The sequence below is a fragment of the Oncorhynchus mykiss genome, chromosome 8 (genome assembly GCF_013265735.2).
Source record: "Oncorhynchus mykiss isolate Arlee chromosome 8, USDA_OmykA_1.1, whole genome shotgun sequence".
Classification (NCBI taxonomy): domain Eukaryota; kingdom Metazoa; phylum Chordata; class Actinopteri; order Salmoniformes; family Salmonidae; genus Oncorhynchus; species Oncorhynchus mykiss.
In genome coordinates, this window is record NC_048572.1 from 19,044,823 (window position 1) to 19,116,911 (window position 72,089).

The 72,089-nt window shown below is 41.7% G+C and overlaps 4 protein-coding genes across 5 annotated transcripts; all 4 read right to left on the reverse strand.

Annotated features, from left to right (window-relative positions):
- Positions 1-13,063: 13,063 nt before the first annotated feature.
- LOC110529542 (DBH-like monooxygenase protein 1 homolog) lies at positions 13,064-30,481 on the reverse strand. The gene is made up of 12 exons (XM_021611798.2): positions 28,334-30,481; positions 26,626-26,772; positions 26,266-26,433; positions 25,970-26,053; positions 23,172-23,351; positions 22,925-23,027; positions 22,571-22,737; positions 22,137-22,328; positions 21,026-21,085; positions 17,277-17,419; positions 13,771-13,939; positions 13,064-13,537 (listed from the first exon to the last, which is right to left on the reverse strand). The coding sequence occupies exons 1-12, from the start codon at positions 28,613-28,615 to the stop codon at positions 13,382-13,384; spliced, it is 1,851 nt and encodes a 616-aa protein (XP_021467473.2). The 5' UTR covers positions 28,616-30,481; the 3' UTR covers positions 13,064-13,381.
- Positions 30,482-30,766: 285 nt separating this feature from the next.
- On the reverse strand, positions 30,767-41,579 carry LOC110529543 (syntaxin-7). Its single transcript, XM_021611800.2, has 10 exons — positions 41,428-41,579; positions 40,608-40,721; positions 40,276-40,345; positions 40,064-40,154; positions 37,356-37,493; positions 34,904-34,953; positions 34,265-34,367; positions 32,560-32,632; positions 32,103-32,185; positions 30,767-31,990 (listed from the first exon to the last, which is right to left on the reverse strand). The coding sequence occupies exons 2-10, from the start codon at positions 40,690-40,692 to the stop codon at positions 31,895-31,897; spliced, it is 789 nt and encodes a 262-aa protein (XP_021467475.2). The 5' UTR covers positions 40,693-40,721; positions 41,428-41,579; the 3' UTR covers positions 30,767-31,894.
- Positions 41,580-42,338: 759 nt separating this feature from the next.
- Positions 42,339-43,896, reverse strand: LOC110529545 (trace amine-associated receptor 13c-like). Its single transcript, XM_021611802.2, has one exon. The coding sequence runs from the start codon at positions 43,752-43,754 to the stop codon at positions 42,726-42,728; it is 1,029 nt and encodes a 342-aa protein (XP_021467477.2). The 5' UTR covers positions 43,755-43,896; the 3' UTR covers positions 42,339-42,725.
- A 146-nt stretch (positions 43,897-44,042) lies between these two features.
- Positions 44,043-46,361, reverse strand: LOC110529544 (trace amine-associated receptor 1). 2 transcript variants are annotated; one of them, XM_021611801.2, is made up of 4 exons: positions 46,263-46,361; positions 46,029-46,149; positions 45,466-45,560; positions 44,043-45,359 (listed from the first exon to the last, which is right to left on the reverse strand). In XM_021611801.2, the coding sequence occupies exon 4, from the start codon at positions 45,338-45,340 to the stop codon at positions 44,303-44,305; it is 1,038 nt and encodes a 345-aa protein (XP_021467476.2). In that variant the 5' UTR covers positions 45,341-45,359; positions 45,466-45,560; positions 46,029-46,149; positions 46,263-46,361; the 3' UTR covers positions 44,043-44,302. The 2 variants fall into 2 exon arrangements, with proteins under 2 accessions (XP_021467476.2, XP_036840825.1); XM_036984930.1 differs by having other exon boundaries at positions 45,466-46,149.
- Between the last annotated feature and the right edge of the window lie 25,728 nt (positions 46,362-72,089).

Genomic DNA, 72,089 nt, shown 5'->3' on the forward strand with positions numbered 1-72,089 from the left:
TTTGTTGTGCCATATGTTCTTCTCTAGAAACAGGCAATTTGAGGCAACTTGATAGGGAGATGAACCTCTTTGTGAGCGACCAAGCTACCATATGCACTATGCTGACATCCAATTGCTTCCCAACAGAGCTGCTGCATCTAAGATATTTTCCCTGAAGAAAAAAACCAACAACCTAGAATGCATACGGCCACAAAACTATATGAGCAGATACAGTACATGGCCAATGTGTATATGACTACATTGCATATACTGTACATTCTCAATTGAGCAGAGACAGTATTTCCCAATTTAGCTCATTTATGTATGCACCATAAGTAGCTACCTCATGGTGCTTCTTCATTTGGGTCACTGTTTGCTCATGGTGATGCTAATGAGCCTCTACAGAGAATTTGGCTCTGAAAGGGCCTCTATTGCCCAGGCCTGTAACTGCCCTGGTTGGAAGTGAGTGATCTCCATTAAGCCTGTCAGGAGACGCTAATCATTTTCTCGTGTCCAAGATTTACAGGCTAGGCTGTTTTTCAAATAGCGCCCTATTCCCAATGTAGTGCACTACTTTTTGCCAGGACCCATAAGGCTGTTTTCAAAAGCAGTGCAAATAGAAGCAAATAGGCTGCCATTTGGGACAGACCCACAGCGTTCCGGTTGTGCAGTGCTAGATCAGGGAAACAGAGCATTAAAATCCCTGGCTGGGATAAGTCTGAATAACTTCCGTTAAGCCCCTGTAAGTTAACAGGCATCACTATTACTTTAGTGGAAAGCTCGAACATTCCATGTGTTATTTTGCCAATATCTATATGAGGAACAGAGGAGCAGATTATGGTGGAACTTTAAGGCGATTTAATAGAAAAAAAAGAGTTTATATGCTGTTTTGAGTAGAACATTAGTTTAATCTTACTTTCTGAACACAAACCTGCAACCCAACATGTGCCCACTCTCCAGTTTCAATTAAGCTATTACTGTATAATTGCATGGTGTCACGCCCTGACCTTAGAGAGCTGTTTTATTTCTCTATTTGGTGAGGTCAGGGTGTGATGTGGGGTGGGCATTCTATGTTTTGTATTTCTTTGTGTTTGGCCGAGTGTGGTTCCCAATCAGAGGCAGCTGTCTATCGTTGTCTCTGATTGGGAATCATACTTAGGTAGTCTTTTTCCCACCTATGTTGTGGGATCTTGTTTTTGTACAGCTCTTGTAGCCTACGGAACGGTCGTTTTGGTTTCACAGTGTTATTTTGTTGCTGGTTCTCATTTAATAAATATGATGACCACAAATTACGCTGCGCCTTGGTCTCCTTCAAACAATGCACGTTACACATGGCAAGAGCACATCAACAGTTTTTGGCTACATATGGTAAGTGTATTGCATAGCAGGAGCGCATAAACAATATTTGGGTACACATAAGCACCTTACCAAAAGTAAGCCCTATTTCACATGACTGACGAGTTATAATGTTCCTGCATCCCTTGAAAATAACCTGTGCTATTTTAAACTCAGTAATAATTTATATTTGATATAATTTCCTTTAATCTGTATGCCAGCCAGTTGGAGGGGAAGTTAATTCATTCCAATATACATATAGCTTCATTTGGAATCTTAAATAAAACAAACACCTCTCACTGATTTAAAAAAAATAAAAAAAGTTAAGTCTCTCGTTTCTATTTATACTAGATCACAGTTCAAACACGTGAACTTGGTGTTTCCTTAAAACGTACACATGTACAAGGAAGCATATATATTCATGCAAATACATGCACTTCACACATATATGCCGAACGTATTTTAAAAAAGGAAAACAAACAAATTCCTGCGAGGTCCACCATACCCTTGTGGTTGCCTGGCGGTTACAAAGAGATCCTGTGTTCTGGTGAATGTGGAAAGAAGCCCTTGTACGCATTCCAGCCGACAGAAGAAGGCCTCTCTCTTCCCTGGATCTGGGAGGGTGTTTTCGAAAGCTACTTTAGAATGTTTGTGCAATCGCTTTCGACCACTTGATTAAAAATGTATTTTGATGCTAAGGAGCTATGTCCTGCAGAGAGTCAGCTCAAACTGGTTTGAGAAGAGCAACAACCTATTGGGGAATAAACATGCCTGTTGTAAATAGTTTTGGGTTATAGTAGGTTGAAGTCCTAGTATCGGAGTCTGAAGCAATTAAAAAAAAATTCTACTTCCACAGCTAGGTTGTAAAATGACCAAACCCAGTGGAAATCTAACATTGATCACCACACTACTCGTACAGTAATTCCCCTCAAACCACACCGGTGGAAAAACTCAGAGGGGAAAAAAACACAGAAGCGGAAACGAGTACGTCTGTGTATCACAGTGAGTGTGGCATGACGAAAGTAACGATGGCCTGTGAACCAACAGAGTGCGTACAACCAGGGGGATGTCATTTAGACAGCTGGAGCTGTGGTGATTACAGTAGGCTTCATGCTACGGATGTGCACTAGATGGGAGATGTACTAGAACTCCCTCTCCCTGTCTCTTTCCTCCCTCATCCACCCAGACCAGACATACTGTGGCCTGACCTCTGGCCTACCGCCCCTGCCTCTGGGAGCTGATACAAAGACATAAATCAACTCTCTCTGGAAGTATTTTCCCTCCTTTAGATGATTCAGTCAGGTGCAGTCAGGAATGGTCTGGGATCTGTTTAATGTACAAGCAATTGACCCACAATTCTGTATGTAGCAAGCTTTATAAAGGGGCCCATGTAATCTTAAATTTTATTGTCACAAGATTTATCACTCGTGTATTTCAGGATCTCTGGTTGAAGTGGAAATGATTTGCGAGACTACCTTTGTGTGGTTGCTCAATAGTGGTTCCTGTACAACTACAGTGCAGGGTCATGGGTGAATATTTAAATTTTACAACAATCAATGTTTTCCCTCCCTTACTGTACTGTGTAATTGCAGAAACAAACAGTCTGTTGTCATGGTAACATGTAGATAACTCATAATAGTGTACCCCGTTTTGTTTGGCAACGTCAGGAGGGCTGAACTACAGCAGTCTGTTTATGAGACCGTCACCTCACCGCGTTTTCACCAACCTGTATACCACTGGCATCCTGTGGCATTTCTGTGGTTTCAACCACATCTTACCACATCCAACCTTTATAGGAGGATGTAGGAACATGGGACTTTATTCAAGAAAACACCTTGACCTGCAAAGATGAATTTCAAACAGGAAGTCTGTTAGTTTGGAAATAATTTTGTTATGACACATCTAACCCTAACTAAAACGGTTAGCAAGTAGCTAATGAAAAGGGGAAACACATCTGCCGACAGTGTGCTCACCCAGGCTGGTCCTGGAGAGCGAGTAGAGTAGACAGGAAAGTACATGGAAGGGCTCATGTTGCAGATTGTGGCAGGACACAACGTAACCAGTGGTTTGCACCGGCGATGCGCGTCACTAACGTTGGCAGGTCAAATGTTTCAGATTTTTCACAGACTCCAGTGGAATGTGATCAACCTTGCTGTTCATGATGGACATGGAAAATGCTCTGGACAGTGAGTGGCTGGCTGCCATTAGGAGGCAGTGCATTAGGAGCAGTGGTGGCTCCTGAGGGGAGGACGGCTCCTAATAATGGCTGGAATGGAGCAAATAGAATGGCATCAAACACATGGTATCCACGTGTTTGATGTATTTGATACCATTTGATTAATTCCGGTCCAGCCATTACCACGAGCCCCTCATCCCCAATTAAGGTGTTATCAATTTGCTGTGATTAGGAGGCCGTATGGGGGATGTTTTCTGGCCCAATGCTCTCCTACTGAGGGTTTCATTACCTCAAATAGCACAGTGATGACTGTCAGGCCAGGCGTGCTATTGGTGTGAAACATATTAGCCTCAAAACGTACCCGCCAAATGAAATATCCTGTCAGATTTTTAGAGCAGACCAACAACTTCAAAGACTGCCTGGGAGAGTGACTTCAGTTCAAAAACACCAGAGGCATGTTGGCCAAGGGCCACAAATCTCTGGGAGGTTTTGAAAAACATAAATATTTACCAGCATACTGAAGCCTTTCTATAAAAGTGATTTTATGTTCAAACTTGCCAGTTGCACAGAGAGGACGAGCGGCGTCTCATCTTTATTTATTACTTTTTTTCTAAATATGCCCTTTCAGAGCAGCCACCGCAGTGCACACTTTCATAGCAAATACAACATTCCTTGGTACATAGATCTAGCACAGCATGAACAACAGACCAGTTCCAAAGTAAAGTTTACATTCCTTTGGGGGTTCGATGAATCTGTTGGAATGTGTTCTTGCGAGGCTGTCTTTTCATGAGGCCATGGGTATTACCAGTGGGGGCCACTTTATTGGGCAGAGCAGGAATGTACGATGCCAACACAGTTGTAACTGCTGGTCTGTAGCTATTTCCTCCTGCTCACGAAAAGGTAAATAAAGAGATGTATTTCCCGTGGGCTTTAGCAAGGCCTAAAAATACTCTCAGCATAACATACTCTGAGGATATCTGGCTTAGGAATGGAGTTTGTTTTCTATTGGAATCTACGATAAATCACCAGGGTGTTTTTCTATTGCTCATCAATTGAGAGTGAGAAATGATTGAAGTGAAAATAACACAGTTTAGACCAGTGTATCTGGGAGTATTTTTGTTACAAATGTGTGGTACTCACCCAGAACCCTCTATTTACATGGAGACCCTTTCCCCGGGCCCTGGGCCTGGATCCTTAGCCCTGCCCACCTCACCAGGACACTGGTGGTTGGTTTAACCAGATCCTTCTATCTTCCCATTGGACAGTTATTGGGGGGGCTCGTGTCCTGTCAGCTAACCCAACAATAAAAACTATAGAGAAGACAATGCCAATTCGGTTATAATCCTTTAAACATCTCTTGTCTTTGAGTAATGGGCAGCTGTGTATCAAAAATAGGTTTCCTATGTTTATTTTATAGAAAAGTAATGGAAAGATGAACCTTAGACTGTGTGCCTGTTCCATGAGATACTGTACCAACTGCATGAACATACTGTACCACCTGCATAACATACTGTACCACCTGCATAACATACTGTACCACCTGCATAACATACTGTACCACCTGGATGAACATACTGTACCACCTGGATGAACATACTGTACCACCTAGATGAACATAATGTACCACCTGCATAACATACTGTACCACCTGTATAACATACTGTACCACCTGGATGAACATATTGTACCACCTGCATAACATACTGTACCACCTAGATTAACATAATGTACCACCTGCATAACATACTGTACCACCTGTATAACATACTGTACCATCTGCATTAACATACTGTACCACCTAGATTAACATAATGTACCACCTGCATGACATACTGTACCACCTGCATAACATACTGTACCATCTGCATTAACATACTGTACCACCTGCATAACATACTGTACCACCTAGATGAACATAATGTACCACCTGCATAACATACTGTACCACCTGTATAACATACTGTACCACCTGGATGAACATATTGTACCACCTGCATAACATACTGTACCACCTAGATTAACATAATGTACCACCTGCATAACATACTGTACCACCTGTATAACATACTGTACCACCTGCATGACATACTGTACCACCTGCATAACATACTGTACCATCTGCATTAACATACTGTACCACCTGCATAACATACTGTACCACCTGGATGAACACACTGTACCACCTGCATAACATACTGTACCACCTGCATAGCATACTGTACCACCTGGATGAACATACTGTACCACCTGCATAACACACTGTACCACCTGCATAACATACTGTACCACCTGCATAACATACTGTACACCTGCATAACATACTGTACACCTGCATAACATACTGTACCACCTGCATAGCATACTGTACCACCTGGATGAACATACTGTACCACCTGCATAACACACTGTACCACCCGCATTAACATACTGTACCACCTGGATGAACATACTGTACCACCTGCATAACATACTGTACCACCTGTATAACATACTGTACACCTGCATAACATACTGTACACCTGCATGAACATACTGTACACCTGCATAACATACTGTACCACCTGGATGAACATACTGTACCACCTGCATAACATACTGTACCACCTGCATAACATACTGTACCACCTGCATAACATACTGTACCACCTGCATAAAATACTGTACCACCTGCATAACATACTGTACCACCTGGATGAACATACTGTACCACCTGCATAACATACTGTACCACCTGGATGAACACACTGTACCACCTGGATGAACACACTGTACCACCTGCATAACATACTGTACCACCTGGATGAACACACTGTACCACCTGCATAACATACTGTACCACCTGCATAGCATACTGTACCACCTGGATGAACATACTGTACCACCTGCATAACACACTGTACCACCTGCATAACATACTGTACCACCTGCATAGCATACTGTACCACCTGGATAACATACTGTACCACCTGGATGAACATACTGTACCACCTGCATAACATACTGTACCACCTGCATAACATACTGTACCACCCGCATTAACATACTGTACCACCTGGATGAACATACTGTACCACCTGCATAACATACTGTACCACCTGTATAACATACTGTACACCTGCATAACATACTGTACACCTGCATGAACATACTGTACACCTGCATAACATACTGTACACCTGCATTAACATACTGTACCACCTGGATGAACATACTGTACCACCTGCATAACATACTGTACCACCTGTATAACATACTGTACACCTGCATAACACACTGTACCACCTGCATAACATACTGTACCACCTGCATAACACACTGTACCACCTGCATAACATACTGTACCACCCGCATAACATACTGTATCACCTGCATAACATACTGTACCACCTGCATAACATACTGTACCACCTGCATAACATACTGTACCACCTGCATAACATACTGTACCACCCGCATAACATACTGTACCACCTGCATAAAATACTGTACCACCTGCATAACATACTGTACCACCTGGATGAACATACTGTACCACCCGCATAACACACTGTACCACCTGCATAACATACTGTACCACCTGGATGAACATACTGTACCACCTGCATAACATACTGTACCACCTGCATAACATACTGTACCACCTGCATAACATACTGTACCACCCGCATAACATACTGTACCACCTGCATAAAATACTGTACCACCTGCATAACATACTGTACCACCTGGATGAACATACTGTACCACCCGCATAACACACTGTACAACCTGCATAACACACTGTACCACCTGGATGAACATACTGTACCACCTGCATAACACACTGTACAACCTGCATAACATACTGTACCACCTGCATAACATACTGTACCACCCGCATAACATACTGTACCACCTGGATGAACATACTGTACCACCTGCATAACATACTGTACCACCTGCATAACATACTGTACCACCTGGATAACATACTGTACCACCTGGATGAACATACTGTACCACCTGCATAACATACTGTACCACCTGGATAACATACTGTACCACCTGGATGAACATACTGTACCACCTGCATAACATACTGTACCACCTGGATAACATACTGTACCACCTGTATAACATACTGTACCACCTGGATGAACATACTGTACCACCTGGATGAACATACTGTACCACCTGGATAACATACTGTACCACCTGGATAACATACTGTACCACCTGTATAACATACTGTACACCTGCATAACATACTGTACACCTGCATGAACATACTGTACACCTGCATGAACATACTGTACCACCTGGATGAACATACTGTACCACCTGCATAACATACTGTACACCTGCATAACATACTGTACCACCTGGATAACATACTGTACCACCTGGATGAACATACTGTACCACCTGCATAACACACTGTACAACCTGCATAACATACTGTACCACCTGCATAACATACTGTACCACCTGCATAACATACTGTACCACCTGGATAACATACTGTACCACCTGGATGAACATACTGTACCACCTGCATAACATACTGTACCACCTGCATAACATACTGTACCACCTGGATGAACATACTGTACCACCTGCATAACATACTGTACCACCTGTATAACATACTGTACACCTGCATGAACATACTGTACACCTGCATGAACATACTGTACCACCTGGATGAACATACTGTACCACCTGCATAACATACTGTACACCTGCATAACATACTGTACCACCTGGATAACATACTGTACCACCTGGATGAACATACTGTACCACCTGCATAACACACTGTACAACCTGCATAACATACTGTACCACCTGCATAACATACTGTACCACCTGCATAACATACTGTACCACCTGGATAACATACTGTACCACCTGGATGAACATACTGTACCACCTGCATAACATACTGTACCACCTGCATAACATACTGTACCACCTGGATGAACATACTGTACCACCTGCATAACATACTGTACCACCTGTATAACATACTGTACACCTGCATAACATACTGTACACCTGCATGAACATACTGTACCACCTGCATAACACACTGTACCACCTGCATAACACACTGTACCACCTGGATGAACACACTGTACCACCTGTATAACATACTGTACACCTGGATGAACACACTGTACCACCTGCATAACACACTGTACCACCTGGATGAACACACTGTACCACCTGTATAACATACTGTACACCTGCATAACATACTGTACACCTGCATGAACATACTGTACACCTGCATGAACATACTGTACCACCTGCATAACACACTGTACCACCTGCATAACATACTGTACCACCTGCATAACACACTGTACCACCTGCATAACATACTGTACCACCCGCATAACATACTGTATCACCTGCATAACATACTGTACCACCTGCATAACATACTGTACCACCTGGATGAACATACTGTACCACTCGCATAACATACTGTACCACCTAGATTAACATAATGTACCACCCGCATAACATACTGTACCACCTAGATTAACATAATGTACCACCTGCATAACATACTGTACCACCTAGATTAACATAATGTACCACCTGCATAACATACTGTACCACCTAGATTAACATAATGTACCATCCGCATAACATACTGTACCACCTGCATAACACACTGTACCACCTGCATAACATACTGTACCACCTAGATTAACATAATGTACCACCCGCATAACATACTGTACCACCTGCATAACACACTGTACCACCTGCATAACATACTGTACCACCTAGATTAACATAATGTACCACCCGCATAACATACTGTACCACCCGCATAACACACTGTACCACCTGCATAACATACTGTACCACCTGGATGAACATACTGTACCACCCGCATAACATACTGTACCACCTAGATTAACATAATGTACCACCCGCATAACATACTGTACCACCTAGATTAACATAATGTACCACCTGCATAACATACTGTACCACCTAGATTAACATAATGTACCACCCGCATAACATACTGTACCACCTGCATAACACACTGTACCACCTGCATAACACACTGTACCACCTGGATGAACATACTGTACCACCCGCATAACATACTGTACACCTGCATAACATACTGTACCACCTGCATAACATACTGTACCACCTGCATAACATACTGTACCACCTGCATAACATACTGTTCCACCTGCATAACATACTGTACCACCCGCATAACACACTGTACCACCCGCATTAACATACTGTACATGTATTGGAATCTCCTTTGGTGCAGTCTTGTTAAAATAGTCCTTTCAAATGAAATATAAATCAACATTTATGATTTTATACAGCTCTGTAGTCACTTTTAATTGGAGCTCAATCGTTGCAGATGTGGCTCTGAAAGCTATTTGTGGCTGAGAATGGGCAGAGGTTTTCTGAGGACTCGGATTGGAAAGTCCACTTCAAGGGCCCCAATGTTCTCTATAATCCACCAGACAGGATTACTTTGGTCAGTCTACTTTGGTCAGAAGTTAAATATTATTAGGTGCAATTATTACAGGTTGATTTACTGTTCATTTTTGAATTAGATAAACAACACCAAAAGACCAATGTTGTATATACAGTATATATGTGTTGTCAGATGGACAGCCATACAAACAATACATATTTTCTAGCCTACACTGTGTACTATTGATTAATTCTGTAGTAGATACATGTCCTGTGTTGCCATTTTCCTGGCTGGCCCCATACTGCGTGATTGAGTAATTTGTTTTATGTCCTTTTCAATTCCCTGCTGCCTTATCCTCATCCTGTGCTAAGCAGCATCAAAGAGAGAAAGGCCAAGACAATCGCTAATTTGTTTCCCACCATATCCTCCAGCCAGCCAGGAGAAAACAGCACCTTCTGTAGTAGTAGACCTGTTCTTGTCTTATATAAGCATGTCTCCGTGGCTTGAGGACCAGTGAATGCCATTCGAGGGGAGTGACAATTGTTGATTGTAAGTCTGCTGGTCCAAGGACAGGAAGAGGAATGGGATAGGATGGGAAAAGGTTATTCCCTGGTGGTTTGGCCAGACGGGTATATTTACACACTACCCACAGCAGTCTGTCTGTGAGGCCTTGAGAAATGACAGTGGTCTGAGTCTCTCTCACTAGCCTCCTCTGGGCTTAATAATAATCTCTCTGTCACAGGAAGAGGAACCAATGGTCTCCCAAACATGTCCAGAGGGTTCCTGGCCTTCCAGACTGATTACGAAATCTAATAAAATGCTTCCATGCAGCTCCCAGACAGGGGGATTGGGTGTGTCTGTGTCTGAGACCAGGCTGAGGCATACTGTACATGAAGGATATGCTATGAGGGATCAGTGTGTTTATATCCAAAGATTTGTCAGCAAGTCAAACCCAGTGTAGGCCAAGACCTTATATTACACAGTCTGACGTAAAGGAGACCCACTGAGCATAGACATCAGTTTAAAGTCTAGTTTTTGACATAAATGTCACGTCATTGGATTTAGGTCAAAGGTTAGGGCGAAAAAAAGCTGAAATGTCCTGACGTTGAAGACTTTTTGCAAATCCAATCAGTTTTCCAAGTTTATTCAACGTCATCACATTCATTTTATGGGTTGAAATGATGTGGAAACAACATTGATTCAACCTGTTTCTGCCCAGTGGGGATGTCATCCTTTTGATATTAGTTTTAAATGATACACAAATGACAAGGCAAATGATGGACGATCAGTGTCTGCAATGTTTTGATGCTACAAGATCAGGCTCACACTATTTCTCAGCGTTGGATTTGAGGACGTGGTGCAGCAATTTGCTAGTGAATACTGACCTCTGCTGTATGCCTTTGGAATTGATATCTGGAATCATTTGGACCTCAAAGAAGCATTGTGCTGGTCTACTCAGACATGATGAGCTTTGAGGTCAATGAAAAACATCTGCTACTGTACAACACTGACATAATGACATTCAGGACAGTAGCAACAGAGGAATCAGCCTAAGGAGTAAATTGAATTTCATCTAACCAAATCATTGGACAGATTACACCAATCTGCTCTGATGCACCACAGCCACATCCTTTATTCGAAACAGGCCCCATCTTGAGAGTGGCTCTTTCATGTCCCATGGCATTTGACAAGGGCATCAAAGTCAGGAAAACCAAACTTTGCAATGCTCTTACATGGTTCCTCACCTTGCAACATGAGCAGTCCTCAATGACTGCTTATCCTCAGGGAATCCTTAATTAACTTGGATTTATTTTTTGTTATATAAAAAATGTCCTTAAATATAGGTGGTCTTGATTTGCCAGTTTTGAGAGAGGGTGGATGGCTACTATCTCATACTGTTGTTATACTATGGTACCACCTCGATTTTAGGCACCACTGACACAGAGAGAGAGGAAAGCTGGCACAGACTCCTACACTCTTAGAAAAAAGGGTTCAAAAACGGTTCCCCGGCTGTCCCCATAGGAGAACCACTGTTGGGCTACCTGGTTGGATTTCAGCTAGAACCATTTTGGGTTCCATGTAGATCCCCTTTCCACAGAGGGTTATACGTTGAACCCAAAAGGGTTCCACCTGGAACCAAAAGGGTTCAACAAAGGGTTCTCCTCTGTGGACAGCCAAATCACTCTTTTAGGTTCTAGATGTCCCCTTGTTTTCTAAGTGTAGAACACAGACAGAATAACTTTTGGACAGAGAGGTAGCCCAAGGGGGAAAAAAGTAATGTTTTCACCCATGACTGTCTGAAACAATACATCAGTCCCACACTGCAGATGGTGGCAAATTCAAAACAGCTAAGTCCATCCCCTGTGAGAAAACGACCTTTTCATAATAATCCAGCCTGACTAGAGACACAAAGAGAAACAAAACACTATATAACCTAGTAAAAGACAATGATGGCAGTACATTTTCATAATGGTCCCATGTCATCTAATAATTCACATACCTTCTCTTGCGTCCGTATCCCACTGATGTATCTTGCTGTATCCATTAGATTAAATATCCATCCATTCATCCATTCAAATATTCATGCTTTGAAATCCACTTGATCTGTAAATAACACAATATTCAATTTTCCATGACTCTTCTCTCCAAACACTAACCACATAACACATGCAGAACAGCAAGAACGAGACCTTCCTTTTTGACCTGTTTGTGACTATATGGGACGTTTGCACATTAGAGTTAGTCAGTCAGAGTAATCGCTGTAAGTCGGACTAGCGGTGCTGGTGGCCCTGCGGCCTTAGGGAGAGATGTTCCTAGCGGTACCAGGGAGCCCAAGGCCATAACAGTGGCCTTACAGTACTGAAACCCCCCCTGAGCTGCCACAGGATAATGGGATCAGGGAAATCATCTATTACTATGTTTCTATGTAGACTTGTCAAGTAATGTACTCAGGTCTAGAGAATTCCAATCATAAGCTATGAAGAACGCATCATGAGCAATACTAGCAAAAGGGTCTTGTCTTATACTCAAAATAAATAACTAACAACCCAAACTTGACCATAGGTAATACTTATAACTACAAAATAAAACTCTTTAAACATGTATTAACTTTTGGACACACAGAATATAAAAAGTATGGTTTATACATGTATATATTTAGACAACAACAAAACATTTTTTTTCCAACATGTGAACTTCAGCCCATCCGATGGAAGATTCCTTATAATAATTCACACTCCGATCAAGTCAGAGAAGTCATTCTAGAACCGTCTTCTATTGTTGCTGATCAAAGACTGAATTTGCATTCAACAGACATCCCAATAACACATAATGAATGAATAGGGCGGAGAGATTCTAGGAATGTCTTCTTCAGTCAAACAACATCTTCCACAGCCGGTGTGAGAGAGTGAGTGGTGTGATTCACACAGTGGTCTGGCTATAGACTAAAGGCTTAAACAGGTCTGGACTATAGAGTACGTGAGGCACATGGTAAAGAGTAGAACCACTCCACTGTGTGGCTCTGAGGCAGAACGGCACATCGTGGAGGGAGGCTTGACTTCGGACTTCACCTCTGGTGGTGACACTATGGTCCCTTGAATCTGGAGGGGAAACAAAAGAGAGGGACAAATGTATAACTATGAAATACAGTGAGGAAAATTACTATTTAAAACACATTCAATCATATATTATACAGTCGATTTTAAACAAATAAGTGATCAACATTTATATAAATCAACATCCCAGAAGAGTGAAAGGACACAGATTCATTGGTTCCCTAGTCAGTGACTAATTGAAAGCACTACATTAACTCCAGCCCTGACTGAACACTCACCGACCACTCGTCCTGCCCCCACTTGGAGCAGCGCACATTCATGGGCAGCTGTAGAACCATCTCGTTGAAGGACTTCCCTCTGTTCTTCGACCACCTGTACTTGTCCATGGCCTCTGTGAAGGAGAGGCTGCTGTACTTCTTTGGGCTCTTGATCATGAAAGGCCAGGTCCTATGACAGAAGAAGAATATACAGTAAGTGAAATGTAGAATGTAAAATGAAGAATATTAAAGGTAGAATATTTACCATACACATGCTGATGCACAATATATCAGCCACTGTTCAGTGCATTGTAAAGTATTCAGACCCCTTCACTTTATCCACATTTTGTTACGTTACAGATTTATTCTAAAATTGATTCAATAATTTAAAAAAACGAATCTACACAAAATACCCTATAACAACGAGGCGAAAACAGGATTTTTTTTTTTTACAGTTATTAAAAATAAAAACAGAAATACCTTATTTACATAAGTATTCAGACTCTTTACTATGAGACTCGAAATTGATCTCAGGTGCATCCTGTTCCATTGATCATCCTTGAGATTTTTCTACATCTTGATTGGAGCCCACCTGTGGTAAATTCAATTGATTGGACATGTTTTGGAAAGGCACCTACAGTACCCGTCTACAGTATATAAGGTCCCACAGTTGACAAAACCAAGCCAAGAGGTCGAAGGAATTGTCCGTAGAGCTCAGAGACAGGATTGTGTCGAGGCACAGATCTGGGGAAGGGCACCAAAACATTTCTGCAGCATTGAAGGTCCCCAAGAACACAGTGATCTCCATCATTCTTAAATGGAAGAACCAATACTCTTCCACCAAGACTCTTTCTAGAGCTGGCTGCCCAGCCAAACTGAGCAACCAGGGTAGAAGGGCCTTGGTCAGGGAGGTGACCAAGAACGCGATGGTCACTCTGACAGATCTCTAGAGTTCCTCTGTGGAGATGGGAGAACTTTCCAGAAGGACAATCATCTCTGCAGCACGCCACCAATCAGGCCGTTATGGTAGAGTGGCCAGACATAAGCCACTCCCCAGTAAAAGGCACATGACTAACCTAAACACACAGCCAAGACAAGGCAGGAGTGGCTTCGGGACAAGTCTCTGAATGTCCCTGAGTGGCCCGGCCAGAGACCGGACTTGTACCCGATCGAGCATCTCTGGAAAGATCTGAAAATAGCTGTTCAGCGACGCTCCCCATCCAACCTGACAGAGCTTGAGAGGATCTGCAGAGAATAATATGAGAAACTCCCCAAATACAGGTGTGCCAAGCTTGTAGTGTCATACCCAAGAAGACTCAAGGCTGTAATCGCTACCAAAGGTGCTTCAACAAAGTACTGAGTAACGGGTCTGAATACTTATGTAAATGTGATATTTCAATTTAGATTTTTTTTTAATAAATATGCAAACATTTAAAAACCTGTTTTTGTTTTGTCATTATGGGGCATTGTGTGTAGATTGAGGAGGGGAAAAACAATATAATCAATATTAGAATAAGGCTGTAATGTAACATAATGTGTAAAAAGTGAAGGGGTCTGAATACTTTCCGAATGCACTCTACATTATTAAACATTTTTACAATTTATGGTCAGAAGGAAAAACAGCAGCTGCTAACTAAATCCTTCCAAAAGCATTTCCATGAGGAAGACATTAGGGAAAGTGGGACTGCTGTTTCCTGCTAAGGCCTGTTTTTGTTTATAGAAGGTTGGTGTTCCTCTTCATGACAAGGCTTCTTGGAATAAAACGAGTGTAGCCATGCATTAATAGCAGGAACAGAAAACGCACTCCAGCAGCCCAACCCATCAAATAGACTCATTTCCAGGCCTTTTTTAACAAACTGTTCTCAGGGCTAAGGTCTCGCTTACACAACTTACCACTCAGGGGCATATGGACAGGAAACACCATGGACACATTACAATACCTGCAGTAGCATCAGTTAAGGAATAGGTTGCACTATGTTTATTTAATTTACTGACATACTGACAATGAACTGACTTGATTACATGAAGTAGATTGATGTTATGTTTCAGGATTTCACATCTGCTTTTGATGCCATTGTCATTTTATTTGCATAAAAGCAAAGATGGAAAAACTTAATGGTAAAATTATTTGTTTCACTAAGCATGCTATCATCCAGTTTTCATGCAAGTAAAGTCATACAGTATAAAAAACAGGACAGCTGTGATAAAAACAGGTTTCTGTACAATTTTATAAATACCTACAGATACTATGTTTATTCGACAGTGGTGGGTGTCAGTAAAATGTATTATGCGAGAAATAGCAGTGGAAACGCCTGTAAGTGCAAATACTGATATAATAACCATCACATGAAAGCAAACTTGGAAAGTCACGTGATGATATCAAAGATTTCTATAAGATGATATGGTATGTGATCCTCCAACTACGACTCGGGAAACCACACAGTTTATTAGGCTCCAGATGAAGTGGGTGTTGAAAGTGCACGCTAAGAGCTTGATGCTCCCTTCCAATAAATACCGAGGGTCTTGTCTGGTGACATGATGATCGATGCGTGACTGCTGTTTGACAAATACAAATATTCTCCTGCATCCATAATAACGTCATCATGTAGACTAGCCTACCCTCACTTTGTATGTGAGCTGTTGCCTAGAGCGCAGGTGCTAAAACCAGAGTAGGCACATTTGCTATGTAACGCAACAGTTTTTGTGACAAAACTATCAGTTGAACTTTAGATTTTTTATTCGGTAATGAAAACTTAAGCAAAAATGTACATTTTGTGTGCACTATGTCATCAGGCACAGATTTTTCTCTACAACAAGTTAGTTTGGTGGAAACACCACTAGAGGGAAAATGCTAATATTTTCTTTATTCAGATTTGAGAATATTCCTATGAAAAATGGTCACCAATTGAATGGGAATCTAGCTACAGAGACAAATATTGTGCATTTTCTAATTTAAATGGATGAACAGTATGTTATTTTGAACTAAATGAATGGAATGCAAGAGCAAAAACATATTAAGGAAAACAATAAAACTATTGCTTTGTATATCTTGCTGTCAAAGTCCAGCATGCTAACTGGTAAAACAAAACAGAACCATATAAAACAGGAAAAAGAGTACCACTGTGCTCAATTTCAGATGTGCTCTACATGTTGACCCCACTGGGCTAGTGTGACTATGAGCTCTTTGGGACTATACCCCATATTCCTCTGTCCTTTCCTCCTTCCTATGACATGCAATCTCTTTGTACGATAAACCTCTTCCAGTCGTTCCCCTATTCTCTCTCCCAGGCCTGGGGGGACGTATTTAATCTCTATATCATGCATCATCTATATCTATATCATGCAGTAACTCATTTGGAACATAACTTCTCCATGATAATGCATTGTGTATGACCTTTGACATTTGTAAGGTGCTCCAGGCAGAGAAAACACTTCACATAAAAATGATCTTCCCCAATTGATATTACAGGTTCCAACTTGAACCGCTACATGGGTATTGCAGTCGCAGTACAGAGCCTCTTACTTACGTGACAGGCACCTGGATCTCTTTGACTCCGATGAACTTAAGCTGCCCGATGATCTCAGGGAGGCTCTCACACCTGGCCAGATTCACTCTGGGATAGTAGAGCAGGTAGGACAGACACATCTCATCCCTGGTGGTCAAACCACCCTGAGAGAATAGCCAGAGGGAAAATCATCTAGAAATCAAGTGGTTAAGAGCATTGGGCCAGTAACCAAAACGTCACTGGTTTGAATCCCCAAACCGGCAAGGTAGAACATTCTGCCGTTCTGCAGTTGAGCAAGGCAGATAACCCCCAACATCAACTACTCCCTGGTTGCCGATGATGTCGATTAAGGCAGCCCCCACACTTCTCTAATTCAGAGGGGTTGGGTTAAATGTGGAAGACACATTTTGGTTCAATGCATTCAGTTGTGGAACTGACTAGGTAACCCCCTTTCCCTATTCTGTATACTAAATACCAATACAACAGGTACATTAAGGGTTACATAGCCTTTTGCGGGCCCTTCAGCCTTTTGCGGGCCCTAAGTGAGATTTGGTTGCCCTCCCACCACCTCGCAGGCATTTTAGTGGCCTCCCTCTTGGCAGAGGATTGAACATTTTGCAGTTTTAATGCCATTTTCCAACAATTCTACAACATTTTATATGGGGTGGAGAGAAAATGTTGCTGTTCTAAAGCTAATTTTCTGATATTGTACACATTTAGCCTTGGCTTATGCCATGTTCATACAACATCTGGATGACTAACAAAATCAATGGGGGCCCCTGGAGGTCAGTGGCCCCCTGGAGGTCAGGGCCCCTGGGCATGTGCCCTTCCTAATTCAGCGATGAAGGTTTAGATAGCTGGCTAGACTTATAATCCTTGCAGTCTTATAAAATGTTAGCTGATATGGGATAATCGAGTGACTGTCAGTGACATGACAAGAGAAAAACTGCTGATGCACAACCAAATTACAAAATTGCACATTGTGTATTCTAGTATGCTATCTCTCAACAATAAGTTGAGACCTTGACTCAGTTCCTAAAATGTTGTTTACAATAGCATTTACAAAATGATGGTGGGGGGCCGCTGGGGTCCTACGCACAGCGTGTAGTCTGCACCACTGCCTTTACTCTACTTTACTGTTATCAAATTACACTTCTATTCTATTCTATTTAGCCCCACAACAACATGGATATCTGTGTAACAATCATGAACTTCAACAAACACTAAGATTTGGCACCAGGGTCCTTGTAAACCACTAAGAAATCATGAAAATCTGCTTCTGAAAACATGTGACTGATATAGATTAAGTACCACTTCAGGCTGTATTATGTCTAACACGAAGCTGACACAATAACAGTACCTTGTGGTGACAAAGTTGTAATGGAATACAATTCTGTTTTATATTGTTCCAGAATAACAATTGGTTGGCATGTTTACTCCTGAGCAGTAGAGAGTAACTCTAGAAGAGAAGGAGCCCTGTTTTACGACTGTAGTCATCAGTCATTTGATGTCTCTGTAAAAAACCATGCCAGTAGCTGCAAACAACTATATAACCAAGATCCCATCTGTGGTCCTGGGGGGTATCTGCAGACAGATTGTTCAGCTAAGAACAGACAGCCTGTAACACATACAGTACAGTGCCGTGAAAAAGTATTTGCCTCCTTTCTAATTTGTTCTACTTTTGCAAATTTTTGATACTGAATGTTATCAGATCTTCAACCAAAACTTAATATTAGATAAAGGGAACCTGAGTGAACAAATAACACAACAATTACATGCATATTTCATTTATTTAATAAACAAAGTTATGCAACACCCAATGCCCCTGTGTGAAAAATAAATTGCCCCATTACACTCAATAACTGGCTGTGCCACCTTTAGCTGCAATGACTGCAACCAAATGCTTCCTGTAGTTGTTGATCCGTCTCTCACGTATCTGTGGAGGAATTTTGGCCCAATCTTCCATGCAGAACTGCTTGAACTCAGTGACATTTGTGGGTTTTCAAGCATGAACTGTTCATTTCAAGTCCTGCCACAACATCTCAATTGGGATTAGGTCTGGACTTTGAATAGGCCATTCCAAAACTTAAAATGTGTTGCTTTTTAGCCATTTTCATGTAGACTTGATTGTGTGTTTTGGATCGTTGTCTTACCGCATGACCCAGCTGCGCTTCAGCTTCAGCTCACAGACGCATTGCCTGACATTCTCCTGTAGAATTCTCTGATACAGAGCGGAATTCATGGTTCCTTCTATTAAGGTAAGTCGTCCAGTCAGCAAAGCATCCCCGAACCATCACACTACCACCACCATGCTTGACCGTTGGTATAAGGTTCTTACTGTGGAATGTAGTGTTTGGTTTTACTTTTGTCCATATAACATTCTTCCAAGAGTCTTGATGATCATCCAGGTGCTTCCTTCCAAGTGCTTTTTGGATGAGATGGGTTCCATTATGCCTGGCAAAAACCAAACACTGCATTCCACAGTAAGAACCTCATACCAATGGTCAAGCATGGTGGTGGTAGTGTGATGGTTTTGGAATGCTTTGCTGCCTCAGGAACCAGGCCAACTTACCTTAATAGAAGGAACCATGAATTCTGCTCTGTATCAGAGAATTCTACAGGAGAATGTCAGGCCATGTGTGGTTATGCAGAAGACAATGATCCAAAACACACAATCACATGAAAATGGCTAAAAAGCAACAAAATCAAAGTTTTGTAATAGCTTAGTCAAAGTCCAGAACTAATCCCAATTGAGATGTTGTGGCAGGACTTGAAATGAGCAGTTTATGTTTGAAAACCTACAAATGTCACGGAGTTCAAGCAGTTCTGCATGCAAAGGTGGGCCAAAATTCCTCCACAGTGATGTGAGAGACGGATCAACAACTACAGGAAGCATTTGGTTGCAGTCATTGCAGCTAAAGGTGGCACAACCAGTTATTAAGTGTAATGGGGCAATTACATTTTCACACAGGGGCATTGGGTGTTGCATAACTTTGTTAATTAAATAAATGAAATAAGTATGTATATGTTGTGTTATTTGTTCACTCAGGTTCCCTTAATCTAATAGTAGGTTTTGGTTGAAGATCTGATAACATTCAGTATCAAAAATATGCAAAGGTAGAGAAAATCAGAAAGGAGGCAAATACTTTTTGACGGCACTGTATGTCTAAAAGTATCAACCAAGAGGTTCATGCAGGGGAAACACAACTCATTTATATTACCGGTAAGTACAGAACACTAAATTCCATTCCATTTAAGTATACTAATTCTACTGATCTATTAATTTGTAATTGTGTAACAGGAATGATGACATCCTTCTGTGTAATTTTTCTTCAAAGGTAAGAATGGTTCAAAAACAATATGGGCTTTGTGTCCATCTTATGTTACATCTGAAGTCAAAGCAATAACCCCATAGTTCTACCCTGAAGGGTTGTGTAATGTTGTCATAAACATGATGATTTTTGTTCCGTACTGCAATCAACCAAATCATCAAATCATAGAAACACAGAGACAGATTTGAAACATAAGCTCAAATAGGCTCCGTCTGAGGAACAATAGCACACATGTAAAAAATTAGGTGATCTCTGTAAACTCACATAAAACAGATCATTAGGAAGAAGCCACATCTTAAGGATGAGCTGGATTCACCATGTCAGAGCTGACAGCTCAGTTTCAAAGGCCCCATAAAAGCAAAAGGAAGAAAATAATAGAGAAAGCTGGCAAAATAAGTATTCATTTATCCATGTGGATTCTGAGTAGTGCATTCTTACCCAGGTCATGTTTTGTCTGTCTTTTGTGGTGTACTTGCATTCTGTGATCAAATTGTCACCCTGAAAAGAAAGATTAAAATCAAGGCTCTTCTGTGGTTGTGAAGCTGTCACACCCTTTAGAACCTGTCACACCCTGACCTTAGTTATCTTTGTTTTCTTATTTATTTGGTTAGGTCAGGGTGTGACAAGGGTGGTGTGTTTAGTTTTTGTATTGTCTAGGGGGTTTTGTATGTCTAGGGGGTTTTCTAGTCTAGGGGTGTATATGTCTATGGTTGCCTGGATTGGTTCTCAATCAGAGGCAGCTGTTTATCGTTGCCTCTGATTGGGAACCATATTTAGGTAGCCATATTCCTTGGTTTATCTGTGGGTTATTGTCTATGTGTAGTTGCCTGTTTCAGAACTCGTGGTATATAGCTTCACGGTCGTTTTGTTTACGTGTTCTTCGTTATTAAAAGAAGAATGTATTCAAATCACGCTGCGCCTTGGTCTCCTCACTATGACGAACGTGACAGAACCCCACATCAAACAAAATTGTGTTTTCATTAAAGTACATAATTACGATAACACTAAAGCAGTAATATACAGTACAAGGAGGTGTGATTTCCTGTGGTTTTAGCATGGCTATGCTGCGGTCGACGGTACGAGGCAACGGCCAAAAGATGAACCTCTAATTATGTCCTTTATCTATGTAGGTGGATCAAAGTCATGCAATCATCAATCATTACTGTTCATCACAGGGAGAGGGGAACATGCTTCAACCTGCATGGCAAGCTCAAGCGGTAGATTTATAATCCCATATTTCCTACACTATATAAAGGTAGACTCAGCAAAATGATGTTGCCACGAGCAGCACCACAGATATTGCGGTGAGCGAGATGCAAGAATTCTCTCTCACGGTCACACACAGTACCTGCGCATATGCATGTGTTCGCTTCACGTTGTTAGAGTGTGGTAGGTACAGGACGAAAACAGTGGAGAAGTTTATCCTTACTCTTCAACGCTCTTAGTTGTTGTGGAAATTGACCCACTCTGCTGTTTACTTTGTGCGCCTACATCATATCACTGAGTCTACCTTTAATGTGTCAGCTAAACAGTATTTCAGAGTACCAACAGGTAACAGCAGCCTCTCGTCCTTCAGCAGCTGGAACTCCTGGAAGTTGAAGTCAAACTCCTCATCATGTGACAGGGGCTGCAGCTCCTCCTGTCCCCGGAAGTGTCTGGTTCTGATGGCGCGGCCAGCTAGGTGAGCATGCATCAGAACAGCAAACACCCTAACTCCGCTGGGCATCTCCTGGCCTAGGGACTGATGGAGGAGCAAATAGATATTCTCTCACAGATGCAGAAAGTGCTTTTTAGTTTTATTGCACTTTTGGATGATCACTATTTTGGGCACGTAGCAAGACTAAAATGGAGGCTTGTCACTGTTGGTGGTATAGCATAACAGTAATTTAACAGTGGATGTTTGACTCCTGTTGATCCCCAGTGAAATGGGAATGTCAGGCATCGCACCAGTTTGAAAGACTCCGCCATAGCTGGCTTTCTTACCTCCTGCAAACACTCGCGGGTACAGTGTCCCTCTGAGATGTACTCCTGCATGCCTGGAGGCAGCATGTGGTACAGACTCACCCACACACCTGTCTCTATCACTCCTGCGTCATACTGACGCAACTCTGGGGTGTAGAACAGACGCAGGCCAGAGCTGTCCACCACTCCTGACAATGAAACAGTAACATTACAATGAACAGGGTGACTGACTGTTGAACTGTAAAGTGCTGTAGATATCACTTTGCCACACAAGTGTGAATGGGTGAAACGGGAAAATTACAATAGAGTGAAGGCAGACAAGTCACATTCATTGTTTGTAATGCAACATGACGTGTCCTTGTGGGTGTACTATACCTTGTTGAAAGGCTGGGTTGTCATAGTGGACCTCCATCAGGACATAGACAGGGTCTATTGATGTGCCAATGGACAGCCCAACATGGGGTGGGTAGGTGAACCCCTGTAAGGGTAGATTGAGAGGCATACTGAACATGTCAATAAGGAAGCTTACATGATCACTCTGATACATGGAAATACAAGTGGCTAATGAAAAGTTTTATAACACTGAATTAAAAATGACTACATATTTAAACCAATTGCCCACCTCGCCACCAATGGCCCAGGCGAAGACTATCGTCTCACACGTGAGAAAGGAGTCAGGCATATTTGGATGGTAACATTCATGGCCAGCCTTGAGCTCACTCTCATTCAAGGTGCTATCACATTGATACAACAAAATGTGATGAACCAGGTTTTCATGGCCCCTTTGAATCAAAGGCTCAATCTGTAAACAAAAAGAAGAAAGAAGGAAGTAGTAAATGTTACTGTATTCTAACCCCGGTTGGCTTCCTTTGAATTGCCTACACTTGCCTTAACTTTTACTGCAGTGGGCTAAATCAGGGCCACACAGATTATTTCTTGGTAGTCTTAAACAAATCTACTTTGAAACAAAAGAATACACACATGGTTATGGGCTTAAAAAAAAGAAGACACCTGTACCATGTCAGATATTAGTATTTTGAAATGTATTCCATTTTGAATTTGCATCCCAATATTACACTTTATATACATCAGAGAAGACTGAAATATAACAAAACCGCTTGACATTGAAACACCACATTTTTGCAGTTTATTAATTATAAAATAATAACATTTTTTTCACAACATTCCACCCATGAGGCCACTAGAAGTCTATTTAGTCATTTGACTGCAGGAAAGGGTCAAACCTCAATTATATTGCTCTCAACGGTAGGTTTCACACAAGAGGGGATAAACAGGATTGGGTAGGCCCTGCTCACTTCAGGATGAAAGTAGTGAAAAATAAATGTAAATAAATAAGTTTTTCCTCAATGGGCCTGGGGGCCTCTAGGTTGGACTTAGAATCTGGGAAAAGCAGCTTGCTGCCTGCTGGGCAAACCGTGACATCATACTGTGAGGCCTCCTTTAAAATCAACAGGACACAAGACCAAAGCTTGGCCCATGAACACCGTATTAATATTTAGACATTCTTCCTACTTTTTCTCAAATATATTTATTCATGGTGGAAGCAGCCGTGGTAGTCTAAGTTTGAGGTTGAGATTGTGCCATGAGAGAGGAAGGATAGCGCCTCTCTTGTTAGACGATATGGTACACTGTGTAACAAACTCTGCCTTCATAGAACACTTTATATGCCGCTTTCTCTGAATAAAGAACTTCATTGAATAGAATACATCTATCAAACTAAAATAAGCATGTCATGTAGACAGTTTTCAGGAAGTCTTGAAAGTCATAGAGTCATCTAAACAGGAGGTGAGGTTGCGGTGCCCAAGATAATAGAGGGTGGAGTGAGGTGGTGAAAGACCAAATCCCCCAGAGGGACGAAGGAGGTGGAACGGAGGGTAGGGACAGAAACCGTGACTGAGAAAATATCATGGGAGTGGGGTCTTTTTGAAGTGTCAAGATAGGATTATTGGTATAACGTGCACAGGGAAAATTAGATGGGCCTTTTCAACTTCTGTATAAATGCCATAAAACACCAAAAGAACAATAGTAGCGTTTCTTTATAGACCACAGATGAATTGGAGGAGACAGTCCCATTCATATCACGCATAATAACAGATGTCTTACATACTGCCTCTCACTCACTGACTCACACATCATGCACACGCACATGAAAACATCTGGGATGGAAAAATAACAATGTTTAATCCCAACAGTCCGACTCCCACGTGGCATTTGGATACTGAAATGATTTCCATTTTACTCTACTAATTCTATAAAGGCAACACTTTAATCATCTTACATTATTTCGTCATGCAAAGAGCTCCCTCCAAAATAAGAGTTCACAACAATATCTGGGATATCACAACAGTTTGTGTTATGTATAGTGGAAACAGAGATCCTCTGAGCCCTGCAGCTGTTAATAAGGGTAGGATTTTCCAGACCTTTTTTTAATAAGGGTAGGATTTTCCAGACCTTTTCTGAAACCTTTACACAACTCCTCTGACAAATTGGATAAGGACAGTGGAGCATATTTTTCTGATAGCATGGTGCTGGTGTTTCTCATTCTATGATCTAATTGTCATCATCAGAGTGGCAGATTGCAGAACAGAAGAGCCAGATTAATGTAAGAGAAGAGAGAGCTAGCTAGCTATATTTATATCTTTCTGGCTCTGGTTCACTTAATGACTGAAGACTGTTTTGAGCTCAAGGATTCTAAAGTCAGAGGTCATAGCCATGGCAACTTTAAAAGCAACTCTCATGTTTTCTACTTGGCAGAAAAGTCCTACTGTAAGTGATCTGACCAATGATAACACGATACAGTACAGAACTACTATTCCATACTATGTTAATATAACTAAGGCCCTTTAGTAAAACATCAACATCTAGTTTAAAAAGCACATTTGGTCTTTATGACAAATCCCACTAAGGATTAGAACAAGAAATGGATAAGGAATGTGTCATCGTACCATTCTTTTGAATCTAAATTGTATGTGCTACCTCCTTTAATCAAGTGTGTTTTAAAGCTTTTTGGTTTCATACTAGTTCAACTATGTTTGGAATATATAATTTATATAATGGCTCATTTAATACACAATAGCAATTTGGAGCAGCAAAAAAGCAGCAGGTGTGCCTCAGAAGTGGGAGAAGTATCTACAGATTTCTCTATGGAACACACTACAGATGACTGCAATGAAAGAGGAACCCACTTCAGACGACAGCAATGAGAGAGGGAGGCAGGCAGACAAATAAAAACTCTGAAATTATCCAGGTGAGATGCCTTTAAAGAAAGGTAAACAAGATGACTGCATGCTGACTGAACTATAGGCTACTCCTTCCTCAAGGGAAAGCCTGTTGTCGATTTGCTATAATTTTTCTGCTGTGTTGTTAATATAGCTCAATGAATTCCAAGTGTGTACTTACTCTAATGATATGGTGCTTCTTCTGAACCTCCTGGATCTTAAATATCTGACACCAGTAGGTAGTGTCCTTGAATGGCACTGGCACCTATCTTGAGAGGAACAAACAGACAGAGAGACTGATACTGTATTTACTCTCCATAAAATTGGACTGATCATAAATCTCACACAGTGCAAATACAGTCTCAGAGTACAAAAGGTCCTGTGAAGTAATAAAAGCTAGAAGTGGTATCAAGTTTGTTTAAGAGATGGATAGTGGGTGAGAGAAGTAACCTTTTCTTCTCCAGCTGTCACACTTACGTTTATGTTTTGCAAGTTGAAAAAGTCCATCTCAGAGGAAACATTAGCTTTACTTCCTGGGTCGAGTAGCCGCATACTCTTCCTCCCCCTGTTCACTCCATGGTACATCGGTCCTGACGGTCCCACATCCTCACTGTGGTAGGCCCATATCACCCTCACTGTGCTTTCCTGGGCAGACAATACACATACACATCTTCTATCTAGAAGTGAGTTTCAATTTGAAAATGCGGTAAGAAGTACTATAACACACCGGGCATGAACTGACATTGAAACTAAAACGCTCACACAAGCACACATTCAAACACGCAAACATCAACCTCCACATTTCCCGTTGATAAAACATTTCCACCACCCACATACCGTGATGTCCTTGTCACTTGTGTCACAGGTCAGGAGGTGCCTGCTGAAAGCCAGGACTGTGTGTGTACTGTTCTCCCTGCCATACTGCAGCCTGTAGTTCTGCTGCACATCTCTGTGCACTTTTCTGTTGGCGTCTGCAAAGTAATCCTGTTGAAAGCATGCCGGATATAATACAACTGTCCTGTCTGCAATAACACTGTCCTGAACGAGGGGACAAGAGAGCCTTCAATGTAAACATACATTCATAGATGTAAATCACAAAACTTTGGGAGAACCAGTGTTCCAATGACACAATTGAAAGAGCACGGTAGATAATTACATTACTTTGCTTAATTACTGATCTATTACTGTATTATTACATTAGCTAGGATGACGACTAGCTAAATGACTATTACCACAGGACTATGCTTCATTTGTGGTTAACCAACTGCCTCGAGCCCCGTTTCTACCTGGTACCAACATGCTTCCGTTGTCCTGATCTTCTCCACACTCTGATGGTACCCACATCTTTAGACAGGTGTAGATGATTAAACTACGCATTGTGATCAGATCTTCCTGACCACCTCCGGAGGTAGTCAGGCACGCTTTGTGGACAAACGCATGTGGACAGTGAAACCATTTAAATCATCATTATCCTACACTTTAAAATCATTGACAAGGTGGCCAATTGACTTATGCCATACTTTTGTGTGTGTAATATATAGTGTATATATTTGCAAACGGAAGCATCTAAAAAGCTAGTTTTCCTATTAAAGCTTCAGAAAATGTGTCGTATGTTCCGTGTCTGAAATTTAAATGACTGTCTGTCAATATAAGTCTTAAAATAAATACAACTTATTCTGAAAGAATAGCTGTGAAATGATTTGCATACAAGGATGGACCAGGAAATCTGGTCACAATGCAGACACAGTGGATGGATAACAGACACATTTTAATACCATGTGTAGACACATTTCAGAAAACGTGGGCACAATCAGAATACGGACAAGATCAGGACACAGGACACTTTAGCACCAGGTATATACAGGGCTTTGTTGTGGCAAGTGTCTGGCTGTTATGTCTTTGTCCGTATCACTGCCAAGCATTGCTTGTAAATACATGACAACAAACAACAACATTGGCACAAAACTACAGCTGCTGTCTCCTCATAGACCCTGACCCTCTGGTAACACAATAAGAGGGACTGTGTTAGATTGTGTGGCATCATTGCCAGATCCCTGAGGCACAGTGAGCTTCCTGTGATGTGTAGCAATATCCAGACCCTTTACCCTGTTGGAGTCAATCCATGAGTGGCTGGCTGTGGCCCACAAAAGTTTACCATAAGGCAGTGGGTCGGACTAACAGTAACAGGTATGGCCAATAGCTTGTTACACCTAACCAATAACCATAAATTCAATTTGGAAACTTTCAATTATTATTTAATCTACTTTTAGATCCAAAGCCATGTATTTAGGAATACATGTCTCATCTAAATACATGGCTCTGGATAATACTATTTCATCAGGTAAACACCCCAAATATACCCAAGTGCCCTGTGAAAATAGCTAAACATAACTGTAATATAAATCATAATTTTCATATAGCTGCACAATTAAACTATGTATGTAATGTTGAAATTACAGTGAAAGTAGCCCACCTCTCATGTGATAAAACTGCAAGGCATACCTTGCGTCACTTTCGTTCTATAAAACCCAGGTGAGTAACATACCTGTAGATACGGTGTCCCATCCGCGACTCCACCAATGACAATGTCTGACGACGCCATGGCACCGTTGGGAGATAGACCAAATCCTATATATCCTCTAGTTTCCACTTCTATTTCAAAAGTAATAGTTCTCCGGTCAAACCTCCACTTTAGATTATACTTCCCATGAGGGTCCAAAATAGTTGAATGACTAAATCCACTCCCGTGTGTCAAAGTTGCGTAAAACCAAAAAGTTGTGAAGAAAACTATAACACTACTATATTTCGCGGGTAACATCGTGAACATTGACGAAAAAACTACTACAAACAAAATAGAATGTCGTTGTTTAAACACAAATTACGTTTCTTTAGAAGTGTTTGGTTTGCAAATTGTACGCGGGCGACCAAGCATGCACACTCATCTGCGAGGAAGCAGCTTCTCTCATCCTCTCACTAGAACTGTCGAAACTTGTGCTGGCCCCTTTGATCTTCATAGAGACACGTCCCACACTGCTACTCCTGTGGTCAGGCCTTACCATACAGGTGGCTGTGACTTTAGGCAGAGACACTGGATGGATCATCTCCTGAGCATGTAAGGAAGGACATAATAGGCTATTTGCCTAAATGCCAACCAGAGATAAACATTTAAAAAAAGCTCCACGTAAATGTATCAGGCTAAAATAGAATACAGAGGATGAAAAATAAGAGTATTAAAGTGATACTAGATGTTTTGTGTAATTTTTGCCAGTCGTTTTTAAACAGCATACCGAAGGCCTGTTTCTCATATTTCACCCTGTCAAATGTTGTTTGAAAATGTAAACATCTTTCTTAAATTGAACTTTTCCTAAATGTATCTGTGCCATCCAGTCTGTACATGCAGCCTCATCTGTCAAGAGATCAACTGCAGGGAGAAAAACTGGCAAAACTTCCAGGAACTGCTCCTCCTCCAGAAACACACATACATGCAAGATGAGGTGAGGAAATAAAATCACCCACTGCATAAAATGGTAAATGTCTTGGAATTTGTATATGCTCATTTTCAAAAATGCAATTAAGCATTTGAGATTGAGTACACAAATCAGGGTTTTATTGATTCAGCTCATTTATCATGTTTCAGGAGTATATTGTACAGTAAAGCTTCCTCCCTCAGAAAAACTGGACAAGACCAAGAATCAAAAAGAAAAAGTATATATTAAAAAAAGTTAACTTTTGATATGTAACATTTCCATCGAAAACACAAAGCAGATAGCCTACACAACTTTCTAAAGTATGACCAAATCACACTGAATTAAAGAAGAATGATGATTAGTAGGCAAAGGTCAGAATGGGGGAAAAAGGGAAGCCAGTAATTAAGAGCTCATTGCATCTGTTTTGTATTGAAATGAAAACGGATCACATTTGAGGAAGCAAAAACATTCACAGTTCCACAATAATTGTATAACCCATACTGTGCCTTCACAAAGTATCCAAACCCCTCAACTTTTTCCACATTGTGTTGTGTTACAGCCTGAAATCTAACATGTATTACATTTTCAAATGAAATGTCTTGAGTCAATAAGCATTCATCCCATTCTTATGGGGAGCCTAACAATTCACATACTAAGTTGCATGGACTCTGTGTGCAATAATAGTATTTAACATTTTTGAATCTCATCTCTGTTTCCCCACACATGCAGATAAATTGTAAGTTCCCTCAGACGAGCAGTGAATTTCAAACACAGATTCAACCGCAAAGGCCAGGGAGGTTTTCCAATGTCTCACAAAGAAGGGCACCTATCAAATCACATTTTATTTGTCATATACACGTGTTAAGCAGATGGCTTTTCGCTACACCCGCAATAACTTTATAGAACTTCGGTAACGTTTTACTCAAATTTGCTCAATTAAAGTCCCCAGGTACAATAAATGCTGCCTCATGATATGTGGTTTCCAGTTTGCATTAAGTCCAATGAAGTTCTTTGTGGCCCGTCATGGTGTTAGCTTGAGGAGGAATATACACGACTGTGACTTTAACCGAAGAGAATTCTCTTGGGAGGTAATACGGTCAGCATTTGATGGTGAGGTATTCTAGGTTGGGTCAACAAAAGGACTTGAGTTCCTGTACGTTATCACAATCACACCATGAGTAGTTAATCATGAAACAAACACCCTCGCCCTTCTTCCTGGAGAGATATACATTCCCGTCTGCACGATGAACAGAGAACCCAACTGGCTGAATGGACTCAGTTTATCCCAAGAGCCATGTTTCCGTGAAACAGAGTATGTTACAATCCCTGATGTTTCTCTGGAAGGAAATCCTTGCCCTGAGTTCGTCAACCTTAATATCCAGAGACTGAACATTAACGGGTAATATACTCGGAAGAGGTGAGTGGTGTGCGCACCTCCTGAGTTGGACTAAAAGTTCACTCTTAACTTTTTGGTAGATGGGTAAAAATAAAAAGCAGACATTGAATATCTCTTTGAGCATGGTGATTTGATTAATTATACTTTGGGATGGTGTTGCAATACACCCAGTCACTACAAAGATACAGGTGTCAGAGAGGAAAGAAACCGCTCAGAGATTTCACCATGGAGCCAATGGTGACTTTAAAACTGTTATAGAGTTTAATGGCTGTGGCAGGAGAAAACTGAAGATGGATCAACAACATTGTAGTTACTCCAAAATACTAACCTCAATGAAGGAATCCTGTACAGAATACACATATTCCAAGACTTGCATCATGTTTGCAACAAGGCACTAAAGTAAAACTGCAGAAAACGTTGCATCATGTTATGCTCATCATCGGCAAGGAATACGGAGTTAAGGATAAAAATACATCAGAATGGAGCTAAGCACAGGCAAAATCCTAGAGGAAACCTGGTTCAGTCTGCTTTCCAACAGACACTAGGACATTGAATGTTCCTGAGTGGCCTAGTTGCAGTTGTCAATTAAGTTGTCTATGGCAAGAAAATGGCTGTCTAGCAATGATCACCAACCAACTTGACAGAGCTTGAAGAATTGTAAAAATAATAATTTGCAAATATTGCACAATCCAGGTGTGCAGAGCTCTTAGAGACTTACCCATAAAGACTCACAGCTGTAATCGCTGCCAAAGGTCATTCAAAATATGTATTGATTAAGGGGTGTGAATACTTGTGAAAATGTGATATTTCAGCATTTCATTGTCAAAATCATGTTTTCACTTTGTCATTACTAGATATGGTGTGTAGGTGGGTGAGAAAAAACTTTCTGAAGGCACTGTACATATTTATTTATACAGTGAGAATCTTTGTGAGATTAAATAAAAATGCATAAATTGCTTCATAGAAAATAAAGGCTTGAAGAGAAGAATAAGCCAGCACTGAGGAACTTGACAGCAAAAGTGATGCAAGATATTACTTAGCATTGCACAATTCTTGGCCTCTGGTGCATAGACTAGGCTCCAGTCCATAATAATTAGCAGGTACTGTATCACACAAGCCTATTCCAGGTTTATGCTGTGTGTATTCTTCTTACTATAGTATTATGGCCATGAGATTTGTAACTCAAACTTAGTCCTAAATAATCAATAAAATGCCAGGACCAAAGAGTATATGAAAAGCATCATCATCCTTTGACTGATGCCCAGATGATTAAACCAATGACAACAGCAAGAACCGCCAGAACGACAATGAGAATGCAGATCTTCTTCCTAGATTTGCGCTGAAAGGGGCAAAAGAAACACTTAACGTTATAAGAAAATTGTATTGTAAAATATACAGAAAAAGCATTCTGATTTATTCACCCTCAAAATAATGATTCTTATGTTACCTACCTGATAGTCTGCAGCCTGTGCTAACTGCTGGGTGGCATTCTGAACATGAAGGTCAGCAGTTTCCACATTGGCCTCTATACTGTCTAGGGGTATAAATGCACAGTGAAAGGGTCATTCTCTCCCAGAGGTTCAGTTTTTGGTTGAATATTTTCTTGAAAATGTTGCTGAAAAAGTTAGAACCTTTGACTTACACCATGACGATGACTAGCCTCTCAAATGATGTCATTATCACGTTAACATCCCTTCGGTTTTAACTGTGGGACATAATCGTGTGTGTCTAGCTAGCATAGCTGTTTGTCAACCTCTTTTCCCAGAACACTCATTAGACTGTTCTCCATAAAGACTCCTAAACATGCAGTATTTGATCCCTGTAGGCGTATGCTGTCAATGTTTTGAAAGTGGAAAAGTTTCTAACAGTCAGAAGTTTAGAGGAGTAAATGACTGAATGTATGCTTACCGATCACATCCCCTTGCTCATGGACCATCATGCCCAAGTCCTTAAATATTTCATTTATGTCTGTAATATCAGACTAAAAAAAGAGAAAACAAGCATTGAATAAACAGACATCACCACAAATGAAATGGACTGGATATAAATCCATTATGTAAGTGTGATTTGCAGGATAGCATAAGGCAGGGATCATCAACTAGATTCAGCCGCGGGCCAATTTTTTCTTGAGAGGATGGTCGGGGGGCCAGAACATAATTACAAGTAATTTGTAAACTGCAAATTGACAGCAAGAAGCCCAATATTTCACTAAAACATAATAATTTCAAACCTCGCTTGCATTGGTATAAGTTCACGTGTCTCTTTATTATGTGTGGGAATACTTGGGAACAGATTTAGAAATGCTAATCCTCAACACTGGGGCCCCTCAGGGGTGCATGCTTAGTCCCTTCCTGTACTCCCTGTTTACCCACGACTGCATGGCCAAGCACGACTCCAACCCCATCATTAAGTTCGCTGATGACACAACAGTGATAGGCCTGATCAACGACAACGATGGGCCTATAGGGAGGTCAGAGACCTGGCAGTGTGGTGAAAGGACAACAACTTCTCCCTCAATGTGAGCAAGACAAATGAGCTGTTCGTGGACTATTTGAAAAGGAGGGCCAAACAGGCCCCCATTAACATCAACAGGGCTGTAGTGGAGCGGGTCGAGAGATTCAAGTTCCTTGGTGTCCACATCACCAACAAACTATCATGGTCCAAACACACCAAGACAGTTGTGAAGAGGGCATAACAACACCTTTCCCCCCTCAGGAGATTGAAAAGATTTGGCATGGGTCCCCAGATTCTCAAAAGTTCTACAGCTGCACCATCAAGAGCATCCTGACCATTTGCATCAATGCCTGGTATGGCAACTGCTTGGCATCTGACCGTAAGGCACTACAGAGTGTAGTGCGTACAGCCCAGTACATCACTGGGGCCAAGGACATCCAGGACCTATATACAAGGCAGTGTCAGAGGAAGGCCCATAAAATGGTCAAAGACTCCAGTCACCCAATTCAGAGATTGTTTTCTATGCTACCGCAAGGCAAGAGGTCCCAGAGCGCCAAGTCTAGGACCAAAAGGCTCCTTAACAGCTGCTACCCCCAAGCCATAAGACTGCTGAACAATTAATAAAATGGCCACCTGGAATATTTATATTGACCCCCACGCCCTTTGTTTTTAAACTGCTGCTACTCGCTGTTTATCATCTAATAAAAAACATTATCTTAACTATACAAATTACCTCAACTAACCTGTACCGGTACCCCCTGTATATAGCCTCGTAATGTAATTTTCTTGTGTTACTTTTTGAATTTATTTTATATTTTTACTTTAGTAAATATTTTCTTAACTCTAGGGCTTGTAAGTAAACATTCCACGGTAAGGTTTACACCTGTTATATTCGGAGCATGTGACATAACATTTGATTTGATTTCTGAAATTAAAATCACTTGGAGCTGATTTTAGGGTGTTTTTACAGCCCATTATGTCAAAAAATTATTATCTGAAAACATAGGGGGGCAAATAAAATAGCCTTCGGCCCAAATAAGCTATGATTACTGTATGATTTATGGTATAAGATAATTTAAAGGAATGAAAGACATCCAGCAAAATCAGAATTTAACCCTGAATCTTGTTCACTAATAGTGAGTAATAGGAGTGCTGTCACCTCTAGCTGTCTGATGGAAGTCTCTCTCTCCTGGATGAGCTGCAGGTCCTCTTCAGTGATGGCCACCTCCTGGGACTGTGACTGGACCTGGGCCTGCCCCCCACTGTAGAGTCAGACATGGGGAAGACGTGGTGAACCACCCAAAGCAAACACTCACCTCCCACTATGTCTGTCTGGGCTAGAGAGAGATGGGCCTGATGGGCCTATAAAGACTGACATGTTAACACTAAAGTGGATGTTTAGATAAACTAGCAGTTAGAGAATAGTCAACTGTGGGTTTTGTATGTGAATATTCATTTAATGGTTAAGCGATTCATAGTAGAACAAAAGGTCAGGACATTTTTTTAAAAAAGAGCTAAACCCCAATAGACCAAATAAAAAATATCTTAACTGTAACAGAGGATGCTTACATTCTCCACAACTGTAGGCAATAATAGAGGAATCAGGAGTATGAACTCTGGGTAAATCCATTAAATATGAGTGTCTACAGTGGTTCCTTCCTCTGTTGTCGGCATGCAGTTTTATGTGGCAACAGACATTGGGATGTATTTAAACAGCTTGCACAGTATGTTTAGTGCAGCATGTCTGTGTACTATTTCACTCAAAAAGCACGAGACCACTGAAATGCTGAACTCTGACCTTTCAAAGACGTTTCCATTTCCTCCAAAGCTCTCGTCAGGATAGCCACCCTGAGGGTGGACAGAACAGTCAGTCTGATGCTCTCTAATTTATGGCTTTATGTGTAAAGTGACTACAGTTTGGGAGGAAAGACCACACTTGAAACATTTAAATTTCCTCCCCTCTCGACAACCAAATAAGACTACTCCTCCTATCACCAATCAACGGCTGTATATACACTACATGACCAAAAGTATGTGGACACCTGCTCATCGAACATCTCATTCCAAAATCATGGGCATTAATATGGAGTTGGTCCCCCCTTTACTGCTATAACAGACTTTCCACTAGATGTTGGAGTATTGCTGTGGGAATTTGCTTCCATTCATCCACAAGAGCATTAGTGAGGTAGGGCACTGATGTTGGGCGTTTAGGCTTGGCTAACAGTCGCTGTTCCAATTGATCCCAAAGGTGTTCGATGGGGTTGAGGTCAGGGCTCTGTGCAGGACAGTCAAGTTCTTCAACACATATCGACAAACCATTTCTGTATGGACCTCGCTTTGTGCATGGGGGCATTGTCACGTGAGAAACAGGAAAGGGTCTTCCCCAAATTTGAAATCACGGAATCATCTAGAATGTCAGTATGCTGTAGCGTTAAGATTTCCCTTCACTAGAACTAAGGGGACTAGCCCGAACCATGAAAAACAGCCCCAGGCCATTATTCCTACTCCGCAAACTTTACAGTTGGCACTATGCATTCTGGTAGGTAGCGTTCTCCTGGCATCCGCCAAACCCAGATTCTTCCATTGGACTGCCAGATGGTGAATCGTGATTCATCACTCCAGAGAACTAGTTTCCACCGCTCCAGAGTAGGCAAGCTTTACGCCACTCCAGCTGACGCTTGGCATTGCGCATGGTGATCTTAGGCTTGTGTACGGCTACTCGGCCATGGAAACCCATTTCATGAAGCTCCCGCCGAACAGTTCTTGTGCTGATGTTGCTCCAGAGGCAGTTTGTAACTCGGAAGTGAGTGTTGCAACCGAGAACAGATGATTTAAAACTCTGCGGTCCCATTCTGTGAGCTTGTGTGGCCTACCACTTTGCGGCTGAGCTCTTGTTGCTCCTAGACGATTCCACTTCACAATAACAGCACTTACAGTTAACCGGGGCAGCTCTAGCAGGGCGAAAATTTGACAAACTGATTTGTTGGAAAGCTTGCATCCTATGACGGTGCTATGTTGAAAATCACTGAGCTCTTCAGTAAGGCCATTCTACTGCCAATGCTTGTCTGTGTAGATTGCATGGCTGTGTGTGCTTGATTATATACACACCTGTCAGCAACGGGTGTGGCTGAAACAGCTGAATCCACTAATTTGAAGGGGTGTCCACATATATATATATTAAATACGTATGAATGTGTGTGTGTATATATATATATAATCCTCAATCTCCACTCAATACCTCACAATGACAAAGCAAAGACAGCTTTTTAGACATTTTTGGAAATGTATTAAAAATATAAACTGAAATATCACATTTACATTGATGAAGAAAAAAACTGATATAATACATTTTAGAATAAGGCTGTAATGTAACTAAATGTGTTTATACACAGTGCATTTGAAAAGTATTCAGACCCCTTGACTTTTTCCCACATTTTGTTTCGTCTTCATTGTTCCAAACTTCTTCCATTTAAGAATGGAGGCCACTGTGTTCCTGGGGACCTTAAATGCTGCAGAAATCTTTTGATACCCTTCCCCAGATCTGTGCCTCGACACAATCCTATATTGGAGCTCTACAGACAATTCCTTTGACCTCATGGCTTGGTTTTTGCTCTGACATGTACTGTCAACCATGGGACCTTATATAGACAGGTATGTGCCTTTCCAAAAAATCAATTGAATTTACCACAGGTGGACTCCAATCACATTGTAGAAACATTTAAGGATGATCAATGGAAACAGGATGCACAGGAGCTCAATTTTGAGTCCCATTGGAAAGGGTCTGAATACTTATGTAAATAAGGCATCAGTTTTTCATTTTTAATACATTTTCAAAAATGTAAAAAAAACTGTTTTCGCTTTGTCATTATGGGGTATTTATTGTGTGTAGATTGACAAAGATTTTTTTTTTGTATCCATTTTCGATTAAGGCTGTAAAGTAACATATACACACACACACACCCCCATCCAGTACCTTTAAACCTTTTCCTGCATTAAACAAAAACGTTAATGTTGAAGGTGTGGTCTGTACCAGTGGAGGCTGGTGGGAGGAACTATATGAGGATGGGCTCCTTCTAATGGCCGGAATAGAACAGTGTGAAACGTTTCAAACATATGGAAACCACGTTTGAAACAGTTCCATTAATTCCATTCCAGCCATTAAAATTAGCTTGTCTTCCTATAGTTCCTCCAACCAGCCTCCTCTGGTCTGTACCTAGTAAAGTTTGTGTACATTTTTGATGATTACTAACCGACACTCTGGACTCAGCACGGACTCTGGCAACAAACGCCTTCTCTTTCTGAGCAGCCTGCCTCTGTGTCTTTTGGAAATTGGCCAGTGCATTGGAGAAGTCATTGATAAATCGGTCTTTCTGGATCTTTCTCTGGCGCTAGAAGAGAGGTATATGTAAACAAATGAGTTAACATCAAATTAGAGTGTTCATGATACTGTGCCATAGCATCACTCTTTAATTTCAACCGATAGAGAATTATTCTTAGGACTTTCGTCTCAGGCCCTCATGTCCTACTTTACATAAGCAGAAGTGAAATACTAACATCTCATTGTGAGACTTATATGAAAAATATTTATATATATTTTTGTTAGCAAGTAATACAACTAGAATGTGTTTGCAATTAAACCCATCATTTGTCTTTCCATTGTCTAAATTAAACATCCAGGACAGTATTGAAAAACTGAAAATGTGGATGTTTGTAAGAATTGTTTTATTCCTGCCACAGCGTGCATTCCAACCTTTCCTTATAAGCTCTACAAGAATGCAATAATTGCTTTCTTTACCACACACAAACAGAAATTCATTCAAACTGTTGGATTTCTGCTGTCAGGAAAAATGTTCGTGCAGTGTGCCTTGGGCCTTCCTTGAACGAGAAGGCACAACTACGAAAACAGGAAATAAAGTCAATGCGTTTACGAATAGTGCACCAGCAGTATATATAAATAAAGGCGGATCCAAAAGTAACCCCCCCGCCCCCCTGGAACCTTCTTCCCCAGAGCTAAAGATTCGAAACACGTTCTGCGCAAGCTTTTCTTTATCTGTTCTTTACGCACACATTTGAGGTCACCCTCTCTTCACATTTCTCACTGTCAATCGTGAATGATAATTCTTCAAGTTTTACCGGTGAAACGGCCATGTAGCATCTGCATGCCAACCATTTGATCTCAATCACAATTTCATGGGAATATGAAGTGTTGCACAGTACAGTGTTGTTTTGAATTATATTCAGCAGTGGTCACCAACCTTTTCAGAGTCAATCACTTTCCCAGTCAAAAAGCAAGCAGAGACCGCTCAGATAGATTTTTAAACATGACTAAAAACATTTAACCTAATATAAAACAGTTCTAGACCTAATACATTTCCTAGTACATTATTACAGCATTTTGGCTATATGCCTGTCCTGCCAATATTGTTGTTCTCAGACCATATTAGATTTCAAAACTCAAGCTTTTATAACAAAATAGATGTGCTAATGTAGCACTTGCAAGGCACTGTGGACCATAAATTGAAATAATTTGCTTTTTTATTTTACCGGACTGATGGTAGCTGCATCTGGGAACTCATGATATCAGTGATCTTCAGGTCGGAAAGTCTGAGCTTTAGAAAGATACCCGAGTTTCCGACTTGGAATTCGGAGTTGGATTGTTCCCACTGAGATATCGTTCTCTACCCCCCCCCCAGGGTTCTCAGTTGTCTTGAACACACTGAAGATGGAGATTTCCGAGATCCCAGTTGTTTTGAACATGGCATTAGTCTCAGAGGAGGGAGAGAGCAGCAGAGAGCTATCCGATTGGCCAGCGCAGTAGGCGCACATCCTTTAGCTCTCCTGGTCGAAAAACAAAAATTGGAGCGCAAGGCTTTATCATTGGCTTTTCTACAGAAATGTTTGGTGATCGACTGGTTGGTACCAGACCACTGCTTATACTATTATATTTGGTTCTGTTATGTAGAATGCTATCATTGTCATTTTCAGCTTTAATTTTATTAAATGAGCACCATTCATCACTGAAATTCACCAGAGTAGCCTGTTCTCCAGGCAGCCAAACAAGTAGGCCTAGAGCAGTGAGTAAAGGAGGGAAACCCACGGAGGCGGGTTCCAGAGAAATCAGAACTGCAGCCACTCCGATAAAACACAGTACCTTATCGTTTCCTATTATACAGTATCAGCACACCATGTAATGACAAAGTAGAAATACATATTTTTTTAAATAACATTCTTTGGAAAAGAAATTGTTATCCAATTTATATTCTCATAAAAGTAAAACATTGAGAATGCAGGGTAAGTTTGTTGAAAGTTGGCTAAGATAAAATATGCAAATACAAAGCGGCAATCAGCAGTTAAAACAAAAACAAGCATACTCCCCAACACTGTTTGGGCATAACGCGGGGGATGGGACTGGGGAAATGTAACCACTCTCAAATTAAAAGACAGATATGGATGCAAGGACTGACCATCCATGATATAAAAATGATAGTTTTAACCATGTTTTTTTAATGCTATACAGTGTGTGTTTACATTTACTTTGTTGACAAACATTGGAATAAAACAAGCTTATAGATCATCTTTCATGGAGGAATGTATAAGTAATATTCTTCAAGAACCAATGGATACGTTAAGTCCAAAAATGGATGTAGCAACTGCTGATTGTCCCTTTTAATGACAAATGCATTCATAAAAGGTGAACGGAGGGCACTACTACAAGTGCAATTATTTTTTTGTGACAAGTTGTGTTGATTGAGACTTGAGACTCAGGAACAGGTCATCCTAGGACCAGCTTGGACAACACAGGCCAGCCCACCTAACATATGTGACCAATGAACACTGAGGTGCTGTTCACCTAGCTGTTTTCACATTACTGTGTAAATAATGTTCTGTCTGCTATTGCACATGACAGTAGTTACTATACGTTTTGTTGCTTGTTGTACAAAAAAAAGGTGTTGAGTACCTGTTCAGTTGTGACAGGCAAAGAGCCAAATTGCTTCACACTTCGGTCTGTTTCTTTGGCAAGGTGGTTGACATTCTGTTGTTTCTGCTGCCTACATTTGAAAAGTCAAAAGCCTAATTTAGATAATATTCCATTATAATACAAATACCTGCATGTAAAAACATCTTTAAAAGTTACAGACAAGAGACTTTTCTGATTAAAACAGAACTCACAGCTGCTGTCTGAGCTCAGTTGTATCTTGTGGGGTTCCCAACTTATCCACAATACTCTGTATTTCAGATGCTGGCAGAAACAAGGCACACATATTGTGACACAAAACAATATGTGTGTTCATTCAATAGGAAAAGCATTACATTTGAAAATGCATTCAAAATAAAAATTATAATGTAGATATATTAATACATTTGAGTCTACCCCCAGGCCTCATAGGATATGTGTAGTAGTAGCCTATTGGCCTACTAAAGTCTGAGGATATAACAAAACTTGTTTGTACTGATTTACATGTTGTGGTTGTGTGCACAGTTTGTCCATGTGTATCAATTACTTTGTTGTGCGATCTTTTGGATGTTGGAGATTATCGTCTGAGTAAGCACATTTGGGTCCTGCACTTTTCCGTACTGGTAGGCCATCGTTGACACATTGGGAGTCTCCCCAATACCTTGAAATATAAAATGTAGCAAGTATTGTTGTCAGTCACTCACATGGCTTGCCTCAGTTCACTTCTATTCACTCCCACCTGCTTTATGTATTATGAACAGTCATTCCCATAGACATACATACGTGCTGTCGCCAAAGTGGGAAAAATCCCCTATGTTTGTATAAAATAGTGAATAAACCATGAATGTTGAGGAACATAATAGGCCATCAGTAAGAGAAACACATGAATGTACACAAGAGTACAGTCTGCAAAAGGTTAGTTGAAGTTCATCAGCCAGCCGTCCAATCAGATACAGGCATTGGAAGAGAGCACAGGCAGGGCAAGCTAACGCCCTCAACCTGGAGAACTAGACCAGAAAAATGTGGAAATACGAACGCCTGAATAACTGGTTGTATGTCAAATACGCCTCCTCCCCACTGTGTCTATTTGCTACTCGTATGTCATAATATACATTTCATCAAACGCTAAAAACATGAATGGTAAAGTAGCCATGTTCATTTAGATCAAGAAAATACTGCAGCGTACAGAGAGAGATACATTGTTGTATATCCAGTTGCACAAATGCTGACAACTTTCAGTAAACATTAAAATCCCTTTCAGGTCGCATGAATTACAGCTTAATTGTCGCTTGTCGACATTTACTAATCATTTGCATATCCAAACATTGCTGATGGCAAATTTCGGGGAACACTAAATATTCGTTTACCTTAATGAGTTCTGTCTTGACAGTCTGCTCGGCCTACACTCTGCTTCCTGATCGGTGTGTCATGTTTTTCTAGTCACATGATCCACTCTAAGCCGCTTTACAGCAAAGATCAAATCATAGTGCAAGAGGTGAAGTGAGAGGATTTACTTCGCCCAAAATCTTTCCACGAAAATAAGACCACGAAGTGAGGAATTTGTGCATGTAGGTCAATGAGAATGTCGAATTTGGTCAACACAAATGTAATTGATTGCTAATTTGTTACGTCTTGCTTATTTGAACGAATAGAAGTTTCATAATGGTTTGGCTGTTACAAATGCACATATATAATTGGACGCACATGGCCTTACGGTAACTTAAAAAACAACTTTATAACCTAACACAGCAAGCATAAACAAAAAAACTCCTGAAACTAGATCCCCCACATTCTGGTCTTGATAAGATGTGTTTTTAAATGTTAGGAGAGGTTCTCTTCTGCACTGTTCAACCAATCCAGAAAATGTGGACGAGGAGTTAAGACATAGTGTCGCCTAGTTAACGTCCAAAAACGGAGGTGACGTCACGCGCTCTCACTTCCATTTCCACTAACAATCGGAATATCCTTTTATAATCAGCCTCGGCGGGGCTAAAGCTAAGTTGTGCCTGTTGTTTATATGCGTATTTGCCCTCTCAATGGCTTGATTTCGCCTCCCCCTTCCATCTTCGAGGACATGCTTTTCCATCGTTAGAGTAGCTGTCTTCTCACTATAATAGATCATCTTTGATAAAAATGTCTAGTTCAGACAATGGGACTGGAAGCCGGGTACCTGTAGTTGTTTAGTTCAACTCTAGCCATTAAATGATTAGACACAAGATGATTGAGATACAAAAAAAATAAAATCCAAAGACACATTTTATGTACTTTATACGCTTTATTCTAAGGTAGGCCTATGCTACATTCAAAATACAATAAGAAGGGATTTATAAATGAAACAAGATTACATGAAAAAGACCAGGCAAATATCGACAGCAGTATACTGTTCAGAAGAGGTTTCTCAAATGCTTCTCTTCATTTTCCTCATTGAACACACTATCCAAGGTGGACAGGTCATAGCTTGTGTTTTTTTTTAAACTGCCACTAAACCACATACTGTACATGTATTGACATGAATCCTTTTGTGAGAAGTAAATTACAGTAACTGGACAATTCATCTGCTGCCCCAAAAAGGGCTATTATGAAACATTTACATTTTTTTGCATGAAGTTAGTTACATACTGTTCACACATAGTTGTATATTATATTAATGTAGCTTTACAATAGATCACGTAGTAGCAAATACATTTATATAGGAAGAATTTCTATTGAATATTTTCAATGTGACAATGAGATTAAGACATTTTCGAAACCAAGGATAAAACAGTGCATAGATGATTGGATTTGCAGTAGAATTAAAGTAACCCAGCCAGATAAACACCTCAAAGAGAATAGGTGGTGTGCTAAAGTTTGTGTATGGATCAACTATGGAATTAACAAAGAAAGGCAGCCAGCAAAAGATGAAAACACCCACCACAATGCCTAAAGTTTTAGCTGCTTTCCGCTCTGACCGTTGAGACACCACACCTCTACCTCCCTCATTGGAATTATTTTGGCTGGCTTCAATCTTCCTTAGATGTTCTTTTGCCACCAAAAATATTTTGGTATACAAACCCACCATTACAGAGCACGGAAAGAAAAAGGCTATCAATGTGTCTAGGGCGCCCCACAGAGCATTAAGGAAAAGATTACAACTTCCCAGGCAGTATATAGATGCAATGAATTCATCCAGTCCTCTTACATTTGCTTTGGAATATAATAGGCCATAGGAGTACAATGCAGCAACGGCCCAACTGGCAAAAACCATGAGCCATGCAATTGGTATAGTAATCTTGGTGGAATAGCGAAGTGGACTGCACACAGACTCATATCGATCTATGGCTATGAATACCAGGTGGAAAATTGAAACAGATGTGAGGAACATATCAGAATGCAGGAAACAAAAAGCATCTCCAAAGTACCAGCAGCCCTCCACAGCCTTAATTGTACTAAAAGGCATCACAGTTACTCCAACTAGTAGGTCTGCAACTGCCAAAGACATTATAAGTATGTTAGTTGGCGTGTGGAGCTGTTTTATGTGAGCAACGGAGATAATGACCACACCGTTCCCTAGAATAGTAACCAGCATAACAGAAACAAAAAAAAAGTATGAAGCAATTTGAAACCCTTCACTGAAGATTTCTCTGGTGCAGGAGGCATTTGATTCTGGGTAACAGAACATCTTAGGATCCAGATGTTGATGAGATGAGATATCCATTGCCAAAAACAAAAAGACATTCAAGTTAGAGCTGATCACTTGCAACTGTAGTCACAGGTGCAGGTGTGTAAGTGGTGCTGAATCCAGCACAGTCTTCTTAGAAGAATGACAGAGTTTATATACTCTATTGGACATATTTTGGGCACACCCCTTTCCCAGCTATCAGCCAGTTATAATAGGTTACATGATTTACATCTGTTTATATTATATGTGTATATTCAAGTAATGTACAGCATTACAGTATGATAGTTTTGTAAAATAGTGATGTCATGAGCACTAAGATCAGAATTACTGTTCCAGCGGTGTGTACCTCAAGTAGCCACTAGGAGGAGACAAAGAACACTATTAAACAAGGTGACAGGCACAGACATCAAAGGCATTGAAATACATTTATTTCAGGCAAACAGCTTTATATGAAACAGGTTAAAAGCAGCTGTGTTACATTTTCACTCAAGCTTTATCTTTTAGTTGCATAACTGTCACATGTTACATCCCACAATAATTCATATATTTATTTGAACACACATCATACAATGTCAACTGAAACTTTACTCAGAATACAATCTAAATCTACAAGAACCTCTGCGAAAGATGTGACCACTGATGATGATTCTCAAAGCCCTCCTGAACCAAGTGTAAAAGAAAGCATAGACAATAGGGTTAAAAGCAGAGTTCAAATATCCAAACCAAACCAGGGTATCCCCCAACAGCGGGGGGATGGAGTACTGTATGAAAGGGTCAATGATGAGGCACAAGGAAAAGGGACTCCAGCAGATTAGAAACACTCCCACTACTATTGCCAGAATATTTGCCCCTCGTCTCTCTCTACGTCCAGAGTCTGCCTCTTTAAACTGACGAGATAAATCTTTAATGGACCTGGCCTGAGCCCTGGCAACCCAATATATCTTGGAATATATACAAATCAAGATCATGCCTGGGATGTAAAAACTGAAGGAGGATGCTACTAAAGCTGCCACTGGACTAAAGAACACCTGACAGCCTCCAATGCACTTGACATGTGTTTCATAGAAATCCTCCCTGCCTTTAAGATTGATCTCAGGGAAGATCATTCCATAAGAAAAAATGGCAGGGACCAGCCAACTGGTGGTGATCATGATCAATACAGTGTTATTGGTGATGATCAGTCTGTACGACAGTGGCCTGCAGACAGCAAAGTAACGATCAATGGAGATGAAGGATAGATGGAAGATGGAGGATGTGCTCAGCATAATATCAGTGCTGGTGTGGAGCTTACACAGAAACCCTCCTAGGTACCAACAGCCCTGGACAGAGCGCACAGCACTGCACGGCATTACAAACACTCCCAGAAGGAGGTCACACACAGCCAAGGAGACGAGCAGTTGGTTTACGGAGGTTTGAAGCTGCTTGAAGTGTGCAATGGAGGTGATGACCAGAAGATTCCCAATAACAGTCACCAGTATGGCCAACACCATCGATGTGAACATCGGAACCTGAACGCTCAGGGGTCGAGCAAACCTCACACACGACCCAGTCAAAGACTCGTAGCAGAAAAGAGTCTGTGATTTCACAGTGCTGTTGAGGTTCGAAGTATTTGAGAAGTCCATTCCACCTGGTGTTTTAGGCCTAGAGACAAGGAACAATTTGATCACATCTTTAAATGTGTTTTTCAACATTTTTCACGTTTTCATCTGTCATCTACATTTATGTTTGCAAAATTAACTGGACTTACTTTCAATTAAAGTTTTGCAAGAATATTGTTACTGTAACAGACGGAACACAGAACTGCTAGTCCAAAACGTTGTTCTGAGTCAGATTATTGGGCTTCTGAAAATACAACACATCCTGCTGATTATGCTTCCCATCGAAATCCAGTTTATTTCTAAAAATAACACAAATGAGGGCAATGCACTTGGGGTGAAAAATGGCTGTGGTAACACATTCCCACATAAATAGTAAGCTATTACTATCTTCATGAAATAGTTACACATTTAATAAACACAGTTTTTATCAAACTTTTATACTATATATTCATAGTATGTAAATGTAATCATGCAACTTGAACCACTACTTCTGTAAATGACTAGTATCAACAACAATTTCACATCACAGAAGTTAATGAAGCATAATTGGGGTAGCATCAACTAGTCATACTGTATGTGGTTCTTGATTGAAAGGTCACAAAGAAAGAAAATAGTGTTGGAATGTCATCTTTCTTATTCTTGCTCCTTTGAAAATATGAAAAGTGGTATGAATAGACAGACTCCATGCAATCAACCTAAAACTTATACTCACCTTAACACTTCAAATATTGCGTGTTTCTTTAATTTGTTCTCTGCAATCAATACCTTAATCCCAATTATTTCATTGGGAAACACTAAGCACTGATTTTGAGCTCTGGTCAGGATCCTTTCAGCTGAGGGAAACAAAGAGATAAGTAAACACTGTAGTCATGTTGACTTGTTGAACAATTGGTTATGAAATGATGGTGCGTAATATAGATCATGCATATGAAAAGCTTAATCTCACCTAATCATATTCAGCAAACCATGCACAACCTCCTTCAGTCTCAGGCTCTACGAGCGCTTAGACTTTTCTCTGAGTATTATATAAACGGACGGATGCTGCTTCACAGCCAATGAAATTAGAGTTTTGCTCAGTGGAGACTCCTATTGTATGTTGTTTACTTTGTCTGATGAGTCCACGTGACTCAGTTGACAACATATAGTCATCAATTATGGGCCCATTTGCAATAAACAATTAGCATTGTAATAATGCAGGATTATCTGTCATAATCTAAATAGCAATCAAGCATAAGCAAAGATCACACATTTAAGTATTCAAGAATCAATAGGTATACACTGGGCGACGAATGCATAACTTTGAGTTGCATATTGAGGAGGTCAGGCTCAATGGGTTCTGAGATCAACACCCTTGTAGGTGTTAAAGAAATTACTGTGAAATAGTTGTTTCTGGTGAATTTTGAAGGGAAAATAGATAAAATCAAATCAAATGCTATTAGTCACACACTCCAAATACAACGGGTGTATGATTACGTATGAGCCCCTGACCAACAATTCAGTTTAAAAAATAAATATATATCTATATACAAATAAAAAAATAAATAGGAATAAGAGTAAGAAATATAAGTAACAAGTGATTTATGAGCAGCAGTAAAATAACAATAGCGAGATTATATACAGGGGGGGTACTGGTACAGAGTCAATGTGCGGGGGCACCAGTTAGTTGAGGTGATATGTACATGTAGGTAGAGTTATTAAAGTGACTATGCATAGATGATAACAACAGAGAGTAGCAGAGGTGTAAAAGTGTGTGGGGGGGTGGTGCAAATAGTCTGGGTGGCCATTTGATCCGGAGTCCACCCTATAGGCTGTCTCGTCGTTGTCGGTGATCAAGTCTACCACTGTTGTGTCATCGGAAAACTTAATGATGGTGTTGGAGTCATGCCTGGCCGTGCAGTCATGAATGATCAGGGAGTACAGGAGGGGACAGAGCACACACCCCTGAGGGGCCACTGTGTTGAGGATCAGCATGGCGGATGTGTTGTTACCTACCCTTGCCACCTGGGGGCGGCCCATCAGGAAGTACAGGATCCAGCTGCAGAGGGAGGTGTTTAGGCCCAGGGTCCTTAGTTTATTGATGAGCTTTGAGGGCACTACGGTGTTGAACACTGAGCTTTAGTCAATGAATAGCATTCTCACATAGGTGTTCCTTTTGTCCAGGGTGGAAAGAGCAGTGTGGAGTGCAATAGAGATTGCATTATCTGTGGATCTGTTAGGGCGGTACGCAAATTGGAGTGGGTCTAGGGTTTCTGGGACAATGGTGTTGATGTGAGCCATGACCAGCCTTTCAAAGCATTTCATGGCTAAAGACGTGAGTGCTACGGGTCGGTAGTCATTTAGGCAGGTTACCTTAGTGTTCTTGGGCACGGCACTATGGTGGTCTGCTTGAAACGTTGGTATTACAGACTCAGACATGGAGAGGTTGAAAATGTCAGTGAAGACACTTGCCAGTTGGTCAGCACATGCGTGCACTCCGAGCATGTCCTGGTAATCCGTCCGGTCCAGCGGCCAGTGACCTGTTTACAGTTCTCACAGTCGTCTGGAACAGCTGATGCTCTCATGCATGTTTCAGTGTTTCTTGCCTTGAAGCGAGCATATAAGTTATTTAGCTCGTCTGGTAGGTTTATGTCACTGGGCAGCTCTCGGCTGTGCTTCCCTTTGTTGTCTGTAGTAGTTTGCAAGCCCTGCCACATCCGACAAGATTCGGGGCAGATGTAGTACGATTCAATCGTATTCCTGTATTGATGCTTTGCCTGTTCTAATGTTCATCGGAGGGCATAGCAGGATTTCTTATAAGTGTCCGGTTTAGAGTCCCACACCTTGAAAGTGGCAGCTCTACCCTTTAGCTCAGTGCGAATGTTACCTGTAATCCATGGCTTCTGGTTGGGGTGGGGACAACGTCCTCGATGCACTTATTGATAAAGCCAGTGACTGATGTGGTGTACTCACCAATGCCATTGGACAAATCCCGGAACATATTCCAGCCTGTGCTAACAAAACAGTCCTGTAGTTTAGCATCTGCTTCATCTGACCACTTTTTATAGATTGAGTCACTTGTGCTTCCTGCTTAAATTTTTGCTTGTAAGCAGGAATCAGGAGGATAGAGTTATGGTCAGATTTGCTAAATGGAAGGCGAGGGAGAGCTTTATACACGTCTCTGTGTGTGGAGTAAAGGTGATATAGAATTATTTTCCCTCTGGTTGCACTTTTAACATGATGATAGAAATTAATTAAAACTGATTTAAGTTTTTCTGCATTAAAGTCCCCGGCCACTAGGAGCGCTGCCTCTGTATGAACGTTTCCTGTTTGCTTATGGCGGAATACAGCTCATTGTGTGCGGTTTTAGTGCCCGCCTCGGTCTGTGGTGTACGTAGACAGCTACAAAAATTACAGCTTATCATGAGATACTCTACATCAGGCGAGCAAAACCTTGAGACTTCCTTAGATATCGTGCACCAGCTGTTGTTTACATACATTACTGTTAAAAAATTTGGGGTCACTTAGAAATGTCATTGTTTTTGAAAGAAAAGCACATTTTTTGTCCATTAAAATAACATAAAATTGATCAGAAATACAGTGTAGACATTGTTAATGTTGTAAATGACTATTGTAGCTGGAAACAGCAGTTTTTTAATGGAATATCTACATAGGCGTATAGAGGCCCATTATCAGCAACCATCACTCCTGTGTTCCAATGGCACGTTGTGTTAGCTAATCCAAGTTTATCATTTTAAAAGGCTAACTGATCATTAGAAAACTATTTTGCAATTATGTTAGCACAGCTGAAAACTGTTGTTCTAATTAAATAAGCAAAAAAACTGGCCTTCTTCAGACTAGTTGAGTATCTGGAGCATCAGCATTTGTGGGTTTGATTACGGGCTGTAACGGCTTTCCTCTTCCTCTTCTGAGGAGGAGTAGCAAGGATCGGACCAATACGCAGCGTGGTATGTGTTCATGATGATATTTATTTAAACTCAGAACACTAAACAAAATAACAAAGAGAAAGAAACGAAACCGAAACAGTTCTGTAAGGTGACAAAACACACTAGACAGAAAATAAACACCCACGAAACACAAGTGGGAAAAGGCTACCTAAGTATGATTCTCAATCAGAGACAACTAACGACACCTGCCTCTGATTGAGAACCATACCAGGCCAAACTCAAAACACAACATAGAAAACGGAACATGGACAACCCACCCAACTCACTCGCTGACCATACTAAAACAAAGACATAACAAAGGAACTAAGGTCAGAAGGTGACAGTACACCCCCCCCCGCCCCCCCCCCCAAAGGTGCGGACTCCAGCCGCAAAACCTGAACCTATAGGGAAGGGTCTGGGTGGGTGTCTGTCCGCGGTGGCGGCTCTGGCGCAGGACGTGGACCCCACTCCACCATAGTCTTTGTCCACCACCTTAACCGCCTCCGTGGCCTCTTTCGAGCTCGGACTGGGGACCCTAGAAATGGGTCCCGAATGGACGGGAGATTCCGGCAGCGCTGGACAGGCGGGAGATTCCGGCAGCTCCGGACAGGCGGGAGCACCTGTAGGAAGGAGATGGAGAGACAGCCTGGTGCGGGGGCTGCCACCGGAGGGCTGTTGCGTGGAGGTGGCACCGGATAGACTGGACCGTGAAGGCGCACTGGAAGTCTCGAGCACAGAGCCTGCCTAACCCTTCCTGGCTGAATGCTCCCCGTAGCCAGGCCAGTGCGACGAGGTGGAATAGCCCACACTGGGCTGTGCTGGCGAACCGAGGACACCATGCATAGGGCTGGTGCCATGTAACCCGGCCCGAGGAGACGCACTGGAGACCAGATGCACAGAGCCGGCTTCATGGCACCTGGCTCGATGCCCACTCTAGCCCAGCCGATCCGGGGAGCTGTGATGTAGCGCACCGGGCTAAGCACGCGAACTGGGGACACCGTGTGCTCCACCTCATAACACGGTGCCTGACCAGTACGACGCCCGCCACGGTAAGCAAGGGGAGTTGGCTCAGGTCTACTACCTGACTATACATTTTTGAGGCTGCCTCTCGGGCTTCCACGCTGCCGTGCTGCCTCCTCATACCGCCGCCTCTCCGCTTTCGCTGCCTCCAGCTCAGCCTTGGGGCGGCGATATTCTCCAGCCTGTACCCTGGGTCCCTTGCCGTCCAGAATCTCCTCCCAAGTCCAGTTCTCCAAGTATCACTGCCTCTCGTCACCACGCTGCTTGGTCCTTTGGTGGTGGGTGTTTCTGTAACGGCTTCCTCTTCTGAGGAGGAGTAGCAAGGATCGGACCAATATGCAGCGTGGTATGTGTTCATGGTGATATTTATTTAAACTCAGAACAATAAACAAACAGAGACAACTAATGACACCTGCCTCTGATTGAGAACCATGCCAGGCCAAACTCAAAAACACAACATAGAAAACGGAACATAGACAACCCACCCAACTCACGCCCTGACCATACTAAAACAAAGACATAACAAAGGAACTAAGGTCAGAACGTGACACAGGCTCAAAATGGCCAGAAACAAAGAACCTTCTTCTGAAACTCGGCAGTCTATTCTTGTTCTGAGAAAATAAGGCTATTCCATGCAATAATTGCCAATAAGCTGTGTACTACTACCTTCACAGAACAGCGCAAACTGGCTTTAACCAGAATATAAAGAGTGGGAGGCCCCGGTGCACAACTGAGCAAGAGGACAAGTACATTAGAGTGTCTAGTTTGAGAAACAGATACCTCACAAGTCTTCAACTGGCAGCTTCATTAAATAGTACCTTCAAAACACCAGTCTCAACATTAACAATGAAGAGGCGACTCCAGGATGCTGGCCTTGTAGGCAGAGTTCCTCTGTCCAGTGTCTGTGTTATTTTGCCCATTTTAATATTTTCTTTTTATTGACCAGTCTGAGATATGACTTTTTCTTTGCAACTCTGCCTAGAAGTCCAGCATCCCGTAGTGCTCTTCAATGTTGACATTGAGACTGGTGTTTTGCGGGTACTATTCGTCTGTTTCTCAAACTAGACACTCTAATGCACTTGTGCTCTTGCTCAGTTGTGCACCGGGGCATCCCACTCCTCTTTATATTCTAGTTAGAGCCAGTTTGCAATGTTCTGTGAAGGGAGTAGTACACAGCGTTGTACGAGATCTTCAGTTTCTTGGTAATTTCTCGCATGGAATAGCCTTAATTTCTCAGACGATATGTCCTGGAAGTGTAGTTTCAGCATGACTCTCAATGTGAGAGGCGAGTTAGTCTGAGTGACCCCTCAAAGTGTAGTGCCGCATCGTTCCACTTTTAACCAACGTTTAATTGGCTTCAAAGCCCTTTTTAGATCATCAAATAGTGTTTGAGAGATGAGTGATATTGTCGCACCCGAATCAATTAGCGCATGACAAGTTAAGCAGTCCTCCAGGACTGTTTCCAGGTATAGGCGTTTCGAGTCGTGTTTAGTGGACATATTCCCCACAAAGTGGAGTGGTCGTTCGCAACGACGTAATGTGTCAATTCTGTTCAAGGTGGAAGCACATCGACTTTTATGATTTTGAGTGGGCTTGGCTTTAATTAACAAAGCATTTTACCTTTTTCTTCGCAACTTTTGTATCAGAGTCTATAGACAAAGCCCGTGGGCTTGTTTCTTGATCAAGCGGGCCCTGGATAGGGTCTCAAGTGAGAGCGGGAGCGGGAGAGATTTGAATTTTAACGTCCTTGCTATGGGTGTTAATTCCTGCGGACCTGGTGTCCGGTAATTCCCCGTCTAGTCCTTGTGACTTATCTTTTACGCTTTTATCAAATGTTTCTCGCTTTAGTTCTTCACATAGTGGAACTTCTGGAGAACATTGGTCTACGTTTTGATCATCCTTCAACCCTTTGTTACCCTTATGCTCTGACATTGTGTGTGGGTTGGGTGCAGGAACGTAGTGAACAGCTCGATTGTAGCGGTAGTCGTTTTGAAGGCGACGTGCTTTACAGTTATTTAGACCGCAGAGGTTATTGGATTCATGGTTTCGTGGTAGAAACTGTTGTTGTGCATCATCTCTTAATGCTCCAATACCTGATAATGCACCCTCTGACTGGACTCTGTCAGAGCTCTTAGCGTTGCGAGCTTTTGATGCCTCAAAAGCTGTGCTTGCAAGCTCTCTGAGTTGTAAGATAGGCAAGCCAACGTGGGCTGCAGGGCCCAAGGAGGTAATGAAGTTAGGGTACATGTTCGACAGGAACATTTGTTTAAATGGTAAGAGGTCTTCCATGCCTGTTTCAGTGAGTAGGCCAAAGTAAGCTGAACGAAGCCTATGATAGTAAGCTTGTGGGTGTTCGTTTGACCGTGTAGCCAGTGAGCTATCGTGTTTGCGAGTCACAGAACCACTGAATTCTAATTTCAAAGCTGTGGCAAGTTTAGCTTAGTAATTTAGCACGTGTTGCTGTAGTAGGCGAATGAACCTTGTCACGTGTCTATTCGACGTTCGCTTCAACAGGTAAACCCTGTCAGAACCCGTAGCGTTCGGGTAGCCATCCAACGCGTCCTCTATGTCAGCTAGGAATGTCTTAGTATCGTTTGGCTGACCTATATTACTCAGTACCGAATGGCCAAGAGGAGAAGACTGAGGGACACATGATGGAGGCAATGTCTGAAACCTATCGTCTTCACTCCTTTGAGTACAGGGCTCCGGTTGCTTGGATGGGTAGTCACGCTGAAGAGTGTGACCATTCTGGATTTCCTCCAGATGGTACCTAAGGGTGGTATTCTGCTGCATTGCAGAGTCCACTTGAGCGCTTAGAGTACTGATTTTGGACACGTGAGTGTTGCACTTGCTCCTTTCGGTCTCAAACTTATCTGTCATGGTTTGCAAATAGAGGTCTTAGAGTACTGAGCGAGAGATTCAGTGATGAGATTTCTTCCGCTTGTTTTTTCGCTAATGGGATAATTAGGGTTGGTATCGCTGCTGAGGTCAGAGATCAATCCTTTTATGGGTGGAGGTTCACTAACTAGCGGAGGAGTGGTGACAACCTCCTTTGATAGCTTGCACATTATTAGAACAATTTAGAGGAAAAATGTTCAGATTTTTTTTTAGAAAGTTTGGGTTTGGAATTCATTGGAAGCTGCAAAGACAAGTTTAATCTATTTATAGATGTTGATGAACCATCGGTACCATACCAGTAATGTGGAAGTTGGACGTGAATGAATTTGCAAAAGCAAATTGAATTAATTCATCAATGTTAATGATTAATCCTACCTGGGTAGGCTATCTGGGTATTAAACTTAAATAACCTGAGAAGTTGCTTCATCTAGGTTAATATGAGAAGATTAAAAGTGCCTCATTTGATTGGAAGAACATTAAGTTATGTTCAACAATTTAGCTTATTAAATTGAATGAGACGATAATCCATACAATCTCCATTGATTGGATATCATAACTGTAAACAGTAAATCAAATGTTGGAAACATTCAACATGCACTTCTCCAAGGCCGAAACCACATGGGCTTCCCGCTGGGGCGGGGCTTCTGTCAGTACTGGATTACTGAATGGCTTTGCAAAAAACAAATTTGACTGATTTATTAATTTAATGATAAATCAGACCTGTATAGGCTATTTGGGAATTCAACTTTAATTAACCTGAGAAGTTGCTTTATCTAGGTTAGTTTGGAAAAAGTTTACAATGTCTTATTTAGAAAACTCATCAATTTGGATATTATTTAAAATATCTATTTCAGAATGTAAATTGCCAGATTCACACTTATTAGTTCAATTGGACAAGACATTGATATCTGTCTGGATATCATAAGAAATGACTTGAGTGTGACATCAATAATTCTTCATGAACTAATATACTGGGCAGTGGTCAATGATTTCACACACTGAAATCAAACTGAACTATCCGGAGCGGAACTTCCGTTTGCAAGGCGGAGGGATTTCAACACGGCGTTTTTGGACGATGTTTTAACTGGAACACGTGGCAGATAACGCGCCTTGGTCTACGCGCGAGAGAGACAGAGATATATATCGCTGGTCAAGTTTATCTCCTGAATTTCAATCAGCTGGCACTTTGTCCTAGCTCGAGAAATTAATAATGTCCGAGCCTACCCTCGTCTGAAACGCGCCAGGCATAAATAGCCCTGCGTTTGGCCAAACGCTCTATTTCTCAGATTTCTTTAAGAAGCTTTCTCGGCCCTCCTACAGAAATGTATTCGCTTACGTTCCCCACTGACTACTTCAGAGAACAACACTGAGGCGGGGAATATTCAGCGCACACACACATCCAATAATGTTTGTCTACCACTCCAAAAAATGTGTACAATAACTTGGTATATTATGTCATCTGTTTTTCAATTTTATACAGGCTGAATCAAAATGAAAGCCTCATTCTATTTTAGATGCCATGCAGGGGGCTCCAATTATGCCGTGTCTTTGGCTATGCCGGATTAATTGATAAGACATGCTATTCTATACAATAATTTCTCCGTAATTAATATCACCTGATTGAGCTAATCATGTAAATGTAATTAACTAGAGAGTCGGGCACCACAAAATAATATTTATAGGGCTGTTATCTTCCAAATAAACTCTTAAAGACCTAGTAATATTTTACATCAATAGCCGTCAATTTCAATTAGCGTCTTAATTCAGTCTCATCTGAAAGTTGTAAATTATTTTATCTGCAAGAACCCTGGCTAACAATTTGAATCAGCAATACAAAATTGGGTTTAATTATTTATTTACTAAATACCTAACTAATCACACAGAATTCACATACACACAATTAATCATAACTTGATTACAAATGATGTCATAAAGGAAAACATCCCTAGCGGGCGGAACAGATATGATGGCTTGTTACACAAAGGAAAAGGGGCTGGGTTTGAGTGAAAGAGCGGGAAGACTGAGGAACAAAGGAAAAAAGCTGTGCTATTGTAAATACAGTATCTTATGCATTCTAAATTATCGCCCATTTGGAAAAGGAAAATGCAATAAATATTTACTCTGAGCGGCGCTTCAGTAGGTAGGTGGTAGATGGAATGCCGTGTTGCCAAACCTAGTCCTCTGTTCTTTGAAGAATGTCTCTGGTGTTCAATTGGATACGTTGTAGTAACGTCATTGTGTGATAGACTGGATACTCTGTCTGTTCCTACCTAACCTGCGTTTGCAGCTGCGGTCATTAACTCAACAGCTAGGAGGTATCGCTTCTGTAGTGAATAAGAGTTCAAAGTTCATACCATTCGCAACCAAAGCTCATGCTGATGTTGGCTTCGTTCTGTAGTTATTATCTGAACCATTCTGACATAGGACTGTCGCCCTCATATCCTCGGAACAGGAAGTTCTGTTGTTGTCAAGGCTTTATATAGGAAGGGAGAACAGGGCGTGTTTGAAAAGTTTTATAGCTCATGTCCCTTCACAGAGGCGGGCCACTGAGTGAGCAGCAATATCTTATGAAAACCCACATCTTTTAGAAGCTAAAATCACATTTCATCCCATCACAAATAATTTCATATTCAAACATTCAAATTGAACAACAATTCCATGTGAATCCGATAACTCTGATGTGTAGACTTTCCACTGTAGAGTTTATGTCATCTTATCATTGATGAGAATGTCTCAGGTGACAACCGGACTGACATCATATTTATTGAGTACCACCGCATATGTTCAATTACCAGAATATAGTTAATATCCCCCCCACATTCTGATGTTCCCAGAATCTCTATGTTAACCAAGTTTTTTTTTAAATGTAACCTCAGCAGGTTAGAGAGAGGAAAAAGGGGGGAAGAGGTATTTATGACTGTCATAAACCTATCCCCCAGGCCAAAGTCATGACAGGGCTCATAAGTAAGAATTTCAAAGTAAAGTTTACCTACACCTTTAATATTCGGTGCATGTTACAAATACGACTTGATTTTGATATTGATTTTATAACCAGTGTCCTTTCCCCCCCCCCCCCGCCTTTTCTTCACCTGACAGTTGGATGCACATCTGACACTGGCTCATCGAAACAACACCTAAACTATATCCAAACTAACTCACACATATGATAATAATGGTATCTTAAAGACAAGATTACATGTACAATTGTCTGATGGGTGTCTATATTATCAATTGGCTTGTGAATGAAGAAACATGACGAACAGCGCAGTGTGTAATTAACAAATAAGGGAACGGAGCTTACCAAAAAGCAACTTTTTCAAATCAACCTGCAGTGGTTAATGCAGGTCAGATGTTTTGATTTGTAAAACCTACGGGAAAGAGCAGATTGTAAGGTTTCTAAAACACCTACATTTCTTAAACTATTCCATTTCAAATGTATTTTTTGTTGTTGTTGCTGAACAACAGCAATTTCATGCGTCCATGTTAGTTAGTAGGCCCAATGATTCTGGTATACAGGAGGGCCAATGGATGAACCACAGTGCCATGGTAGCACCTATTATCTGACTTCACCTTTAATGATGATGCCATTCCCACAGGTGTCTCGCCACTCAGAAGGTGTTGATAAACAATAGCGGTGATGTCATGTTTGGCAGTTTGTACTCATTTAGATTAGGCTCTGATCATGCATCTTTAAAGGGGAAATCTTTGATTAAAAAAACAATACCCCGCCATTTGTTTTGGAAAACTGAGGGATGAGGCTGTAAAAATGTAACCACTCTTCAATTTATAAACTAAGCTATGAATGCAAGTTCTGAGCATCAATGAGATATAAATTATAGTTTGAAATTAAATTGAGCTGAAACACCTGTCAGGTGGATGGATTATCTTGGCAAAGGAGATATGCTCAATAACAGGGATGTAATAAAATTTATGCACAACATTTGAGAGAGATAAGCTTTTTGTGCATATGGAAAATGTCTGGGATCTTTTATTTCAGCTCATGAACACCCTAACCCTAGCTTCATGTCCATTCTAACTCTAGCCATAACCCTAACACTAACACTAGAATGGTATTAACATGTCCCCACAGCTGTAATGGTAACACCAACCCTCAACCCACACCATAACCCTACCCTTGTTGCAGATGAACCAAAAGCCCAATCATGTATAATACAGTATATTAAAATATAGGTCAATTTACATCAAGAACATGACAGTTATGCGTCTTGAACATCTTCATATTAGTTTAAATATCATATCATATAGCCCACTGAAGAAGGTTAAAGATGGGAAAACAAATAGGAATATCAAACATTTTAGTAATTTAGCACACACTCTTTTCCAGAGTGACAATTAGTGGAAATTCATCGAAAAACAAGGTTATTAAAACATTTGCCATTTCCCAGTCATTCAATAACGTAATCAGTACAAACGTACTACACACCTTGTTTGCATCTCAGATACAGATGGAAATCACAATGTAGAGACATGAACCAAAAACAGGAAAACATTTATATGTAACTCATTTGTAAAAGAGAAAGTATAATTATCACAATCTATCCTAGATTATGGGACAGTTTCACAGACCCAGATTAAATAAATCCAGGTGTGGATTTAATTTGGGTTTATAAACCTTCAACTAAAAATGGGATTTTATGAACATGCAAAATTCAAGATTGCCCCTTTAACCTTGGATTAAGCAATATGGTATGTGATACATTTTTTTTAATGAAGATTATTAATCAACAATCCAGGAATACTTTAGGCCAAAGTATCATTACAGTAATCATTAAATACAATATAATCCTGGGACACTTATAAGAAATCCCGCTAATGCGAGTTCACTAATGCGAGTTCATTCCGGCGCCGACAGAGATGACCGCCTCGCTTCGTGTTCCTAGGAAACTATGCAGTATTTTGTTTTTTATGTGTTATTTCTTACATTGGTACCCCAGGTAATCTTAGGTTTCATTACATACAGTCGGGAGGAACTACTGAATTTAAGAGCAACGTCAACTCACCATCATTACGACCAGGAATATGACTTTCCCGAAGCGGATCCTGTGTTCTGTCTTCCACCCAGGACAATGGATCGGATCCCAGCCGGCGACCCAAAACAACGACGTCGTAAAAGAGGCAAACGAAGCGGTCTTCTGGTCAGGCTCCGGAGACGGGCACATCGCGCACCACTCCCTAGCATACTACTCGCCAATGTCCAGTCTCTTGACAACAAGGTTGATGAAATCCGAGCAAGGGTAACATTCCAGAGAGACATCAGAGACTGTAACGTTCTTTGCTTCACGGAAACATGGCTCACTCGAGACACTCTATTGGAGTCGGTGCAGCCAGCTGGTTTCTTCACTCATCGCGCCGACAGAAACAACCATCTTTCTGGTAAGAGTATGCCTTATGATTAACGAGACGTGGTGTGATCATAACAACATACAAGAACTCAAGTCCTTCTGTTCACCTGACTTAGAATTCCTCACAATCAAATGTCGACCGCATTATCTACCAAGGGAATTCTCTTCGATTATAATCACAGCCGCATTCCCTATAAACTTTGCCAAAATATTTCAAACTACTTTTGTAATACAACGCTAGGTATTTTTAAACGTTAATAATCGATCAAATTGTAGACAGGGCAATCTCTATTCAATACAGGAAAGAAAAGAAACCAGCGCTGCTTTTCACATCTTGTGCAACTCACAAAAGTGTCCCCAGTTCTGAGTTGGCCTACTTCTTCATTGCACAAAGGAATGACCTCAACCAAATTCCAAAGACTAGTGACATCTAGTGGACGTGGTAGGAACTGAAAATAGGTTCCTATGAAATATCCCATGGCAAACACAATGTAGGGACAGAGAGGGGAAACAAAATCTGAACAGTTAGTCCTCAGGGTTTTGCCTGCTACACAAGTTATGTTATACTCACAGACATGATTCAAACAGTTTTAGAAACTTCAGAGTGTTTTCTATCCAAATCTATGAATAATATGCATATCTTATATTCTTGGCATGAGTAGCAGGAAATTGAAATTGGGCACGCTATTTATCCAAAAGTGAAAATTCTGCCCCCTAGCTTTAAGAGGTTCTATCTCAAGGCCATCAGACTGTTAAACAGCCACCACTAACATTGAGTGGCTGCTGCCAACACACGGACTCAACTCCAGCCACTTTAGTAATGAAAATTGATGTAAAAATATATCACTAGCCACTTTAAACAATGCTACTTAATATAATGTTTACATACCCTACATTACTCAGCTCATATGTACATGTTTATACTGTACTCTATATCATCTACTGCATCTTTATGTAATATATGTATCACTAGCCACTTTAAACTATGCCACTTTGTTTACCTCCCGGTCACGGCCGGTTACGACAGAGCCTGGTCGCGAACCCAGAGTCTCTGGTGGCACAGCCCTTAACCACTGCGCCACCCTGAACAAAACCTTTAAATAGGTCAACATTCGCAAAGCCGCTGGGCCAGACGGATTACCAGGACGTGTACGCAAAGCATGCGCAACCAACTGGCAAGTGTCTTCACTGACATTTTCAACCTCTCCCTGACCGAGTCTGTAATACCAACATGTTTCAAGCAGACCACCATAGTCCCTGTGCCCAAGGAAGCGACGAACGTAACCTGCCTAAATGATTACCGCCCCATGGCACTCACGTCAGTAGCCATGATGTGCTTTGAAAGGCTGGTCATGGCTCACATCAACAGCATCATCCCGGACACCCTAGACCCACTCCAATTCGCATACCGCCCCAACAGATCCACAGATGATGCAATCTCAATTGTACTCCACACTGCACTTTCTCACCTGGACAAAAGGAACACCTATGTGAGAACGCTGTTCATTGACTACAGCTCAGCATTCAACACTATAGTGCCCATGAAGCTCATCACTAAGCTAAGGACCCTGGGACTAAACACCTCCCTCTGCAACTGGATCCTGGACTTCCTGACGGTTCGCCCCCAGGTGGTAAGAGTAGACAACAACACATCTGCCACGCTGATCCTCAACACTGGGGCCCCACAGGGGTATGTACTTAGTCCCCTCCTGCACTCCCTGTTCACCCATGACTTTGTTGCCAAACACGACTCCAACACCATCATCAAGTTTGCTGATGACACAACAGTGGTAGGCCTGATCACCGACAACAATGAGACGGTCTATAGGGAGGAGGTCAGAGAACTGGCAGTGTGGTGCCAGGACAACAACCTCTCCCTCAATGTGAGCTAGACAAAGGAGCTGATCGTGGACTACAGGAAAAGGCAGGCCGAACAGACCCCCATTAACATTGATGGAGCTGTAGTAGAGCGGGTCGAGAGTTTCAAGTTCCTTGGTGTCCACATCACCAACGAACTATCATGGTCCAAACATAGCAAGACAGTCGTGAAGAGGGCACGACAAAACCTTTTCCCCCTCAGGAGACTGAAAAGATTTGACATCCCCAGATCCTCAAAAGGTTCTACAGCTGCACCATCAAGCGCATCCTGACCGGTTGCATCCCCGCCTGGTATAACAACTGCTCGGCATCTGACCGTAAGGTGCTACAGAGTGTGGTATGAATGGCCCAGTACATCACTGGGGCCAAGCTTCCTGCCATCCAGGACCTATATAATAGACACTGTCAGAGGAAAGCCCATAAACTGGAGACTCCAGTCACCCAAGTTAAAGACTGTTTTCCTGCTACTACACGGCAAGCGTTACCGGATCGCCAAGATTAGGACCAAAAGGCTCCTTAACAGCTTCTACCCCCAAGCCTTAAGACTGCTGAACAGTTAATAAACTCACCACCGGACAATTTACATTGACCCCCTCCCTTTTCTACACTGCTGCTACTCGCTGTTGATAATCTATGCATTGTCACTTCCCCCTACCTACATTTACAAATTACCTCAACTAACCTGTACCCCAGCAAACTGACTCAGTACCGTCACCCCCTGTATATAGCCTCGTCATTGTTATTCTTATTGTGTTACTTTTTTATTATATATTTTTTTACTTTAGTCTACTTGAGTGAAGGGCGTTTGCCAGCAGTAGGTTAGACAGCAGCTAGAAGGCCGGAGACGCCGAACGTTTGAGCTGGACAGGAGGGGGAGCCAAAGCGAGGGCGCCGCCGACCTTGGGGACAACCCCGGAGATGCGGTGCGGGTAAGTCGGGACGATGCTTGTGGAAGTCCCGAATGAGAGAACCATCCAGGATGTCCCGCGCCGGAACCCAGCACCACTCTTCGGGACCGTACCCCTCCCAGTCATCCAGATATTGGAGAAGCCCCCCACTATGCCGTGAGCCCAACAGGCTGCAGATGGAGTATGCCGGGGCCCCCTCGACACCAAAGGGAGGGGGAGATGCATTATGGGGTCCAGCGCTAGCCAAGGGACCAACTGCCACCGGCCTGAGGAGAGATACATGAAATGAGGGTGAGACACAGTAAGTGACGGGGAGCTGTAATCTGTAAGTCACCTCATTGTCTCTACTCAGGACTTTCAACGGCCCCACAAACCACAGACTCAGCTTCCGGCAGGGCAATCGGAGATGCTGGTCCTTCGTAGAAAGCCAGACACTGTCACCGGGGTGAAAGACCGGGGCCACTCTGCAATGACGATCGGCCTGCGCCGGAACCAATCGTTTACCGCAGGAGCCTCGATCTGACTCCGGTGCCAGGGTGCCAGTTCCGGCTGATTGCCTAGAACACACTGAAAGGGTTTGAGGTTAGTGGAGGAGTGACGGAGGGAGTTTTGTGCGGCCCACTCCCCCGGCCGGTCCTGACAGTAACTACGAAGGTACCTACCCAGTTCCTGATTTACCTTTCCACCTGCCCATTTGATTGGGGACGGTACCCGGAGGTGAAGCTGACCGTGACCCCCAGTCGTTCCATGAAGGCCTTCCAGATACAGTCCTCTGGGATCCTGTAGTGACAGAAGACGTGAGAGAAGAGAGCCTCCATGGTCTGAAGGGCCAGATGGAGACCAGGCAGAGGAATCAAATGACAGGCGTTTGGAAAACCGGTCCACAATGACCAGGATGGTGGTGCCCCTCCGAGGGGGGAAGGTCTGTGACAAAATTCATGGAGAGATGGGACCAAGGTCATTGTGGAACTGGCAGCGGGTGGAGTTTGCCATAGGGGAGGTGTCTAGCTCTGTGTGCAGGTGGAGCAGGAAGAGACGTCCTGGGCCAAGGTGGGCCACCAGTACTTGTGGCGGAGAGACAGTCGATAGTACGGGCTATACCTGGGTGCCCCAACACAGGTGCTGTGTGTGCCCAGGCGAGGAGACAGTACAGCACATCAGAGGGCACGTTGATACACCCCTAAGGACAGTGGGCAAGTGAGGGCTCAATGCGGGACATGGGAATAATGGCTGTCACTTTCTCCATCCGATCCTCTGTGTCATGCACCCGGGACAACACATCAGCCTTAACGTTCTTTGATCCTGGCCGGTAGGAGAAGGTGATGTCAAACCTGGCGAAGAATAGGGCCCACCTGGCCTGACACGGGTTCAGCCTCGTCGCTGCTCAAATATACCCCAAGTTTCTTTGGTCTGTCCAGACAAGGAATGTGTGTTTAGCACCCTCCTGCCAGTGCCACCATGCTTTCAGCGGCTTCTTGACGGCCAACAACTCACGATAGACTGAAGAGTTTCAGAAGAAAGTTATTTGTTTCTGGCAGTTTTCAACTGTGCTAACATAATTGCAAAATGGTTTTCTAATGATCAATTAGCCTTTTAAAATGATAAACTTGGATTAGCTTGGATTGCTGATAATGGGCCTCTGCACCCCGATGTAGATATTCCATTTAAAAAATGCTGTTTCCAGCTACAATAGTCATTTACAACATTAACATTGTCTACACTGTATTTCTGATCAATTTGATGTTACTTTAATGGATAAAAAAATTTGCTTTTCTTTCAGAAACAAAGACATTTCTAAGTGACTGGTAAAAACAGCATGACTATTTAGTTCAACACATAATTACTATTTAGTTCAAAACAGCATGACTATTTAATTTAAGACAGCATGACTATTTAGTTCAACACATAATGACTATTTAGTTCAAAACAGCATGACTATTTAATTTAAGACAGCATGACTATTTATTTAACACAGCATTTTTTTGTGTGACCAACTTTTAATTCAGTTTAGTAAAAAAAATTCTGAGAGGGGGTTACAAGTACAAAAACAATCAAAGAAATGCGCACAAAGATAACCCCAACCTATTCCCCGCTTCAGTCCCACTAGGGAAACATGTTTCCCACCCGCCGAATCGAAAAGTTGCTGGTTTGAACCCCGAGCTGACTCGGCGAAAAGTCTATTGATGTGGCCTTGAGCAAGGCACTTAATCATAATTGCTCCTCTAACTCTCTCTCTAGTTAAGAGTGTCTGCTAAATTACTAAAAGGTACATTTTTTATTGTTCTTCACAGAGTCAAGTATATTTGTTCAGGCCTCAATTGTTCCTTGACTAGCACCATTCATTCTCGTTGTTTATAATTCTAATGTTATAACTTCTAACAGTAACTATATCCACTGGATAGGAGAGAGTCAGGTAGTTGCCATCTGAGAGCCAAAACATTTTTCACAGCAGTGCTGCCTGTCAGCAGTAATCTTCTCTGATTGAGATTCAAGGGGCTATATCCGCTAAATAACATAATAGATGCAAAGCACTGAATATTTAAATTCATGCACTTCAAAATGAATTGTATAACTTTACCCCAGAAACATTTAACTACAGGGCACTCCCACATCATATGAAGGAATGTGCATATCTGATTTAGGGGACACGGTGATCAGTTGGGAGTTGGGGTCAATTTCATCATAAAACGTTTAGTTGGTGCTAAATACAGTCTGTGAACAAATTTAAATAGTATAAATTGACGGATCGGGTTACGGGATGCCGAGGTCATATTTTTCCATACTCTCTTCCAGTTTGAAGGGTTGTTCAGATTCAATTAGATCTGTGGACAATACTTTTTCAATGGCCAGCTCAGAATATGTTGTTTATATATTATAGCGATAAGTCCTTTCGGGAGCCCAGATATTGTCTTTATAAATCCCATCATTGGATGCTTCGGTAGTTGGGTTTCACAAGGGAATCCATAGGCCAGCATACTTGACCTAAGTTGTAAACATAGTGTAGTGGATTTTTACTGTGTCTCTTTCTGCTTACAGTGTCTCACACTTGTCATACATGTTTGACCTGTTGCATACTTAGAAATGCACCTGTTGTAGACAGACAGGGTGTCTGAGGTTTGCTCTCACAAGGTTGGCTCGGCAGACGTGGAACATAGGCTGAACGCCCAGACTCTGTGGTTGCATGTATTCTTCTGGGCAACCACTCTCTGGGAGCAAACACTTTGCTGAGAATGAACTCACTTGGCTATCTTTGTGTAACCCATTGTGATAGTATAAATATGCGGTATGTATGGGTAAATACCTCCTCAGAGCTTCTGACTAACTTGTACTGTGAAGTGCTGTTTGTAATCTCACCGCTGGCGTGAATAAACATAAATTAATTTAATCTTGGCTTTGGGGTCCTTAGTGGAAATGTCCACGACAACAGAAAAAAGGAGTAATGTTTATGTATTTTTCAAATCTTGTATAGTCTCATACCATAATAATAGTCTCATAATCTCAATAGTCTCATACCATTACTGTCCATGATGTCAGTAAGGGTACGGATTCCACATTTGGACCATTCGAGGGATACCAAAGGCCGCCCTTCAGAGTGCAAGGTATTATTGTGTAATATTGTATGTAGTATTGGTATGACATTTTTATCAGGTTTCAGGTAAGACCCAAGTGCAGAATGTGTTGAAGTAACAATGTTTATTGTAACCACTGGGGCAGGCATAGAACAGGTCAAGGCAGGCAAGGGTCGATAATCCAGAGTAGTGGGGTCAATTTACAGGATGGCAGGCAGGCTCAGAGTCAGGACAGGCAAGGGTCAAAACCAGGAGCTGAGAAAAAACACTGGCTGACTTGAACAAGCAAGACAAATTGGCAGCAGACATACACAGGGGATAATCGGGAAAATGGGCAACATCTGGAGGGGGGGTGGAGACAAGCACAAAGACAGGTGAAACAGATCAGGGCGTGACAATTTTGATTCCCAGTTACATTGTTTTTCAATTTTGCACCAAATATAAATTGTGTGAGCAAAAATAGGACCAAAGCGTAGTTTACATTATTTATCCTCTTGGCGCATCGATGCCTTTAGCGGGATAATTTTTACTACAAATATTTAATTTTCATGAAATCACAAGTGCAATATACCAAAACACAGTTTAGCTTTTTGTTAATCCGCCTGGCATGTCAAATTTCAAAAAAGCTTTACGGTGAAAGCAAACAATGCAATTATGTGAGGAGAGCTCTCAGCAGACAAAACATTACAAACAGCTAGCAGCAAAGTAGATTGGTCACGAAAGTCAGAAAAGCCATCAAATGAATTGCTTACCTTTGATGATCTTCATATGTTTGCACTCGTGAGACTCCCAGTTACACAATAAATGCTTGTTTTGTTCCATAAAGATTCTCTTTATATCCAAAAACCTCCATTTGGTTGGCACGTTTTGTTTAGTAATCCACAGGCTCGTGCGGTCACGACGGGAAGACAAAAAATCCAAATAGTATCCGTAAAGTTCGTAGAAACATGTCAAACGTTTTTTATAATCAATCCTCAGGTTGTTTTAAACAATAAAGAATCAATTATATTTCAACTGGACGGTAGCCTTTTCAATAGGAGAGAGAGAGAAAAGGTCTTGTTCCAGGCGCTCGTTCATGCACAAATCTAGGGACACCTAGCTATCCACTGACACGATGTGATCATTCTCGCTCCTTTTTCAGAATAAAAGCCTGAAACTATGTCTAAAGACTGTTCACACCCTGTGGAAGCCATAGGGAAAGGAATCTGGTTGATAGGAGGATAGGCTTGCAATGGAACAGAGTAGTTTCAGAAAAACAGCACTTCCTGGTTGGAATTTCCTCAGGTTTTTGCCTGCGATATCAGTTCTGTTATACTCACAGACAATATTTTGATAGTTCTGGAAACTTTAGAGTGTTTTCTATCCTAATCTGCCAATATATATATATATATGCATATTCTAGCTTCTGGGCCTGAGAAATAGGCAGTTTACTTCAGGAACGCTTTTTATACAATCATCAAAATACTGCCCCCTTGCTTCAAGCGGTTTTAAGGGATATACAGTGCCTTGCGAAAGTATTCGGCCCCCTTGAACTTTGCGACCTTTCGCCACATTTCAGGCTTCAAACATAAAGATATAAAACTGTATTTTTTTGTGAAGAATCAACATCAAGTGGGACACAATCATGAAGTGGAACGACATTTATTGGATATTTCAAACTTTTTTAACAAATCAAAAACTGAAAAATTGGGCGTGCAAAATTATTCAGCCCCCTTAAGTTAATACTTTGTAGCGCCACCTTTTGCTGCGATTACAGCTGTAAGTCGCTTGGGGTATGTCTCTATCAGTTTTGCACATCAAGAGACTGAAATTGTTTCCCTTTCCTCCTTACAAAACAGCTCGAGCTCAGTGAGGTTGGATGGAGAGCATTTGTGAACAGCAGTTTTCAGTTCTTTCCACAGATTCTCGATTGGATTCAGGTCTGGACTTTGACTTGGCCATTCTAATACCTGGATATGTTTATTTTTGAACCATTCCATTGTAGATTTTGCTTTATGTTTTGGATCATTGTCTTGTTGGAAGACATATCTCCGTCCCAGTCTCAGGTCTTTTGCAGACTCCATCAGGTTTTCTTCCAGAATGGTCCTGTATTTGGCTTCATCCATCTTCCCATCAATTTTAACCATCTTCCCTGTCCCTGCTGAAGAAAAGCAGGACCAAACCATGATGCTGCCACCACCATGTTTGACAGTGGGGATGGTGTGTTCAGCTGTGTTGCTTTTACGCCAAACATAACATTTTGCATTGTTGCCAAAAAGTTCAATTTTGGTTTCATCTGACCAGAGCGCCTTCTTCCACATGTTTGGTGTGTCTCCCAGGTGGCTTGTGGCAAACTTTAAACGACACTTTTTATGGATATCTTTAAGAAATGGCTTTCTTCTTGCCACTCTTCCATAAAGGCCAGGTTTGTGCAATATACGACTGATTGTTGTCCTATGGACAGAGTCTCCCACCTCAGCTGTAGATCTCTGCAGTTCATCCAGAGTGATCATGGGCCTCTTGGCTGCATCTCTGATCAGTCTTCTCCTTGTATGAGCTGAAAGTTTAGAGGGACGGCCAGGTCTTGGTAGATTTGCAGTGGTCTGATACTCCTTCCATTTCAATATTATCGCTTGCACAGTGCTCCTTGGGATGTTTAAAGCTTGGGAAATCTTTTTGTTTCCAAATCCGGCTTTAAACTTCTTCACAGCAGTATCTCGGACCTGCCTGGTGTGTTCCTTGTTCTTCATGATGCTCTCTGCGCTTTTAACGGACCTCTGATACTATCACAGTGCAGGTGCATTTATACGGAGACTTGATTACACACAGGTGGATTGTATTTATCATCATTAGTCATTTAGGTCAACATTGGATCATTCAGAGATCCTCACTGAACTTCTGGAGAGAGTTTGCTGCACTGAAAGTAAAGGGGCTGAATAATTTTGCACGCCCAATTTTTCAGTTTTTGATTTGTTAAAAAAGTTTGAAATATCCAATAAATGTCGTTCGACTTCATGATTGTGTCCCACTTGTTGTTGATTCTTCACAAAAAAATACAGTTTTATATCTTTATGTTTGAAGCCTGAAATGTGGCAAAAGGTCGCAAAGTTCAAGGGGGCCGAATACCTTCGCAAGGCACTGTATCAGTGAAGACCACCTCTTTCAGGACAATAGGAGACACCATATTTCTCTCTATACTGTCAATAAGCGACTTCATTGAAATATACAGAGAAAAGAGTTGGCCCGAGAATTGAACCCTGTGGCACCCCCATAGAGACTACTAGACGTCCGGACAACAGGCCCTCCGATTTGACACACTAAACTCTACCTGAGAAGTAGTTGGTGAACCAGGCAAGGCAGTCATTTGAGAAACCAAGGCCATGGAGTCTTCCATTAAGAATGCGGTGATTGACAGAGTCAAACGCCTTGGCCAGGTCGATGAAGACAGTACTGTCTTTTATCGATGCCGGTTATGATATCGTTTAGGACCTTGAGCGTGGCTTAGGTGCACCCATGACAGCTTGGGGATTCAATCCAGCAATCTTTCGGTTACTGGCCCAATGCTCTAACCATTATCAATCAATCAAATGTATTCATAAAGCCCTTCTTACATCAGCTGATGTCACAAAGTGCTGTACAGAAACCCAGCCTAAAACCCCAAACAGCAAGCAATGCAGGTGTAGAAGCATTGAACCAATTTGGTTAACTATAGCTAGCTATGACAATCGGTTTATATTGCTAGTACTCTATGGATTGGGATTATGGTTCATTGTTTAGCTAGCTAGCTAATGTTACATGTCTAAACAAAAGACCTCAAGTTAAAGCTTACTGTTAGCTAGCTAGCTGACAACCCATCAAGTTAGTCAGGTGTGTCTGATGCTGATTACGGCTCTCTATTGTATAATAATGCTAAAATTTCTCCTTTTTCCTGATTAAGGACATAGATAGATATACACAAAAAATGATATTAAAAAAATTATATACTGTCACGGCCGTCGTAAGAAGTGGACCAAGGTGCAGCGTAGTGAGCGTACATTTTCCTTTTATTTTAAAATGACGCCAACAAACAAGAAACAAAATTAACAACCGTGAAGCTTACAGGGCTTTAGTGCCACAAACAAAGTTAACTACTCACCAAGACAGGTGGGAAAAAGGGCTGCCTAAGTATGGTTCCCAATCAGAGACAACGATAGACAGCTGTCCCTGATTGAGAACCATACCCTGCCAAAACAAAGAAATACAAAACATAGAAAATAGAACATAGAATTCCCACCCCACATAACACCCTGACCTAAGCAAATAGATAAATAAAAGGGCTCTCTACGGTCAGGGCGTGACATATACAGTACTGTGCAAAAGTTTTAGGCAGGTGTGAAAATATGGTGTAAAGTAAGAATGCTTTCAAAGGTAGACATGTTAATAGATTATGTTTATCAATTAACAAAATGCAAAGTGAGTGAACAGAAGAAAAATCTACGACCACCCTTTGCCTTCAAAACAGCATAAATTATTTTAGGTACACTTGCACATCGTTTTTGAAGGAACTCGGTAGGTAGGTTGGCCCAAATATCTTGCAGAACTAACCACAGCTGTGGATTTAGGCAGCGTCAGGTGCTTCTCTCTCTTCATGTAATCCCAGACAGACTCGATGATGTTGAGATCAGGGCTCTGTGGCTGCCATACCATCACTTCCAGGACTCCTTGTTCTTCTTTACGCTGATAGTTCTTAATGACTTTCACTGTAAGTTTGGGGTTGTTGTCATGCTGCATAATAAATTTGGGGCTAATCAGATGCCTCCCTGATGGTATTGCATGATGGATAAGTATCTGCCTGTAATTCTCAGCATTGAGGAGACCATTAATTCTGACCAAATCCCAAACTCCATTTGCAGAAATGCAGCCCCAAACTTGCAAGGAACCTCCACCATGCTTCACTGTTGCCTGCAAACACTCATCCAGCCCTTCAGCGAACAAACGACCTTCTGCTACAGCCAAATATTTCACATTTTGACTCATCAGTCCAGAGCACCTGCTGCCATTTGTTTGCACCCCAGTTCCTGTGTTTTCATGCATAGTTGAGTCCACAGTAAAACAAACAAACGTAGAAAGTTCAGCACTGTTGCTACTCACCCTAGGAGTGGCCGTCCTGCAAAGAGGACTGCAAGAGCACAGCGCAGAATGCGGCCCAGCATTGGTTTAGTGGGCTTCCCCTCTTTTGGTGGCCCTGGGTGGGCCCTTTCGAACAACGCCGGACACTGGTAAATTGTTTGTGAAAACCAGGTCCTCAACTCTGGCTAGCCGCATTTCCCTCACCTTCACAGGCAGGATGGAGCAGTTAACGCAGGAGTCAGAAAGGGCCTCACATAGGTGGCCATCACCTAGTCAGGCAGGGCACAGATCATGACCATCTTCTACTTGTAGTTCAGCTCCACGAGAGGAACAGCCATGCATGCCCAGCATCATGGTGATGCATTGTTCTCTCAGCTCAGAATGTGAAGAAAATAAATGATAAAATAATTATTATTCAATTGTTATGGGATTTTTATGAATAATTACTAAATGATGTATACATTTAACTTAGAAATATAACTAAACAGAATACTACTATGTTACTGTGTCGATGTATGAATCTTATTATAATCATAATACTGAATATAATGCATGTAGTTTTAGTCAAGAATTAGAACAAGGACTTTCTGTTCCTTGTTAGAAATGAATGGAGCTATCGTCAGACCGGCTGGAACGCTGTGTTCCTTACAGGACATTCTGTCGCTACCCAGGGAGGGGAGAGACCTTGGGCTTGTAGTAGATTGTTTAACAGGTGAGAGACCTTGGGCTTGTAGTAGATTGTTTAACAGGTGGCAGACAATGTGGGAAGGCTTGTGAACTATATTGCCATTGTATCTGAGAGGAGTAGAGTCATTTATGACGAAATGTGAGCTATATAAACCAATGTACATTCTATTATGACCAGGGCTCTCGAGAATAAATGCTATTGGCTAATCTTGTTGGACTGGTCTCTGTCCATTTTATGCAAATAAGGATCTTACAAATTCTTAGAAACAGACAGTGATTTAAATTGAATTGGTTAATGAACACATACAGGAATTGTGAAATTCCTTTAACAGCAATACACTGATTCATCAAATTAACTAATATAATAGTAACCGAAGACTGTATACAACAGCTACCACAATACACAGTAAGGGTAGAGAGCTGCAATAATCTGGCAGGAGCTGTACAGCACCCGCAATAATTATTTTGAGTGAGCCTAGCTATGACCACAGGGCTGGAGCAGAAGAGGTAACATGTTTAAATGTATGCTTATTTATGAGAAACATGCACAAATGGCAGTCGTTTGGTAAGCCAAGCTGACAACACACAGTGGCAGCTATGTGGAGTTGGTAAGCTAGTTGATGACACAAAGTGGCATCTAGGTTGAGTTAGTAGCATGCTAGTAATAACAAGGGATAGAGATGCCTAAGGGAGGCAATCCGAATCTCACGTCATATAGCTGCCTAGGCTAACAATCTTCCTAGATGTGGTTATGTCAGGAAGTGACCCATTCGAGTTTTAAGTAGTTGAGGGACGAGTTGTGCCCGGTTGCCTCGATAACGAATACAGGAGTGGAGGATATCTTGACAAGGTTATCACTGGAGTACGGTGGCCAACACACACACTTGCTGCTGGGCTAAGTCAGCACAAGACAAGAAAGCCCGATATCCTCCGATGAAAGGTATAGGTAGGGAAGTGCTGTCACATAGCCTTGGAGGACGAATTTCACACTCTGACCCACAGGTCACAGGCTGTTGGTGACAGACTGACAGTACACACAACTCACACAGAGTTTGGCTTACCCTACCGTGACCTGGGAAGATGCAATCCAAAAAAACGGGAGCAGCGGTACAGTCAACTTGCAAGATATGGCTAAGCTTACATTGCTAGAAGAAATAAGAGACAGTGCGTAGTTTGACGTACGCGGGCACATCCTACCACACTGTCACATCACCGGTGTGACATTGTTGTTATTATTACTGGATCTGCGCGGCGAAGGAGGGATATGATTCATACTTTCAACCGTACTGAAGGTCTGAAAGGTATTAAGTAGAACCGCACTACACACAGCTTAATGGAACAGCGATGGGATAGAAGTTTGCTCTGGCCTATTGGAAAGGGGAAACCTAGTCAGTTGTACAACTGAATGCACTCAAGTCAAATCAATTATTTGTCACATT

What these genes read in the sequence shown, in the direction of transcription:
- LOC110529544 (XM_021611801.2), bottom strand. Translation starts at nt 45,340, where the DNA reads ATGGACTTCTCAAATACTTCGAACCTCAACAGCACTGTGAAATCACAG.
- LOC110529542 (XM_021611798.2), bottom strand. Translation starts at nt 28,615, where the DNA reads ATGTTCACGATGTTACCCGCGAAATATAGTAGTGTTATAGTTTTCTTC. An exon ending in CAACCCAGCCTTTCAACAAG is followed by an intron (nt 22,738 to 22,924) that starts GTATAGTACACC and finishes TTTCATTGTCAG; the next exon opens with GAGTGGTGGACAGCTCTGGC. An exon ending in GAGATCCAGGTGCCTGTCAC is followed by an intron (nt 13,940 to 17,276) that starts GTAAGTAAGAGG and finishes CTTCTGTCATAG; the next exon opens with GACCTGGCCTTTCATGATCA.
- LOC110529543 (XM_021611800.2), bottom strand. Translation starts at nt 40,692, where the DNA reads ATGGCCTACCAGTACGGAAAAGTGCAGGACCCAAATGTGCTTACTCAG. An exon ending in TGCCTGTCACAACTGAACAG is followed by an intron (nt 37,494 to 40,063) that starts GTACTCAACACC and finishes CCTCTCTTCTAG; the next exon opens with CGCCAGAGAAAGATCCAGAA. An exon ending in AATGGAAACGTCTTTGAAAG is followed by an intron (nt 34,368 to 34,903) that starts GTCAGAGTTCAG and finishes CTGACTCTACAG; the next exon opens with TGGGGGGCAGGCCCAGGTCC.
- LOC110529545 (XM_021611802.2), bottom strand. Translation starts at nt 43,754, where the DNA reads ATGGATATCTCATCTCATCAACATCTGGATCCTAAGATGTTCTGTTAC.